Source organism: Stomoxys calcitrans, chromosome 4, assembly GCF_963082655.1.
Source record: "Stomoxys calcitrans chromosome 4, idStoCalc2.1, whole genome shotgun sequence".
Classification (NCBI taxonomy): Eukaryota; Metazoa; Arthropoda; class Insecta; order Diptera; family Muscidae; genus Stomoxys; species Stomoxys calcitrans.
The window spans coordinates 176,971,012-177,043,100 of NC_081555.1; the positions used below are offsets into that span (position 1 = coordinate 176,971,012).

At 36.7% G+C, this 72,089-nt stretch overlaps 6 protein-coding genes across 6 annotated transcripts; 4 read left to right on the forward strand and 2 right to left on the reverse strand.

Annotated features, from left to right (window-relative positions):
* Window positions 1-10,806: 10,806 nt before the first annotated feature.
* Window positions 10,807-18,918, forward strand: LOC106082024 (uncharacterized). Its single transcript, XM_013244329.2, has 2 exons — window positions 10,807-11,335; window positions 18,551-18,918. The coding sequence occupies exons 1-2, from the start codon at window positions 10,807-10,809 to the stop codon at window positions 18,913-18,915; spliced, it is 894 nt and encodes a 297-aa protein (XP_013099783.2). The 3' UTR covers window positions 18,916-18,918.
* Window positions 18,919-23,678: 4,760 nt separating this feature from the next.
* Window positions 23,679-27,295, forward strand: LOC106082018 (gamma-tubulin complex component 5). The gene is made up of 8 exons (XM_013244319.2): window positions 23,679-23,761; window positions 23,823-24,248; window positions 24,302-24,787; window positions 24,857-25,368; window positions 25,422-26,184; window positions 26,246-26,827; window positions 26,885-27,119; window positions 27,186-27,295. Exons 1-8 carry the CDS (start codon window positions 23,684-23,686, stop codon window positions 27,227-27,229), a joined length of 3,126 nt encoding a protein of 1,041 aa, XP_013099773.2. The 5' UTR covers window positions 23,679-23,683; the 3' UTR covers window positions 27,230-27,295.
* A 2,669-nt stretch (window positions 27,296-29,964) lies between these two features.
* Window positions 29,965-30,734, forward strand: LOC106082022 (transmembrane protein 17A). Its single transcript, XM_059366505.1, has 3 exons — window positions 29,965-30,253; window positions 30,310-30,423; window positions 30,487-30,734. The coding sequence occupies exons 1-3, from the start codon at window positions 30,068-30,070 to the stop codon at window positions 30,688-30,690; spliced, it is 504 nt and encodes a 167-aa protein (XP_059222488.1). The 5' UTR covers window positions 29,965-30,067; the 3' UTR covers window positions 30,691-30,734.
* LOC106082020 (glycolipid transfer protein) lies at window positions 30,688-39,069 on the reverse strand. The gene is made up of 5 exons (XM_013244322.2): window positions 38,984-39,069; window positions 38,762-38,918; window positions 33,592-33,647; window positions 31,056-31,313; window positions 30,688-30,970 (listed from the first exon to the last, which is right to left on the reverse strand). The coding sequence occupies exons 1-5, from the start codon at window positions 39,017-39,019 to the stop codon at window positions 30,803-30,805; spliced, it is 675 nt and encodes a 224-aa protein (XP_013099776.2). The 5' UTR covers window positions 39,020-39,069; the 3' UTR covers window positions 30,688-30,802.
* A 608-nt stretch (window positions 39,070-39,677) lies between these two features.
* Window positions 39,678-41,156, reverse strand: LOC106082019 (uncharacterized). The gene has a single exon (XM_013244320.2). The coding sequence runs from the start codon at window positions 41,112-41,114 to the stop codon at window positions 39,678-39,680; it is 1,437 nt and encodes a 478-aa protein (XP_013099774.2). The 5' UTR covers window positions 41,115-41,156.
* A 1,200-nt stretch (window positions 41,157-42,356) lies between these two features.
* Window positions 42,357-49,477, forward strand: LOC106082027 (coatomer subunit beta). Its single transcript, XM_013244334.2, has 9 exons — window positions 42,357-42,898; window positions 43,275-44,563; window positions 44,634-44,763; window positions 44,828-45,353; window positions 45,444-45,605; window positions 45,674-45,810; window positions 45,874-46,010; window positions 49,044-49,149; window positions 49,218-49,477. Exons 1-9 carry the CDS (start codon window positions 42,581-42,583, stop codon window positions 49,281-49,283), a joined length of 2,871 nt encoding a protein of 956 aa, XP_013099788.2. The 5' UTR covers window positions 42,357-42,580; the 3' UTR covers window positions 49,284-49,477.
* Window positions 49,478-72,089: the final 22,612 nt, after the last annotated feature.

Consider the following 72,089-nt stretch of genomic DNA (forward strand, 5'->3'; position numbering starts at 1 on the left):
CGATCTCCCGATATAGTGTAATGAGCTTATAAAAGGAGCTTTTTTCATCCGAATTCAATAAAATTTGGCACAGCGAGTTCTGGAACCACTCTAAACCTTTTTTGTTGAATATCGTCAAGATCGAACCATATTTGGATATAGCTGTCATATAGACCGATCTCCCGATATGGGATATTGAGCTCACAAAAGGAGCATTTTTCATCCGATTTTGATGAAATTTGAAACAGTGAGTTTGGTATAGAAGTAATAAAATTTCTTTCCTGGTGTGGCCTCCAAAGTTTTCGGACCTTAATACGATTGAAAATCTTTGGAATGTCGTTGAAACTTAAATACGAGGATTATTCCCATCTAATTCACCTTAACTCTGGTTACTCATTTGAGCTGCCTGACACCAGTTTCGGTGTCAGAACATAACCTATTCCATGCCAAGGATGATCAAAACCCGTTTTTAAACACAAGAGATCGTAAACTTGGTATTAAGCTTTAGATTTGGTTACATTTGATTCAAAACTTAAAACCTCCCTTCCTTTTCCTAAATTTGCAGTTTTTTGCTTAAAACCCAGAAGTGTCCCCCATTATTTTTCACATGTTAAATTTTAACAAGTTTTAGTTCAAGCCTTAGCATCAAATATTTGTCTTTCTAGTAGTATGTCCCTATTATTTCGCACATAACTGTATTTGAAAACGTGAGAAAAAAAAATACAATTTGTATGAGAAAAAAATAATATTGAACAAGTAAAAAGGCCGGGTCGAACTGGATATCCACCACCGCGGGTATATATGTAAACCACCTTTCATCAAAATCCGGTGAAAAATTCATACCTTATGCCCCATAGCAGCTATATCGAAATATGTTCCGATTTGGACCAAATACTAATAAGAACAAGTCATTGTTCAATTGTGTATAACAAAATATAGATCTTTTTAGTCACTACATCTAAAAATAAACCGATCTGAACCATATACGACACGAGAAGCCTAATATAAGTCACTGCCAAATTTCAGTGAAATCGGATTATGAATGCGTATTTTATGGGGCCATGACTTTAAATCGAGATATCAGTCTATAAGGCAGATATATCCAAATCTGGACGGATTTTGGCCAGGTTTCAGAAAAATGTCGAAAAGCCTAGCACCACTCACGGTCCAATCGGACAATAAATGCGCCTTTTATGGGCCCAAAACTTAAAATCGAGAGATCGGTCCATAAGGCAGCTATATCCAAATCTAGACCGATCTGAGCCAAATTGAAGAAGAATATCGATGGGCTTAACACAACTTACTTTCCCAAATTTCGGCGAAATCAGATAATAAATGAACCTTTTATGGGCCCAAAACATTAAATCGAGAGATGAGTCTATATGTCAGCTATATTCAAATCTGAACCGATCTGGGCCAACTTGAAGAAGGATGTCGACTGACCTATCATTACTCACTGTCCCAAATTTCAGCAAAATCGGGTAATAAATGTTGCTTTTATGGACATAAGATCCCAAATCCTCGGATCGGTGTATATGGGGGCTATATCAAGATAAAGTCCGATATAGCCCATCTTCGAACTTAACCTGCTTATGGACGAAAAAGAATCTGTGCAAAGTTTCAGCTCAATGTCTCTATTTTCTAAAGAAATTCTATAGCGTGATTTCAACAGACAGACGGACCGACATGGCTAGATCGTCATAGATTTTTACGCTGATCAAGAATATATATACTTTATAGGGTCGGAAATGAATATTTGGATGTGTTGCAAACGGAATGACAAAATGAATATACCCCCATCCTTCGGTGGTGGGTATAATAACGGACCGTGTATTGCTCTTGAATGATGAACATATTTTGAGTAAAGCTTGAATTGCTCTTACTTCTTATTTCTCCTTTCTTTCCCTTAATCTACTCATTCTTATAATACTATTTCTAAAAATTAGTTCCGAAAGGGCATCATTATATTAGTACCAATGACAATAGGTTTGTTTTATTTACCCAATAAGCGGACTTTCTCGCTGTTTTGTATAGAGAAAAATGCTTATTAGGCGGCTTGCCGTCTGGCCGTCTATTTGATTTGTTGTGTAAAATAGAAAATATATCTCTTGTCATCATTCAATCTGAATGACAATGACTAAATGAGTAAGAGAACTGATTAAAGGTTCTGGAATGCAAAAATTGCTGATAATTTTAATAAAATAACAACTATGAATTCTAAGTAACATTATTTATAAAATAAAATAACTTTGTCTTTTTTTGTTTTGTTGATATTTTTTGGCCAACGTTAAAATACAAAGCATTTACCGAGAAGAACGTTTTATTTGTCCACAAGCTAATGAATCCGCATGATTGGCAAATAAAACAGACCAAATATACGTTAATTTTTCATATACCATGAGATATGGGGTAACATTGTCATCATTGGTAAATAATTAATCAAATAAAGAATTCTTATAAACTAGGCTTTATCCCTCAACAAATTAATTCAAGTACAAGAAACAAAATTAATTTATATTTACATATGTATGCATAAAAATATTTATATTAAGAACATAACCCTAAACGGATGCAAATACAACGTGTTTATATAGATAACATAAGAATATTTAACGATTTTTATACCTTTTTATTATGATGATTATTATGATACAAATAGTAAAAATACTCTTCACCTCTGCCCCCTCCATTCCCACACTGTCTCTGTACTCATCTGAAAATATTATTAATAATTATGGTCTTTCTAACGCTCACCCATTTTCTACTCCCCTCTTTCTATCTCTCTATACACATATATCTTTGTTATTATAATCACTAATTTAGATGACAAACTTGTACGTAAAGAAGGAAATATTTAATAATTATTAAAAAAAAAATGAGACCATTTTGACCAAAAACCAAGTTTTTTATACCTAAAAACCAACCTATTACTGAACTAAATGTTGTTGAAAGTATTTAATACATGTTACATTTTAAAAGATACAAATAATATATAAAAAAAATTATTTACAAAATCAAAATATTCATACAACCATTACGTATGTTAAAGCTTAAACACTGTGAGAAGATAAACAAATCGTAAATATAACTATAACTTAAATATAAAAAAAAAACTAATAACAATTGCCAAATGGATTTTGAGTAACAAATGTTTCTGATAATTACTAAAGATATATTAAGTAGAAGTAAACATCTGTTCTTCAATAACAGAATTTACTTCTCATCGCAAAAACATGGTCCTTCGAGCCGGATAGGTTCTAGTAATGCGGCATAAGTTCTTGTTATAAGTTTTTGTGGATTATAGTTTCTTTATACCTGCAAAAATTGCTTCCGGCTTTATAAGTCATGTTAACTGACTGCATAACAAGGCTTCAGGCGCCAATTGCAAGTTGATAGTGTTATAGTCCAATTAAAAGAAGGAATATTTCCTCGCTCATCAACAAGAACAAAATTAAAGAGCTAAGAAGATGCATTGCAGTCTTGCATTTGTTCTTTAACAAACGAAATTACTTCACATCGCCATCTACAGGTTTTAACCTTCTTCTTGTATATAACAAGTAAGAGCGTGCTATATAACAAGTAAGAGCGTGCTATAAGATTCGGCCCGGCCGAATCTTATATACCCTCCACCATGGATCCCATTTGTCGAGCTCTTGCCACGGTATCTCTTTTTAGGCAAACAAAGGATAACAGAAAAGAATTGGAGACCATAGTAGTAGGTAAAATTTCAACCAAATCTAGTAAGAATTGCGCACTTTAGGGGTTGAAGAAGTAAAATAGGGAGATCGGTTTATAGGGGAGCTGTTTTAGGCTATAAAACGTTTCATGCCGTATTCGAAACGTATGTTAAAGGTGATATGGGAGAAGCCGTTGTACAAAGTTTCAGCCAAATCGGATAATACTTGCGCCCTTTAGAGGCTCAAGAAGTCAAGATCCCATATCGGTTTATATGGCAGCTATATCAGTTTATAAACAGATTTGAACTATTCTTGGCACAGTTGTTGAAAGTTATAACAAAACACCTCATGTAAAATTTCAGCCAAATCGGATAGGAATTGCGCCCTCTAGAAGCTCAAGAAGTCAAGTTCCCAGTGCGGTTTATATGACAGTTATATCAGGTTATAAACCGATTTGAACCATACTTGGCACAGTTGTTGGATATCATAACAAAACACGTCATGCAATATTTCTGCCAAATCGGATAGAAATTGTGTACTCTAGGCACTCAAGAAGTCAAGACCCCAGATAGGTTTATATGACAGCTATATCAGGTTATAGACCGATTTGAACCTAATTTAGCACAATTGTTGGAAATCAAACACCTCATGCAAAATTTCAGCCAAATCCGATAAGAATTGTGCCCTCTAGCGGCTCAAGAAGTCAACATCCCAGATCAGTTTATATGGCAGCTATATAAAAGCGTGGACCCATATAGCCCATTAACAATCCCAACCGACCTACACTTATAAGAAGTATTTGTGCAAACTTTCAAGCAGCTAGCTTTACTCCTTCTAGCGTGCTTTCGACAGACAGACGGACGGACATGGCTAGTTCGACTTAAAATTTCATGACGATCAAGAATATATATACTTTATGGAGTCTTAGACTAATATTTCGAGGAGTTACAAACAGAATGACGAAATTAGTATACCCCCATCCTATGGTGGAGGGTATAAAAATGTATGCTAGAGGTCTAGTAACATTACGTGGTTATAAGGAACTTGCGACTTCTTGTTGAGTATGTAAAAGGTCCAGGATTCACTGAATATCAGCAGATTTGTTACCCTTAATGATGTTTATGGGACCTATCCACTTTATGTTTTCGCGAGTAACCTAATCTTCTATTAGTGAGTCCTGTAAAAGGTCATTGTTTGATTACTAAGGCGTTTTTAATCGCGATCGCATTACATTTTAAATGGGGAGATATAGTATAATTCTATTTTATTGTTATAGGTACTTACCCAGTTATCTCGAGAAAAGTAGAAAGTATAAAAAGTAGTCTTATAACGAGGAGGCGTCAAATTGAACCAGATTGTGAGGCAGTGTCCAGGGTTTGGCTTCGGCGGTGGATAAAGCTCACGGGAGACTGTAATGGACTGTGCGTGGTGTTGAGGGGTTAATTAGCCGGTTCTTCTAGTGACCTTGGCTGCCTGTGTTTCGCCAGGCGCCTCTGGAGGCTGCCACTTTGAGAAGGCCTTTAATTTTCATGATGGGCCACAGGACCATCTGCTTCTTAGAGGATGATGCTTCTTGGTTGGCACGGAAGGCAGATGGACGAGCCCGAAAACTGATGAACTATTATGATAATGATGCATAGAAGACGATCCGATGGCAATGTCATGCTTCAACATACTCCCCTACTTCCAAGTCTGCAATGGACTCACTGTTAAGAATTCAGTTCAACAAGAAAACAATCGTATGTTGCAATTCATAACAGAATACGCCACTAACAAGTCCATAAAATGGGAAGGGTAACCTTCAGGTACTTACGGTTATTGAAACTTTTTACTGAACGCTCTTAGCAGTTATTCCCCTTTTAACCAGGATTTAATATATCGATAGTAATTGTACAGAAACATTTGCAACATGATATTGAGCGTCATTTTGTACAGAATTCGCTGTTTTTGTCTTCGAAAGAAATTAAAATTAATTTGATTTCTAAAGTGCCAACATATTTATTTTATTGAATGTACATATTTTGCGGTTTCTAAACAAAGTGACGAACGATATGCTGTCAGGAATATATGTATGTTGAGTTTTGATTATAACAGAATAGCTAGGAGTCATAATTGTAAGAAAGGATATGCTATTTGTAAATGTAAAAGAATACTTATTATGTTTGCCAATCAAAACAAAAAGAAATGAAAAAGACTAAGCTCGGCAGAGTCGAACTTTCGATACCTACCACCATGGATATTTGTCTAATATCATATAACTATAAACTATTAAAAGTAGGTCCTTATGGATGGCGTTTTTGTTGATGTACAAAGGTCCTAATCACACTGGCAAATCGGGAGCACTTATGAGTTTCAGACGTTTAATGGAGAAATTATTATATATCTTTGTCAACGGTATTAAATGGGCGAATCAGAATTTACTACTGGAGTGGGAACATTAGGTGGAATGAGCCAAGTTTTAGGCCTTTATAATACCCTATTTACCGTAAGATTAGTATAGAGGAAGAAAAGTTTTAAGTCCCTAGATCAAAGATTGCGACACGATTCCTTTTACATTTATCCCAGACAAATCATGTGTTCGAACCCACTCGAATAGCTCTTGCGATTGCAATGCAAATTTGCCCACGAACATTGCATTAAGGAAAAATAACCACATACGATTTCACTTTATGGTTTAAGTAATTCTGCAATCTACAAGATCGAAATAGAATTGCCCTTATGGTTGGGATCCTGTGTTCCTGCATCTTTTCATTCTCATACTCATTCCCAGCAAAATCTCTCATTACCAAATAACCAGAATAAACCAGAAAAACTAAAAACTACTTATTTTTAGGCATCGTTTCTAATAACTTTCTCATGGCGATGTTCTAGGAGGAAAGTCCTTCCGCACAAGCATACCAATAGTTCAAAAATAAGTACTTATGCCTAAGCATACAAGTTGTAAAAAAATATTTTTGCTCGCGGTTTCTTAATGGCATTTTTATCAATACCAAGGTTATAATAATGATTTTTTCTATTATTGCACATAAGTGCTTATTCTTGAGCTTCTTCAAATGTTTATCAATACCAAGGTTATAATAATGATTTTTTCTATTATTACACATAAGTGCTTATTCTTGAGCTTCATGGAATTTTGTATTTAATGAAATTTGTACTACCGGTAACACAGATGGTATTACTGTTGATAACTCGTAATATTTTAGCAGCTAGTAAATCTAAGGATAATGAGTTATCCATTATTTTACAAGTCAAAAATAATGGCATGTACTTACCAAGTTTTTACTGGGTACCTACACCGGTATTCACAAAACTTAATACAGCTTTATAATGGGTTTATTTGACGGATATATAAAGGAAATCTGTCAAATAAATCTAATTTAAAGCGGCATTAAGTTTTGTGAATATTGGTACTGAATTTTAAAATAGCATCTGTGTTGGAAAGTTCTCTTCTTTGACTCGCAATAATAACCAAAATCTTTCGATCAAATAAATTTGTAGTTTTTACTAATCTTTTATTTTTGGGTGTATGACTCTCATAAGAGAAGTTCTTTTTTTTTGTTCTTTTCGGGATGATGCTAGGCCAAAGAGGCTTAAAACTTGGGCAGTTGTATATAGATTCCTCACTCTATCCTTGCATCCGCATTGGCCAACTTGTAGATCGATATTTCTAGACCATTCGCCCGCTTCCTCATTTCTAGAGATGGGTTTCTACCGGGTAAATATCCAACGCTTGGGTATTTATTGTGTAAATACCCAATAAATATCTTTTTTGGGCATTTATTTGGGTATTTATAATTTTGCAGATATCTTGGGTAAGAAATTTTTTTCAAAAAATTTTTGATTATTATATATTACCTGATTTTCTGATCTTAAAAAATCGGATTTCTGTTATATATAGCACCTATATATAGGCCACCGTAGCGCAGAGATTAGCATGTCCGCCTATGACGCTAAACGCCTGGGTTCGAAACCTGTCAGCACCATCAGAAAATTTTTCAGTGGTGGTAATCCCCTCCTAATGCTGGCGACATTTGTGAGGTACTTTGCCATGTAAAAACTTCTCCCCAAAGAGCTGTTTCTCTGCGGCACGCCGTTCGGACTCGGCTATAAAAAGGAGATCCCTTATCATTGAGCTTAAAATTGAATCGGACAGCACTCATTGATTTGTGAGGAGTTTGCCCCAGGTTCCTTAATGGAATGTTAATGGGCAAATTTACATTTGCATATAGATCGATCTCCAGACTTAAAGTCGTGAGGCAATAAATAGGTCATTTTTCATCCGATTTCGATGAAATTTGGCTCAGTGAGTTCTCACTCATTTCTGTAAAGTGCGGATCTGAGCGGACTATATTTGGATACAGCTGCCCTTATACCCACCACCCGATGTCCCGATGAAGGGTATTGAGGCCTTAAAAGATCCACGCCAAGGAGGCCACAGTACCGCAGAGGTAAACATGTCCGCCTATGACGTTGAACGCCTGGGTCCGAATCGTGGCGAGGCCATCAGAAAAATTTTCAGCTGTGGTTTTCTCCTCCCAATGCTGGCAACATTCGTGAGGTACTATGCCATGTAAAACTTCTCTCCAAAGAGGTGTCGCACTGCGGCACGCCGTTCGGACTCGGCTGTAAAAAGGAGGCCCCTTATCATTGAGCTTAAACTTGAATCGGACAGCGCTCATTGATATGTGAGATGTTTGCCCTTGTTCCTTATTGGAATGTTTATGGGCAAAATTTGCATTTTACTCATTGATATGTGAGAAGTTCGCCCTTGTTCCTTAGCGGAATGTTCATGGGCAAAATTTGCATTTTTGCATATAGACCGGAGCATTTCTCATTTTTGATAGACCTCTATCTACAACTGTTTGTTGAATATCGTCTAGATCGAAAAATATTTGGATATAGCTGCCATATATACCGAGTTTTATATAGAATATTGTGTAGAGTATCTGGTCCACATTCCCTCTATGGCCCCATATGAACGATATTTAACAAAAAGGTTTAGAGGGGTGCCAAAACGCACTGTATCAAATTTCATCAAAATGCGATGATGAATATCGGGAGAACCGTATATATGGCAACTATGTCCAAATATGGTCCTACCTGGACGATATTCAACAAAAAGGTTTAGGGGGTTACCAGAGCCAAATTTCATCGAAATAGGATGAAAAAATGCTCCTTTTATAGGCTCATTACACAATATCGGGAGATCGGTATATATGGCAGCTATATCCAAATTTGGTCCGATCTGTATCACATTTGACAGGAATAGGTAGGGGTCTACCACAACTCAATATGCCAAATTTCATCGAAATCGGGTAATAAATGGATCTTTTATGTCCTCCCTATACCCTATATCAGGAGATGGGGTAGTCCATCTAAGGGTAGCTATATCCAAATATAGTCTCTGATCGGACCGCACTTTACAGAAATGAATAGAGGTCTACCAGTACTCACTGTGACAAATTTCATCGAAATCGGATGAAAAAACCCAATTGATCAAGACTTTAAGTCTGGAGATCGGTCTATATAACGGATACATATAACTAAAATCCGATTTTATGAGATCAGAAAATCATTCATCGGCAAGGGCTGCCGCCTCAGTGTACAACACACTGCTACAACAACAACAACGAAATCATCAACAATTTTTTGAAAAATTTTTTATACCCAAGATATCTGCAAAATTTGAAATACCCAGCTTTTGGGTATAAATGGGTAAATACCCGGGTATTTACTCAACTTACCGGGTAAATACCTTTTTGGGTATTTACCCATCGCTGGTCTCTACTCATTTCTGAGCATGTCTTTCTGTTCCCAGGTACCTAGCAGCGCTGTGTCATTCATAGCTCACGAATTTAAACGGTGCCTCATCTGTGCCTAGTTTAAGTTCAATTGTTTCATTCTTCAAGACTGTAGCGTGTGTCCAACATGCAGACGAGCAGATAAACAGACATTTCTAGATCATTTTAAATGTAGAGCGGATTTGTTGCAAACGAAATGGTAAAATTAATATACCTCCAATTCCATGGTGGTCGGTATAAATAAAAACATTACAGTAGTCAACAAATAAAGATATAAATAAAAAAATTACAATTATACTTTGTTACATAAATTTAATAACTTAAATTTACACTACAAATATATTAATTATATCTATTATAACAAAGAACACAAACATACACCCTAACGAAACCCTAACAGACATACACCAATACTACAGAAACTAAAATCAAGAGATACAAGCAAAAGGAAATGAACAAAAAAGAAACTTCAAGGAGCAAGCGGGCAAGCGAGCAGAGACTTTGTCTCCCATCACATTGATAATTGTTGATCTTTAAGATATTATTTATGATTAATAATTAATAACTAATAAAAAACCAAAGAAACGAAAGAAATACATCCAAATGTTTAAATAAAACAAACCCCCCAAAGAAATTTAAAAAGCAATTGTTTTAATATTCATTTCCCCAGAGGCAGCTACACATGTAGATCACCATAGAGGCTAATTATCCAAGACTTTCTGAGAGAGAACAACGATAATGGCCATTGGTGATCTATTTATAGTAATGCTCAGGCCACCAATCAAAGGACAGCAAAATCAGAGCAAATCCAGACATTGCGTCGACAATAAGAGAAATTTTCAAGAAAAAAAAAAACAATTATTTGGGCACACACCCACTTAAGAGACACCCCCATCCACTATAGATCTGGATGCCAAACATCCATGCGTTCTCAGCATACAGACCACTTGAGAATCACAACAGCAGCACCAACACGGCTGTTCTCGAACGCCCGCCCGCCGCTTCATAAAACGTGTGTATGGCAACAAGTCAAGTGTGAAATTTTCCCCAAATGAAGTGATTTACAACTACGGCTGCCACACAGAGTAGATGTCTGCTAAGGCGACTAACTGGCTGACAGAGTTGGTTGGACTGGTGCTATTAGATTCCTGGTGATTTTCATATTGAAATTAGTATAAGAGGACATTCAGGCACGTTGCAAGGGTCAGTTTATGAAAGAGATTACAAGGAAACACAACCAAATTTCTAAGGAAATCTAAGAAAAATCCCTTAAAGATTAGAATTAAAAGCTAATACTAAAATAAAAAGTGTAAAGTGGTAAAAAGTGAACAAGTGAATTAAAAAAAAAAATGTTATGCAACAATCCCGAGTTATTCTCGCCTACATCTAATACATCTTGCTCATCGGATGAAATGGCCGGCATCAAATCAAGCACATTACCATCACCATTCTCAACCTCATTGCCATCATCCTCTCTAAGCAGTTTATCAGCTAAAGAACGTCGGGTTTTACGCACTCCCAAATGTGCCCGTTGTCGGAATCATGGTGTCATAAGTTCCATTAAGGGTCACAAGAGGTTATGCCGCTGGCGTGAATGCACTTGCCAAAATTGCCAATTGGTGGTCGATCGCCAAAGAGTTATGGCCGCTCAGGTGGCTCTAAGACGTCAACAAACATCCTTAGTGGATGAGGCAGCATCATCATATGAAACTCATTCGGATGATAGTTCATGCACTCAAAACGGCTCTACCCAACAACAGTTGCAGTCTTCGGTGATTCAGCGCACCCAACAGGCTTTGATAACACAAAAGAAAATCTACAAGCAACGTTTGCGGAATGTCCAACAATCCACCTTGTATGCCAATGCGGCCATGGAAAGTAAGTAAAACTTTTTTCGTTATTTAATAAAAATGCTAAGTAAATAGTCGATAGGGATTTATCCTTACGTAGATTTAATTGAGGTGATTGAATCGCTCACTTCTTTAACATCCAATTTTGAGCTACCTCGTGAATATGAATAGAATATATTTCCACTATGCTTTCTACAGGAAGGCTTACAGTTGCCTTTTTATACCCTCCACCATAGGATGGGGGTATACCAATTTCGTCATTCTGTTTGTAACACCTCGAAATATGCGCCTGAGCCCCCATAAAGTATATAAATTCTCGATTGTCATGTCATTTTGAAGTCGATCTAGCCATGTCCGTCCGTCTGTCTGTCGAAAGCACGCTAACTTTCGAAGAAGTAAACCTAGGCGCTTGAAATTTTGCACAAATACTTTTTATTAGTGTAAGTCGGTTGGAATTGTAAATGGGCCAATTCGGCCCATGGTTTGATATAGCTGCCATATAAACCGATCTTGGGTCTTGTTTTCTAGAGGGCGCAATTCTCATCCGATTTGGCTGAAATTTTGCATGAGGTGTTTTGTTATGACTTCCAATAAATGTGCTAAGTATGGCGCAAATCGGTACAGTTCAGATTATGGCTCGAAATCAGTTCAGATTTAGATAAAGCTCCCATATATATGTATGTTCGTCCGATTTGCTGTAATATTGCAATAAAATGGTCTTTTGTAAACCGATTCTCTCAAAATTTGGCAGGAAGGATTTTCTCTTGACTCTGGACATTGAACTGGTGAATTTCATGGAAACGCCCGATCTTAACTTCTGGAGTCACAGCAAGGTCATTTAATGACCTATCTTTCCTCGACAACTGCTACAGTATCTGAGAAGTTAGCTCAAAATCGATTCAGATTTAGGTATAGCTCCCATATATATGTTCGTCCGATTTTGAGACATATTGCAAGCAAGTGCTCAGTTTTAAACGGATTCTTTCGAAATTTTGCAGGAAAGATTTTCTTATGACTCTCGATATTACTGATGAACTCCATAGAAATCGGCCCAGATTTAGATATAGCTGTCATATATGTATATCGCCAGATTTTCACCCCAAGAGCTACTGCAAGCGCATTGTTTGACCAATCTTGGCAAAATTTTGCACAATGCTTTCCTCGACGACTACCACAATATCCGAGAAGTTTGCTCGAAATCGGTTCAGAATTAGATATAGCTCCTATATATATGTTCGTGTCAGATTTTGGCCAATTTGTAATAATGTTGTCATTTGTCAACCGTAGTTATTACAGTTTGAACATATTTGCTCGTTTTTCATTTAACTGAAGTTTGAATAAAATATTGGGTTGCCCAAAAAGTAATTGCGGATTTTTCATATAGTCGGCGTTGACAAATTTGTTCACAGCTTGTGACTCTTGCATTCTTGCATTCTTTCTTGCATTCTTTCTTCTGTCAGTTATCAGCTGTTACTTTTAGCTTGCTTATGAAAAAAAGTGTAAAAATAGTATATTTGATTAAAGTTCATTCTAAGTTTTATTAAAAATGCATTTACTTTCTTTTAAAAAATCCGCAATTACTTTTTGGGCAACCCAATAACTGTATGCTCGGTATTGATTCGGCTACAAATCGCCGGCGAAATAAAAATCTGATATAAGTCTCCCCATAAATTTCTTATTATGATTCTTTTCTAAAATCTTGGAAACACGCCCGAATCCAAAGAACGAGATCGAAATTCGACTTTTAAGTAAAAAAATAAATAATTCAATACCTAACACAGTACACAGAAAAGAAATATAAATCGGTTTCAACCACGAAACTAATTTATCGAATTAGTTTTTAATTGAAACTGTTTCAACCACGGAAATGATAATACCAATAACAGTTTTTAAATTGCACAAAATATCAGTCAAAAAATTTTCACATTCAATTAAAAAAATGATTGATTTTGATTTTGGGCACTTCTATAAACAAAAACTTCCTCGCGAGTCGTTTCCAGAAAAATTTCGGGTGCCGGGTAGGGGTGCCCTATAGATTTGTTGTTATTGTCGTAGAAATGTGTTGTACAATGAGGCGGCAACCTTTAGCCGATGAAGGACTCCATCGGGGTAATGCGGTACGCAGAACAGGCTGTCATAGTATTGCTAAAGATTTTTTGATATATGGGATGTATGGCTGTTTGAAATCTTCTTCAGTTTATGTTGTAGGGGACAATATAGCCTTTGATTGATTTTACTTCAGCACCTTAGACAGCTGCTTCAGTAAAATCAATTAAAGGCTATGTTGCAGATATTACAAAAGAAGGCGTATAGGGTCTAAGACCAATTCGTAATTCAAACTATTAATTTTTATTTGTAGTCTTCAGATTTTCATTGTCTAATTAGATTTTATTAAATTTTATCATAAACTCTTTAGACCTAAGTTAATAAAAACTAATTTTTATTTCATTTGTCCCAACGTTTCGTAATTTTTTGTTGACATCTTCAGGGGATACGTCTATTTAATTAAAACATTACATTAATTTCAAACCTTCATGAAAATATAATTAACCTACAATAAATAAGGATATATCCAAATGAATTTTTTCGTCAAAAGCACATTCATTAACAACACGACATTAATTATATTGAAGACAACATAAATTTAAATAACACAGATCTTTATATTGAAACACGGTAACTTATACTAATATTGTTTGTGTCCTCTTTCAAAGTCATCATCTTATCTATTTTTTGTTGTATTCTTAAGCTTTTTTAAAGTATATCTCCTTCTCTCTTTGTTTTCTTTATCTAATATTTTGACATTTTCTAAATCTGCCTTATATCCACTTTTCAAAATATGTTGCGCTAAAGCTATTTTCTGTGTTCCTTTTTCAATGTCAGCTCTGTATTCTCCCGTTCTTGTTTGCAGCGTTCGTTTTGTTGTTCCTACATATACTAAGAGTTGGCATGTTTGCCTATGACGCTGAACGCCTGGGTTCGAATCCTGGCGAGACCAAATTTCCTGCGGTGGTTTTTCCCTCATAATGCGGGCAACATTTGTGAGGTACTATGCCATGTAAAACTTCTCCCGTCGCACTGCGGCTCGCCGTTCGAACTCGGCTATAAAAAGGAGGGCCTTCGTCATTGAGGGTTAACTTGAATCGGACTGCACTTATTGATATGTGAGAAGTTTGTCCCTGTTCCTTAGAGGAATGTTCATGGGCAAAATTTGTATTACAATTGTAAATAAAGGATTTATTCAGATCAATTCTTATAAGATTATTATGCTTAAACTTACGAAAAAATATAAAGTTTATTTTTATATGACATTTTTCCAACAAATTTTTGAAATAGAGAAAATAATTAACTTGTGAATTCTATTCTATCTAGTTCATTCTGTGTATGACCTTCAACATTTGATACAAATAAGAATTAGCCCACCTTCATCCATTTCACAAGTTTTCAAAACTAAATAAATACAAATATTTCATGTATTGTTTGAATGAATAATGAAAACCCATTAAAGTAAATTGAACGATCAATTCCAAATTGCCGAGTTATGGAAATGGTCTCTAAATAAAACATATGTCAATCTCTCATGAGGCATAGACAGACAGGCATATGAGCTCTAGACAGACACCAAAGCAGTAGGCAGATGTATACACACGGAGCAAACTAAGAGAAGCAGAAGAAAAACACCAAATGTTTTCCAAGTATTTTATAGAATTTTCCTTGAACTCCAGGAGTCATCAAGACACACTGTCTGCTAGATCTAGATGAACACATACCCTCAACGATGCCATCATGTCTGGCCATCGAGTTTGGATGTACATATGTATGGCATAGGCAACTTTTGTATAAAGTCCACACTTGAATCCTCTGAAAAGGATCCATGGATATCATGTGACATGGGTTTACCGTGGCTTATGTGTAATATGATCATTAAAATGCATAAAATTGTACGAACAAATTTGTTCGCGAGGAGCCTAGTGGAAAAAAAAACAAATTGGAAAATATTAATAAGAGCAGCACTCTTGTAATTGGAGTATGACAGTGGGGTAATAACTTTCTATGGATAGCCAAGTAGAACTACTAATATGAACATCGATAATTGCAGAGTATCCAAGTAGGGCCTTTAAAGCGATACTCCCTCAGCATGGGTTTGCATTTTGTTATTTCATTGTTGCATGCAAGCACTTTTGACTAAGGACGATACTTGTGGATTTTTACATGTGTTGGTTGTAAAAGGATCCTGTTAGTTGAACAAATACTTGAATACCGATCCAGACAGTGTGGTGCCATACTGTCTGGACGTTTAGAACTTTAAAAAACCTGTCAAGTGTTTGTTTAGGTCTTTTTTACTTGCCTCACTAAAAGATAGGGGGTTTTTGAGATTCGTCCTTTCATTTGCAACACCTTGAAAGATTAATATTAGATACGGTAAGATATATGTAAACTTATTAGGGTGAGGACCTTTTTACAATCTCATATTCCTGTATAATATTTGAATGTGCTTTCATTTAAGATTAGATAAAATCTTACATATATGGTGATTCAATAAAAAAAAATCTCGCACAAAATGATTTTAAAATTTGTATTCCAGCATTTTGGGCAATTTTAGAAGTTACTATGCAAATGTAAATTCACCCATTGACATTCCACCCATGAACATTCCATTAAGGAACAAGGACGAAGCCACTAAAAGCAGTTATATAATTGAACACAAGCTTAAGAGCCACATATATGTAACATTACATAGGATCATCAAACACACTAGGAAGTTAAATATTCACATTGTCATTGGAGAGTATGAATCTTAGTGGGAGGTTGCACTTGTTGCGACAGAAGGTGTATATATTTTGCATAACTTTGATCGAACACTCACAGCACTAGTTGTTTCGGAAAATGTTGATTGGATATTCATCTTTTTTCCAGTGGGTCTTCAAGCATTTTAGAGCTTTTGAGTAGTTATTCAGAGCTACAGATAATTCTTCAATATCCTTAGTGCGTAACAATTGACTACTCAACCAATGATCAGCCCCTGAGTGAGAAACTAACAGATTTTACGCAACCTTTTCCGAGTTTCGGGCATCAGAATAAACACAGTATGAGTTAAGGTGGAGTTACATACTATGCGTACGCATTGAAAATGCAACTATGTGAACAAATCTCACAAAAGCGGCGCGCAAAAATTAAAGGATGAAAGAATTAAATTTTATCTTAAACTCTTTAGACCTAAGTTCCGTAAATAAGAATTCCTTTTTATTTCATTTGTCCCAACGTTTCGTCAATTTTTGTTGAAATCTTCAAGGAATCGTCTATTTAATGAAAACGTTACAATTTTTTCAAATCTTCATGAAAATATAATTAACCTACACTAAATTAGGATATATTCACATGAATTTTTTCGTCAAAAGCACATTCATTAACAACACGACATTAATTATATTGGAGACAAGTTAAATTTTAATATCACAGATATTTATATGGCAACACGGTAACTTAAGCTAATATTCTTTGTGTTCTCTTTCAAGTTCATTGTCCTATCTATTTTTTGTTGTATTCTTGAGCTTTCTAAAGTGTATCTCTTTCTCTATTTGTTTTCTTTATCTAATATTTTGACATTTTCTAAGTCTGTCCTGTCCACTTTTCAAAATATGTTGCGTCAAAGCTGTTTTCTGTGTTTCTTTTTCAATGTCAGCTCTGTGTTCTCCCGTTCATGTTTGCAGCGTTCGTTTTTTGTTCCTACATAAGTCACAGCTTTGTTCGTCAGTTCCCTTACATTCTATTTCGTAAACAAAATTGCTTTGTTGTAGTTTGTCGATTGGAGTTTTGATGTTGGAGAATATTTTGTTATTTGTTTGATTCGTTCTATATGCATATCTCATGTAGTTTTTTTTTGTTCATTAAAGGTCTTAAGCTTTTGTTATCTGTTAATCCAGGGATGTATTCGTGACTTTGACGATTGAACTCGAACGTCATTCTATGTTGCCATACTTGAAGTAGTGTTAGTTAGTTGCAAGCCTTCCCCCAAGCTGAAGAGCAGTACATACATGAAAGGGGTGCCCAATTACTAATTAGAGTTTACGGAGTACTAAGAACCTTAATAACAACCTGAAGAATTAATTTAAGTTACACAAATCATTCCCCTATTTATTTATTACAAAACATAAGAGTCCCGAATTAGCTGCCCAAGCTATAATTGGATTAATTATTTCCTTGCCTTTTATATAACTCAGCAACTTTTTCGCCAATATTTTGATATTTTCCTGATCAATTCTTATGGGATTACTAATGAAAATTGTGTGTGTGTTTTGTTTTAATTTAATTTCAATAAAACGTAAATTTCTCAAAATTAAAAACAGTGTCCCTAATTTTGACCACCACTGTACATTCGATACAAAATGCGATACCTTCACTTAATTGTACATAAAAACGAGAGATGTGCATCGATTTCTATGATCAATGTCACACTTTGTTCATTGATTATGTGGCTTTTATGGCCCTTTTAGACGGCACATCATCATCGTACTCATCGTGTATACGGTACATCGATTTTTTTCTTTTCTTTGATTTTATTTAATTTTTTATACTTTACTTCTCAATTCCTAACTTTATTTGTCCCAAACGTGTTTTTCAATACCTGTCAACTAATGATTACACATTTCTTTGTAAACGGTAATCGATTGACGCCATTCATCAAAAAAATTCAAATGATTTAGATTTATCAGCCATGACTGATACACATTTCCTTTCACTAATACTATTACAATGACCATACATCAGATGTTCCATGTAAACTCTGCATTAGTCATTAATAGGCAAAAGCTCATTCATTTATGATACAGGAAAGTATTTTTGAAAAAAAAAATCAAAAAATCATCACCCTAATAATGTGTATACTTAGTTAATCGTTGAAAGAGGGTCAGCCATATCCGTCGTCTTATTGAAGCTTTGTGCTTTTTCAATTGGGCCGTTCTCCCTACATGAAAACTTCAAACCAGTGCAATTATGTTATAGCTACCAACAGCCAGGCAAAATCGGTTTGTGCCGATCGATATTTGGCGTATTGGAAGTCATCACCCATTATTTTAATCGGTCAATAAACTGCTTTGCCAATTTTGGGGATCGCTCTCATATAAACCAATCTTCTATTTCGACTTGAGAATTTTTCGAGCGCAGTTATTTTCAAATCTCAGTACCTATTCGATTTTATCTAACTTAACACTTCATAACTAATTGCTTTTATACTTTCTTTCAGAATACAATCAACATATGTCCGCTTGGAATTCACCCTTGGTGGAGCGTATACGCAAACGCAAAGCGTTTGCTGATCCTGAATTAAATCAAGTCAATGATGTTACCTTATTGAATGCAGCTGTTGTCAGTCACATAACACAACCAGCACCATCTATGTTATATGAATACGAAACTCCCTATATTTTATCGTATCCTTCCAACCCGGTGTCTTCATTTCCCCTCCTCAATACCAACTTTATAACACTACCATTTGAATCCACTCCGGCTCAAAATCTCTCCTCAACAAAAACTGAAACTCCCCACACGGTCGTTAGCAAAAAACCTAAATTAAGTTTTTCAATAGAGGCCATAATGGGCATGAATTAATACGATATGATATTAATGGCGCAAAACATCTCATTTGTAAATAAAGTAAATACATATATGTGATATTTCAAATTAAGATATAGATGTAGAGAATATGAAAATAAAAGAAATGCCAAAATTATTTACATAAAATATGAAGTTAACTTTTTTTAAGATGCACATAGAAAAGGGCGATATGGTCAATAACAAAACTGATCCAAAGATACAATACAATACACAGTACAACACCCAATCTGTAAAAGTTTCAAATTGGAGAGATTTTATTACGTCTGTAGAGCAAAACCTAAATGTAAGCACACTCGACGTCTAGTAACAATATTGGGTTGCCCAAAAAGTAATTGTCGGTAATATAGCAGAAATTTTGTTTGCATTTGTTTGTTTGGCGTCAATTTTAATATGGGTACCACATGTATTGAAAGAAATTCATTTAACAAACCGAATCAACGCTTGTGATATGCACCTTAAACGCAATGAATTCGATCCGTTTTTAAAACGAACCATAACTGGAGATGAAAAATGGATTGTTTACAACAACGTTAGTCGGAAACGATCATGGTCCAAGCATGGTGAAACAGACAGCACCACAGGTTATGCTGTCTGTTTGGTGGGATTGGAAGGGTGTGGTATATTTTGAGCTGCATCCAAGGAACCAAACGATTAATTCGGATGTTTACTGTCAACAATTGGACAAATTGAATACAGCCATCAAGGAGAAGCGACCAGAATTGGTCAATCGTAAAGCTGTCATATTCCACCAGGACAACGCTAGACCGCACACATCTTTGGTCACTCGCCAAAAACTGAGTGAGCTTGGCTGGGAACTTTTGATGCATCCACCATATAGCCTTGACCTTGCACCATCAGACTACCATTTATTTCGATCTTTGCAGAACTTCTTAAATGGTAAAACTTTCGGCAATGATGAGGCTATAAAATCGCACTTGGTTCAGTTTTTTGCAGATAAAGGCCAGAAGTTCTATGAGCGTGGAATACTAAATTTGCCAGGAAGATGGCAAAAGGTTATCGAACAAAATGGCAATTATATATTTGATTAAAGTTCATTCTAAGTATTATTAAAAATGCATTTACTTTCCTTTAAAAAATCCGCAATTACTTTTTAGGCAACCCAATATATGTGTGTATTCAGTTTTGCAGGCTTTTCAATAATTATACACAAGGATTTAATTTGGTCGGCACGAGAATGTCTTGGCCGAAAACCTGGCTGGTCCTTCTGCAAAATAGAGACGACATTGGTCTAATTTCTGTTCAAAAGTTGTTAATTCAGACCCGTCCCTATTTTTATACCCTCCACCATAGGATGGCGGTATACTAATTTCGTCATTCTGTTTGTAACATCTCGAAAAATAAGCGCCTAAGACCCCATAAAGTATATATATTCTTGATCGTTATGACATTTCAAGTCGATAATGCCATGTCCGTCCGTCCGTCTGTCTGTCGCAAGCACGCTAACTTTCGAAGGAGTAAACCTAGGCGCTTGAAATTTTGCACAAATACTTTTTAAATCGGTCCATGGTTTGATATAGCTGCCTTATAAACCTATCTTAGGTCTTGACTTCATCCGAAATATTTCACAATTACTTCTACAAAGTTCAGCATTCAATTCATTATTCTTTGTTTGCCTAAAAAGAAATACCGCGAAAAGAACTCGACAAATGCCATTCATGGTGGAGGGTTTGTAAGATTAGGCCCGGCCGAACTTAGCACGGTCTTACTTGTTTTATTATTGCCGTTGAACTTATATTGTTGCCCCACATATGCGCTTATCTCTGCATACTGGGTGTTTAACCAGCACGGCAGAGGCGCTATATTTAGTCCTGGCTGCGGTTTTTGTTACACTTGATTTTGCCCGTATCAGCACGCTACGTGGAGGTTTGCGGTGTTTTATTAGCTCTGTATTTTCGTTGGTTTCTGGAATCGTCTAGCAACGCCTCTGAAAGAAGTGGCCCTCTCCGTACATACATCTGCTGTTAATACGGCCGATGCATGGGCGTTATTTTGTAGCTTCCATGTTAATGCTGTTATTCGAGAGCGGTTTCGAGATATTTTAGGTGCAAGAGTTTGTACTTTGTCCTTTTTGTTCGAGTTCGGACGTAGAGTGGCCATTAAGAGCATGTGGTCACTATCGATGTCGGCTCTACGTCTAGTTTTACTCTATCTTTCTCCACTTGGTCCTCCCTTCTGCTTGAACCGGCAGGTTAGTATTCAAAATACAATACTTTAGAAGCGCATATTAAATCATTGACTCATATTATCAAAACCTCCCTCCCAATATCTTTGGCATGTATGGTTCCCAATCTATCGATTTGACTTTTTTTAATAAATGTGTTGTTTTATTTAACAATCTAGCAGATTCGCTAGCTTATGGATAAATAAAACGCTCTTCCTAAGACGTATTTAATAAGGTGGCAGCATCGGCGAATTGCTACAACAAAGCATCTTTTTTGGGAACTTGGTATGTCAAAATTTGTAAACAGGGCGAAGAAAATTCGATTCGCCATAACATTTAAAAATTTCGGCAAATTGGCTTCAACGAATCAGAGCAAGAAGAAAGAGTTTGTGTCAAGCAAAACAAATTTAAAAATGTTCAAAATTTCTATTAAACGTAGAGGCTTTATCAACCACACCACCAAGATGGCAAGTTCAAAAAGTGTTCAAAATAGCTACCAAGTGAACGTTTTTAAATTTCCACGGTAGACCAGGGTAGTTCTCGCTCAATTCCAATGTGTCTCGATTGTAACCAGGGACCACACATCGCATGTGTCAAATGCATGACTCTCTGGTGGACATGAGGTGTCCTCCTGAATTGAGTTCATACTATTTTGATGGGCAGGTTAATTAACGTACCACTAGCAAAGGGCTCAAATAGGAATATTGTGAATAGAGCTCAACCCTCACAAGGACGATTTTTGTACCCCTTTGTGAGGCACTTGGATAATTGTGGAATTTTTGGGTCATTTGAAGAGGAAGGGATTAAAGTTTGCTAGATGCGAGGATGACGATTTAATCTTGGTGTGTTCAGAGTGCATATAGTATGCCGCCAAGATTGGCCAAAGGGTTTGACGTTAAAACCCGATAGATAAAGTTGGTGCTATTCACCAATACGAGGTAACTTGGTGAGTTCAAGGAACCACTAGTACATGTGGAGCTTCCGCTCTTACTTCTGATAGAAGTCCTTACAAGCCATTGCAATGTCAGGACTTTGACGTCGCGATGGACACATGACGAACTTACACATGATTTGCGGGGATGAGGAGGAGTCATAGACGGTTAAGCACCTATTGTGGCACTGGCCTGAAATTGCGGGGGTAGCTGCAGGACTATAGCTAAATGAACACCTTTTTTCCTGTCTAAATTATTTCCAGGCACATAGTCCTTTCGGCATTCTTGACTACCATTGAGGCTAGAAATGGCAGATAGGAGGAAACTTTCCAAACCGCCTGGCTTTCATTATTGTCATCCATGTTGGCTCCTTATCTTCTACACTCTAATGTCTGGCATAGCAATACCGTAAATTTTGTCTGTGTTCCTCTGCGCTTTTTAAATATTTTTGGGGGCGACAAAGCGATTAAGGTTGTTAGACGCGTACTATTATATAACCTAAGTTAAAGAACCATAACAGCAGCAAACACAAAAATCATTTAAGAGATTTTTATTTTGAAGTTTATATTTTAATAAGGTGAATTCAAAAATGAATTTACATATCAAGTTCCATCAGCTGTGCTGATGCGGCCACCTTATTCAATACGACTTGGCTCTTCTCCTAAATGCTTTGTATTTAAACGTTGGCAACACTCCCACACATATCCGAAATAATCAAACATCAACAAAAAAAAAGTAATTTTAATGTAAATTAAATGTTTCTCGGACTTCAAAATGCCATTTTATTAAAATTCTTAGCAATTTTTTTCCTTTAATCATGCAGGAGAGCAAGAACAGTCTTTACTCTCTTTTGCTTTTTATTTGAATTAAACAGCTGTTCGATGCAGCAAATTTCTACTGGGAAAAAAACTCCAGTAGAAATTTGCAAACTCTGAATAACCAAACACTCAAAATTTTGCTCACTCTCATGCACTCTCCCGCTCTCTTCTGCTGGTAAATAAAGTGACTGAACGACTTCCAGTAACAATTTGTGCAAATTTGCACAAATTTTTGAGAATCTTTTAGTTTTGTCATTCCGATTGAATGATGGCACCACATGTTTTAATAAACGGCGAAAATAAGCTAATAAAGAATTTTACTCCATGCATACTAAACGACAAAATCCGCTTAATGGGTAAATAAAACACCTCTAATATATATATACTATTTTTTATTGTTGTCTAAATTCATTTTCTTGAATTTTAAATTTTTTGAGTGTTTGGACATATGACCGCTTTTGACATACGTATCACCATTACGCGCTCATAAAGGGTGGTGTTGTTAGGGTTGCCGTGACCCAAAAGAGTTTTTGCTAAATACGGTACTCTCTTTTTTCTTTTTTATATATATGTTAATTGAATTTAAATACTTTAAACTTCAACAGATTATGATCTTTATAAAAAAAACAGCCCGTTTTAAAAACATTCAATACCTGCGTTGTTTTATGTGCAACTAAAACGTTGGTCATCGCAGTTCAAGTTCAAGTACGTCTTTAAGTAAGTAGAAGTGGCAATACTGGTTTTTATTTTGTTTTCTATTTTTGTTGTAAACAAAAAACGAATTGAATTTAACTTTAATGTTTCCGCCAAAGCCGACTTAATCCAATAGAATGTCTGCCCTGGATCAGAGAAACGACATAATAATCGAATGTGTTCCCGATTTGGTCAGACAGTTGACGGGATTCGATGTAAGTTACCAACATATTTTTCCATCTCAAACGAATTCGTCATCGCCGTATTCACCCACAGGAAGATGACATCAATACCGAACACTGTATTCATTTTGCTTGGAATATCATAAGGAATCATAGAAATTTGAGCACGAACAGCCATGATGTGCGGCGCAAAATCGAAGGAATTCAAGAGAGATTCTGTGTTGATAATAGTCCAGAATATGCCGAATATTTGGGACGCTTATGCGATGAGGTTGTGAAGCATCCACTGTGTGTAGATCACTACGAAGTGGATGTGCACTGGTCATTGTTGGATTTTCTATTCGCTTTGGCTTATAATCCCACGGGAGCTTTAAAGAAGAACAAACATAAAATAGAAATCGCACCAGTTGTAAACGAAAATGTTGGTGTAAAAGATGCGGAAAAGGCATACTGGTTAAATGTCCTTAGGGAAGATTTTATTGCTATACCAAAGTATGAAGATAACGAGTCCGATTTGAGTGTGAGTATGATGATTGGAAATGCTGCTGTTATTTTATTTATATTTCTCTAAAGGATTGGACCGATAATGAGGATGATGATGAAAGCAGCGAAAATGCGACAGTAAATTGTACAAACAATGTTGAGGATCGCTCTATAGACGAGGGAAAATGTATAGTCTCTGTTCATCCTTCAGTATTAAGTGCACTCAAACCACCACAGAAGTCAGTGCCATACACTCTATTTGATACTAGCAAGCCAGAAAAAAGACTTTGTGAAACCATACAACATTCTTGGTGGAATACCGATAAGGACATACATCTCAATGCTGTGGTGGAAAGTGACCATATTATGGCTAATTTCTCACTAGACTATAGCCGATATCTTAGCGATACATCAAACAATCTAATACGATTCGAAGAGCCCAAGACTATAGCGGAGCAACACTTATTGCGTGAAATTCTTTGGATGTTCCAAAGACCTACCAACTGTGCCGTTTTTCAATTGGAAGGAGAACAGTTGAAAATCAGACCAAACGTGACCATACCCAGTTGTGGAGTGGTATAGTATTCCTTAGTTCTTCCATTATTCTCTCTAATATCAATTTAAAATTTTTTCAATTTAACAAAGAATGCCTTGCAAAGCTATTTGGAGGACCAATATATGCCCTATATAAAAATGATGAACGTCCTAAGGCAATTCCATAGAGCCATATATAGCTATGAGGATAGCTTACCTCCCCGCACATTGGAGTGTTATGCCGCCAATATTCATTTACATTTGAGCCCTGTATGGCATTCAATTCTGGAATTTGAAAGACGTTTAATTAATCCCAAAGATTTTGAGATAAATACCTTGATTACCATGCGCTCCTACTTGGATGAAGCATTACGCCAATTAGAGTCACTGTATGAAATTCATGAGAAAGTATTTTTGGATTGGCGTCAGCATCCGGCTCACATTACTAGTGCTTTTCTACTGGCAAGTTTGATGAACTCGTATCAAAAAGAAAGCAATGTGGCCAAAGGAAATTTGTTTATGTCGCTGCTCTTGGCCAGCATTAAGGTATTCTGCGAGATTATCGATACATGGTGGACAGATGGCAGGCTAGATGATTGGCAACAAGAATACATTGTGGAAAGGTAGGATTTTACATATGTACTGTTGAGATGTTTATTCTTTTGATATTTTATAGAGCCAACAATAATGATCAATCTGTATGTATGCGGGAATATCATAAAAATAAAAGCAGGGCTTTTTTTGTACCCACCCATGTAAGCCAGGTGATCGAAGAGAACAGCCTTTTTCAATTGATGCGCGAACATTCTCTAGAAGCTGGCCGAACCTTAAATCTTCTCTATGAAATTAATCGCATTGGTGATTTGCGTAAGGATTGTGCTGCAATGGGTGGCAAACTTTATAATGTGTTCATAGGAGATTTTCTGAAGCAAGTGGATATCTTACAAAACGAGGTCGCACAAGTCTCTGGTGGAGACTCCGATAATAGTGTGGTGGAAGTGGAGCCCAATGATAGTGGATTTTTCAACGACATAGCTGTTAAGGCGGGCAGTGAGAAAAACAATTCAAATTCCATTCTTAACTGCTTAACAACAAATGACAGCCATCTTTTGATGGCATTTGCCATGAATACCAGCGAAGAAGATCTATCCATTACTGATCAGGAAAAAGAAACTATCTCTCAGAAAACAACTGATGCTACTACCATTTATGAGTCATTACAGAAAAGGGATTGCAGCAAAAATTTGCCTTTGGAGGAATTATTGATAACATCATTGACACACATATTCAGAATGCGTATTGCCTTTGCAAATAGTTTTGTTCTCAAGCTGTATCGTGAGGAATTTATGATTTTGAAGCATTTGAGAAATATACGTAAAGTTATGTTACTGGAGGCCAGTGATGTCATGCATATATTCTACACCAAGTTATTCGCCCAGGTGAATTAGTGGAAATAATTTCCAACATTTATATAAATTTGTTTATTTTTACGTAAACTAGATTGAATCTGGCGAATCCTGGGCCAATCGTTCCTTACTAACCATGCATTTGGACGATATTATTTGCTCCAAATTTCCCGATATGTCTATGCTTTTCTGTGTGGAAGTAAATTCAGCTTACCGCTGCCAAACCACCAAAGTTGTGGAGGCCGTGGAAGAGCTAGTTCTTTCGTATAACTTTAGCCGTGAACTTGCCCACATCATCTCCACGGAGGATATTGAAGCCTACAACAAAGTGTTCTGTTTTCTGCTCAAAGTAAAATGGGGCATAACAACTCTGGAGAATTTGCGTTTTGCCCGTTCACATAAACGCCGCATACCATATGCCCAGTTTGAAATGATCGACTTGATAATGCGACGTTTGGAACAGTTGCGTTTTTGGATGATGTATGCCATACAAAGTGTACATTTCCATTTGATGACCCATGTATTGCAATCAATGGGCGAACAATTGGATGAGAAAATCGAAAATTGTGAGAATCTCAAAGAAATGGAAATGGTGCACAAATCATATTTGAGCACAGTGTGCGAGCATTGTTTTTTGGTGGATAGTGTAAACACCATTAAATTGGGAGTGGAACAGGTAAGTAAAAGCTGGACGGTAGATGTTTTAAAGTACTTAAAAAATTGGTATTTTTAGCTTTTAAGTTTAGTTTCTATACTACGTGCCGAATGGTTGAGTTGCGTTAAATACATTGAAACTAACAACCCTCTGGCCATATCGCTGGACGATAGTTCCGTTGACGATGAAGATATGGATAATGATTTCGTTACCAACTCCCAAATCGATGCCATGGAGTATACCTACATTTGTTGCCATCAATATTTGGCCAATATTTTGAATGATCAAGTATACTTGAAGAAAAATACTTTTTGTAAGTACCTTGTTTTTCTATATGAATGTCCAATGACAAAATTATATATAATATCTTTATTTTTAGTGTCTGGCTTAAGAGCGGCCTTCAATACCAGCTTGCCACATTAAGAGTAATTTTTAAGTGTTCATTTTTTTATACCGTCATTTTTGTTAAATAAAAAAACATTTCATTAATTTTGTTTAATTTAATAATAGCAATAGATGGCAACATATGATCTGTTTTTTTACTAGTCTGGCGGATTCGCCAGCTGATATACAAATAACATGACCTTTCCGCTAAATGCTTGTATTTAAACGTTGACCAACACTGACACTCGTCCACATTCCAGAACGTTTAAAAATTAAATAAATATGTTGCGTTCTTCCTCTTTAAGTAATTGCCATTTAGATTGTATGATGACACCATATGGTTCTTATTTTACACGCTTACCAACAATTGGATTGTTTTTTACAAGTCTAGCGGATTCAGTTTGTATTTTAACATTGGCAACACTAGGTTAGGTTTAAGTGGCAGTCTGCCATCAGACTCACTTAGACGTTTTCGTCCATTGTGACAGACACAGCAACAGAAGAAGGAAGATGCCTTCTAGTTTCCACCGTTGAACCATCCAGATCGCTTTAAAAAGCACGATAACTTGCAAATGTTCAAATCCGCTAAATCAGATAGGTTCTCAAAGAAATGAGAACCCAAAGTGGAACTCCTTCTGACTGCTAGTTCGGGACACACACACACACAGAAGGTGCTTTTCTAGTCTCTTCTTCTTCTTCGATGTCCTCACATACCCACAGATTCCAGTATCCCTGGAATTGCAAAATCACAACCGGCTATTATGGTAGCTTTGCTAAACGTCTTGGTGATCATAAGCGTAAAAAGGCCTCTGGGGAGTGGTCTAAGCACCCTCCATCACCCTGCAGATATCGAAAAATGATCTTGACTATTATTATACTCTCCACCATAGAATGGGGTTTATTAATTTCGTCATTCTGTTTGTAGCACCTCGAAATATGCGTTTGAGACCCCATAAAGTATACATATTCTTGATCGTCATGTCATTTTAAGTCGATCAAGCCAAGTCCGTCCGTTTGTCTGTCGAAAGCACGATAACTTTCGAAGGAGTAAAGCGAAACACTTGAAATTTGCACAAATACTTTTTATTAGTGTAGGTCGCTTGGGATTGTAAATGGGCAAAATCGGCCGATGTTTTGATATAGCTGCCATATAAACCAATCTTGGGTCTTGACTTCTTGAGCCTCTAGAGTACGCAAATCTCGTCCGATTTGATTGAAATATTGCACGTAGTGCAACAACTGTTTTTAAGTACGATTCAAATCGTTTCATAACCTGCCATATAAACCGATCTTGGGTCTTGACTTCTTGAGCCTCTAGAGGACGCAATTCTCGTCTTATTTGATTGAAATTTTGCACGTAGTGTTTTGGTATCACTTCCAACAACTGTGCTAAGCACGATTCAAATAGATTCATAATCTGGTATAGCTGTCATATAAACCGATCTTGGATCTTGACTTCTTGAGCTAATAGAGCGCGCAATTCTTATCCGATTTGGCTATAATTTTGCACATGGTGTTTTGGTATCACTTCCAACAACTGTGCTAAGTATGATTCAAATCGGTATATAAACTGGTATAGCTGCCATATCAACCGATCTGGGTTTTTGACTTCTTGTGGCCTCTAGAGGGCGTAATTCTTATCCGATTTAGCAGAAATTTTGTACAACGGCTTCTCTCATGACCTTCAACATACGTGTCTAATATGGTCTGAATCGATCAATAGCTTGATACAGCTCCCATATAAACCTATCTCCCGATTTTGCTTCTTGAGCCCCTACAAGGCACAATTCTTATCCGAATGAACTGAAATATTACACAATGACTTCTACAATGTTCAGCATTCATTTATGGTCCGAATCGGACTATAACTTGATATAGCTCCAATAGCATAACAGTTCTTATTCAATATTCCTTGTTTGCCTAAAAAGTGATACCGCGCATAGAACTCGACAAATGCGTTCCATGGTGAAGGGTACATAAGATTCGGCCCGGTCGAACTTAGCACGCTCTTACTTGTTTCTTCTAGGCCATCTTACACTATCTATGAAAATGTTAACAAAATTTTGTTCAGACTATGTATGACGATGGAGGCCACCGTGGCGCAGAGGTTAGCATGTCCGCCTAAAACGCCTGGGTTCGAATCCGGGCGAGACCATCCGAAAAACTTTTTCAGCGGTGGTTTTCCCCTCCTAATGCTGGCAACATTTGTGAGGTACTATGCCATGTCAAAACTTCCCTCCAAAGAGGTGTCGCACTTCGGCACGCCGTTCGGACTCGACTATAAAAGGGAGGCCCCTTATCATTGAGCTTAAACTTGAATCGAACTACACTCATTGATATGTGAGAAGTTTGCCCCTGTTCCTTAGTGGAATGTTCATGGGCAAAATACTCGTACTAATATATTGGGTTGCCCAAAAAGTAATTGCGGATTTTTCATATAGTCGGCGTTGACAAATTTTGTCACAGCTTGTGACTCTGTAATTGCATTCTTTCTTCTTTCAGTTATCAGCTGTTACTTTTAGCTTGCTTTAGAAAAAAAGTGTAAAAAAAAAATATATTTGATTAAAGTTCATTCTAAGTTTTATTAAAAATGTATTTACTTTCTTTTAAAAAATCCGCAATTACTTTTTGGGCAACCCAAATCACATGCGAAGAAAAAGAGGTTTATTTCTCTATGTTGATGTTTCTCTCTTCTTCTGCTAGGGGCATATTAAGGTCCAAATCATCGAATTGATTACCGCTGCCAGATCAATTTGAACTGAAACGTCAAAACATTAGTTAAGCATTGGCTCGTAGCAGTACATGTACCCCCCCGAGGTTGTTGACAGTCACTTGGTTGTCAATAGCAACCAATCAGCTATGAAGTGTTCATAAGCAATGAACTCCATAAAAGGTAATACAAGGATAAATAAGGCTAACAATGAAATTAATAAACAAAAATCCCGGATTGTTATTTCAGAAGTGCCCTATAGACCAAGTTTGGTTTTACAGATGCTGATGGTTGGTAATGTCTACTTATCAATTGCATGGAATGTAATTTATGGTATTTATATCATCTATGTGGTAAGTGACCATAGCAAAATATTTCTTAAAAAAATTCAACATTATATTTCTTCCAGCTCTCTGATCTTTATGACTTACATGGCATTTGTGTAATAATCGCCTACTTAGTAGGCTCCTTGGTGGAATTCTATAGATTACGTATGGGCTATAAGGGCAATTTACAAGGAAGGGTAATTACTTGCAATTCACTATTGCTCATTTTCAATTTCAATGCCATACTGCCTTCATTTTAGCCCGGAGATTTGTGTACCTTCTTGATATTGTCCCCCTTGGTCCAATTGCCTATACTGATATTTTTGTTACTTTCGGCTAAGGAATTCAACTCAATAATTTTATTTATAACCGTAGGCTCTTTGATCATAATGGCTTTGGAGTTTATATTTGGTTTGGCCATATTATGGCCTAAATCTGATCGATTTGTTATAGTGAAAAAATAACTTTTACATTTTTATTATAATTATTATTAAGACTAAAAACTACAAACACAAATGTTTAATTTATAACAATTAAATGGCTTTGATTTCGAGACTATGACATATAACTTTTGTTCTACACTTTGCAATTGTTATCTAAATTATGCTTCTTTAACAAGTCGTCTATGCGATTAAGATGCCAACGCATGGTAGGTAAATATGTGGTTAGGACTTTAATGTTTTCGTCGTGTTGGGGGCCTTGACCGATTAGCTGAGATCTTGTGGGTACCCAGCTGTAGATGATCTGAAAGGAGAAAAGAAAAACAAAATATTATTATTGCCCTACTGTGTGTTTGTTTGTTATTGGGTTTCTCCCCAATTCCACTCACTTTAATGGTACTTTGTACTATGAACCCATGATAAGGTTTTAGCGTTTTCTCATAGGCATCTTGTAGATGTTTCTTTACCACTTCGGTATTTTGAGCATCATTGTAGATATTTTCAAAGAACGTGCACACCAGTTGCAATCCTCGTTTCAGCCATAGCAAAGCATCAGCGGCCATATTGTCTACATCTATGTTGAGAATTATTATATCGTCCAGATATTTGAATTTGTTGCAGTCCCTGCCATAAACCTTGCGGATTTTCTAAAACAATAAAGGGTTTGGCGTAAATAACTTTTACAGTTTAAATAGCAAAGACAACTTAAAGACATTCAAAAGCGCGATAAGTTCGGTCGGGCTGAATCTTGTATACCCTCCACCAAGAGTCGCTTTCGACAAGTTTTTTGATAAATAAAGAGATCGAATTATATAGAAGTCATATCAAGTAATAGGCGATAGGGATCGTTTTTGATGTTGCAGCCATAAAATTCCTTTCCAAGAGTCGCATTCGACGAATTATATTGAAGTCATATCAAGAAATAGACGATAGGGATCGTTCCTGATGTGGTAGCCACAAATTTCTTTGTAGAGATTTTCGTCAAGCTTCTACACAGGACTGACTGATCGCCGCGGAAATGTGATGGCAAATGGTTTTTTTAAATTTGTTGGCATTGTTAGTTGAGTAATTGCCCTCTCCAGATGCTCAGGAATATACAAAACACTACGAGCAAACATTTGGGTTTAGGTGCTGTACAAGCAATCTACTGTTGTCGTTGACGGAGAACTTAAGGAGCAACTTCAATGGAAAAAAGTTCTGCACTTTGGTATCACTAGATATTACACAATCCCATAGCAGCCGATTGTACGTACTGGATTGACCCCATGAAATGCTCCATCGACAACCGCTGCCTCCTCAGTGTACAAGACACTGATACAACAACTAGATATTACACAGAAAAAATAAAAATCGTTTTCAATCACGAAATTAATTGATCTAATTATGGGCACCGTAGCGCAGAGGTTAGCATGTCCGTCTATGACGCTGAACGCCTGGGTTCGAATCCTGGCAGGTACATCAGAAAAATTTTCAGCGGTGGTTATTCCCTCCAAATGCTGGCGACATTTGTGAGGTACTTTGCCATGTAAAAACTTCTCCCCAAGAGCTGTCGCTCAGCGGCCCGCCGTTCGGACTCGGCTATAAAAAGGAGGTCCCCCATCATTGAACTTGGAATCGAATCGGACAGCACTCATTGATTTGTGAGAAGTTTGCCCTAGTTTCTTAATGGTATGTTCATGGGCAAATTTGCATAATTAATTTTTTAACTGAAACTGTTTTAATCACGGAAATGATTATATCAATCACAGTTTTTGAAAAAAGTGATTGAAAAAATTTTCTATTAAAAAATTACATATTCAATTAAAAAAATGATTGAAAACTGAAATTTCTAGTTAATTTATTAATTGAACCAATTAAAAAAATAATTGAAGTTTTTGAAATCGAAGAACTCCACGCATAACTCAAGGGCAAAGCAAAAAAATTGGTAACCTAGACCGTTATTGTTTAATTACTAAAGATAAAAGTTTCAATCACATTTTTTAATTAAAATTTTTTTGTTTCAATTAAAGAAATAATTGAATCAATTATTTTTTTAATTGAAAATGACAAAAATTTCAGTTACGATCGTAATTGAAAAATGTTCATATTAAATTAAAAAAAATTATTAAGTCAATTAATTTTTTTTAATAAACATTTCAAAAAAATTCAATCATGATCGTAATTAAAAAAAAATCCAGATTCAATTAAAATATGATTGATTTAATTAATTTTTTTATTGAAAACATTTTTATTTTAGATGAAATTTTTTAATTGAAAAAATGTTCGTGATATTTTTGTCTGTGTAGTAGAGCATCCTTGCAAGTTAATGTATTCATATCTGTTTAATAGACATCAATTTATTAAAGGAGAGGGAATCATCCATACGAAAATGAAAGAGTGGCTTGCCACAACAATCCATTTTTTTTTGGAACTAAATATTTATACCACGACATTTACTGTGTACTTATTTGCTGGCGACATTAACTTTCTGTTTTTCGAAGAGAAAAATTTTTATTATGCTCATGAAGGTACTATGAATTATGCGTTGTCACTGGCTTCTGGCTGGGCAAGATCTTGTAGACTCACATTTAATCTTTTAAAGACAAGAACTTTGAATTGTATTTCTATTGGCAAATGCGAATTTTGCAAATTTTCTCACATTAGATTGGGGAACAGGGACAAACTTCTTACATATCGATGAGTGCGGCCTGATTCAAGTTTAAGCTCAGTGATAAGGGTCCCCATTTTTATGGCCGAGTTCGAACGGCGTGGCTGCCATTAGGGGAAGGAGGGGATTAGGAGGAGATAACCACCGCTGAAAATTTTTATATGATATTCCCGCCAGTATTTGAACCCAGGCGCTCATTGATTGTGATTGTTGACAGGCCTTATGGCTTCACATTGCATGAAAAGAAATAAAAAAGTAAATAAAAAATAAATACTTACAGCTATGTTGCCGGCCATGTCATTAATAACAGGAGAAAAGAGTGATCCGAAGGTTCCTATGAATATAAAAACAGAATAAGTTAGTTAACAGGAATATTTTTGAAAACAAAATAATGAAATAATCTATGAATTAAAACTTGTTATAAAGTCGGGCATTTTTGTCGGTTTCATTCATCAACTTAGTTTGGAACGTTCTGGCAAAAAGTAAATGGTAAACAAGTAAGAGCGTGCTAAGTTCGGCCGGTCCGAATCTAATATACCCTCCACCATGAATGGCATTTGTCGAGTTCTATGCGCGGTATCTCTTATTAGGCAATTGCATTGTAGAAGTCATAATGTAATATTTCAGTTCATTCGGATAAGAATTGCGTTGTAGAGGCTCAAGAAGCAAAATCGGGAGATAAGTTTATATGGGAGCTGTATCAAGCTATTGATCGATTCCGACCATATTAGACACGTATGTTGAAAGTCATGAGAAAAGCCGTTGTACAAAATTTCTGCCAAATCGTGTGAGAATTGCGCCCTCTAGAGGCTAAAGAAGTCAAAATCCCAGATCGGTTTATATGGCAGCTATATCAGGTTCAATACCGATTATCGCCTTACTTAGCACAGTTATTAGAAGTCATAACAAAACTCCTCATGCAAAATTTCGTCCAAATCGGATGAGAATTGTGCGCTCTATTGGCTCACGAAGTCAAGATCCAAGATCGGTTTATATGACAGCAATACTAGATTACGAACCGATTTGAATCATACTTAACACAGTTGGAAGTGATACCAAAACACTACGTGCAAAATTTCAATCAAATCGGACGAGAATTGCGTCCTCCAGAGGCTCAAGAAGACAAGACACAAGATCGGTTTAAATGACATCTATACCAGATTACGAACCGATTTGAATCATAATTAACATACTTGTTGGAAGTGCTACCAAAACACTACGTGCAAAATTTCAATAATATCGGATAAGAATTGCGCCTTCTAGAGGCTCAAGAAGTCAAGACCCAAGATTGGTTTAAATAACATCTATACCAGATTACGAACCGATTTGAATCATAATTAACATACTTGTTGGAAGTGCTACCAAAACACTACGTGCAAAATTGCAATAATATCGGATAAGAATTGCTCCTTCTAGAGGCTCAAGAAGTCAAGACCCAAGATCGGTTTATATGGCAGCTATTTCAACACATGAACCGATTTAAACCATACTTAGCGTAGTTGTTGGAAGTAATACCAAAACACCACGTGCAAAATTTCAATAAAATCGGATGAGAATTGCGCCCTCTACAGGCTCAAGAAGTCAAGGCCCAAGATCGGTTTATATGGCAGCTATATCAAAACATGGACCGATTTAAATCATACTTAGCGCAGTTGTTGGAAGTGTTACCAAAACACTACGTGCAAAATTTCAATATAATCGGATAAGAATTGCGCCCTCTAGAGGCCCAAGAAGTCAAGACCCAAGATCGGTTTATATGGCAGCTATACCAAAACATGGACCGATTTGGCCCATTTACAATACCAACCGACCGACACCAATAAAAAGTATTCGTGCAAAATTTCAAGCGGCTAGCTTTACTCCTTCGAAAGTTAGCGTGCTTTCGACAGACAGACGGACGGACGGACAGGCGGACGGACATGGCTAGATCGACTTAAAATGACATGGCGATCAAGAATATATATACTTTATGGGGTCTTAGACGCATATTTTGAGGTGTTACAAACAGAATGACGAAATTAGTATACCCCCATCTTATGGTGGAGGGTATAACAAGTATACAAAATAGAAATGGATTTTTCTATAACAAATTTGGACGCTGGCAACGCAACTGAAGTGAGGTTGCCATCCGACTCATAATACACAACGCGACCATAGACATTTTTCTTAATACAAGGCGGGGATGTTTGAACGACTACTTTTTTGAACATTTCTAATCATTTACAAAGTTTTTTTTTATCTTTTTGTAAAAATTGAAAAAAGAATGAACATGGGAAAGTTCTATTGGGTTGCCCAAAAAGTAATTGCGGATTTTTCATATAGTCGGCGTTGACAAATTTTTTCACAGCTTGTGACTCTGTAAATGCATTCTTTCTTCTGTCAGTTATCAGCTGTTACTTTTAGCTTGCTTTAGAAAAAAAGTGTAAAAAAAGTATATTTGATTTATATTTTATTAAAAATGCATTTACTTTCTTTTAAAAAATCCGCAATTACTTTTTGGGCAAACCAATATTTCATATAATTTTTAGATTTATGAATCATACTAGGCGAAAATAGAGTAAGTCAGAAATCAACACTTAAGCAAGAAATACAATAGATAAGTGGCAGACATTTCCATTAGTCATCGAAGGTTAATTTTGATGTAACGCTTTATCAACTTCAACATAAAGTGTACGTCAATATTATCATTAATCGCATACTATGAAATGAGCGATAATATAAAAACGACCCTACTCAATTTTTGTTTTTTTTAGAGGGGAAGGAAAAAAACTTGAGTTAGGTTTCTTTATGAAATCGTTATAAATCTATTATTTGTAAATGTATTCACTTGAAATTTGGGGGGCAAGGTGCATCTGACATTTATCATCAAGAATAACGAAACAACGCAGTTAAAAAAAATGATTTAGGCACTTAACAAAAGAGGACAATATTAAACAAGTAAAAAGGTTTTAAACTCGGCCAGGCCGCACTTTGTATAACCACCACCTCGGGTATATATGTAAACCCCCTTTCGTCACAATCCGGTGAAAATTTGATAACTTATACACCCAAATTCGGCACGGACATTGAGTGGTCCAATAAATATAAGTCACTGTTGAATTTTGTATTTCAAATTTCAACAACATCGGATAATAAATAAAGCTTTTATGAGCTTCAAACCCTTAACCGGCATATCGGCCTATATGACAGCTATATTTAAATACAGTCCGGTCTTTACCATATTTGGGTCAGATGGCGGGTGGCCTAAAACTACTCACTGTTTCAAATTTCAGCCAAATCGTATAAAAAATAAAGCTTTTATGGGCTTCAGACCCTTTATCGGGAGATCGGTCTATATGGCGGCTATATCTAAATATAGTCAGATCCAAACCATATTTGGGACGGATATCGAAGACCTAAAACCTACCACTGTTTCAAATTTCAGCGAAAAAGGGTAATAAGTAGAGCTTTAATGGGCTTCAGAACCTTTATCTAGAGTGCGGTCTATATGGCAGCTATATCTAAATATAGTCCGTTCTGAACCATATTTAGGTTCTATTTTGGGAGGCGTAAAACGACTCACTGTTTCCAATTTCAGCGAATTCGGTTAAAAAATAAAGCTTCAGACCCTTTATCAGGAGATTGGTCTATATGTCAGCTATATTCAAGTATAGCCCGATTTGAACCATATTCAGGTCCTATGTTGGGAGGCGTAAAACTGCTCACTGTTTAAAATTTCAACGAAATCGGGTGATACATAAAGCTTTTATGGGCTTCAGACCCTTTATAGTCAGATCGGTCTATATGACAGCTATGTCTAAATATATTCCGATCTGAACCATATTTAAGTCCTATGTTAGGAGGCGTAAAACTGTTCTTGAACGAGCCAAATCGGACCATATTTGGATATAGCTGCTATATAGACCGATCTCCCGACAAAGGGTCTGAAGCCCATTAAAGCTTTATTTGTTAACCGATTTCACTGAAATTTGAAACATTGAGTAGTTTTACGCCTCCCAACATAGAAACTAAATATGGTTCAAATCGGACTATATTTAGATATAGCTGTCATACAGAACGATCTCCTGGTATATGGTCTGAAGCCCACAAAAGCTTGACAGTTGTTATACATGCTGAATATTGTGATTGTTAATCGGCCACTTGTGACTTTTAATTGCATAATAAAAATAAATAAATAACAACTAAAATGTCAAACAAACAAATATACTCGACAAGTAAAATTCTAGTGCGAGTCTTGGGGAAAAAAGTTACTGGTCTCCAAATGCCAAGCAAAATGGTTAGGTTTTCATTCGCATAGACAGTCACTCAATTTTTCGTTCAAACGCCTCTAAGCCATCTCGAAATCAATTGTTTTTTTGAGTAAAATACGAATGGTCTGGGTAATATATATTCTTTATATGGCATGTGTATTGCAAGGTGTTGCAAAAATAATTTTTTAATTTGCCATCATAGTGTAGGTTTTCTATATAAAAACATAATACATTATAAAGACAGATACTATGTTTTAACAATCTGTTCGATTCTAAACATTTTCAAATAAATTGGGTTGCCCAAAAAGTAATTGCGGATTTTTTAAAAGAAAGTAAACGCATTTTTAATAAAACTTAGAATGAACTTTAATCAAATATATTTTTTTTTACACTTTTTTTCTAAAGCAAGCTAAAAGTAACAGCTGATAACTGACAGAAGAAAGAATGCATTTACAGAGTCACAAGCTGTGAAAAAATTTGTCAACGCCGACTATATGAAAAATCCGCAATTACTTTTGGGGCAACCCAATATTTATAGTTATATTTCAATATGTACATAGATATGTATGTATGTACATAATTTATTCTTGTCATACTGTTTTGGGTTTGCGCTTGTTAAATTTTTATATTTTTTCAACAATTGCGTCTAAGCTTTCGTTGTTTTCTTCTAATCTCTTTTTTGAGAATTTTACTGCAGATTGATTTCAAAAGTGGCTTAAATCGAAAATAACCAAATAATTGAAAAAAATAAATGTTAACTTATTTCAAAAAATCACCTTAACAAAACCAGAAATCGGTCGTAAATTAAACAACAAGAGAGATAGAAAATTTAAAAAGAAAAATCGAAACAAATTGCAAAAATAGCTTCTATGATTTTTAACTGCAAATGCAAATCTGCCCATGAACATTCCATTAAGAAACTGGGGTAAATTGGAACTGGTTTTTAACTAGTCTCGGTATTTTTGATCCTTGTTTAGCCAAACGCTTCAAAGCTGAGTCATACGGTAACACATACTTATAGACATAATCGAGAGATCACCTTAACATTATTCAACCTAAATGTGAGTTGTTTTTTTTTTTTTTCATTATTAACTACCAATTGTCTGTTGTTTTTTATTTTCAAAGATTTTAGAAGACTTAGGTAATCTGATGACAGTGTTCTAATGAAATGGTCATTAAATTAATTCATAATACTTACTTATAACGTCAACTACCTCATTGGCAGCAGCTAGAAATGTTTCCGTCTCAACTTTCTCATCTATGGCGGGAGGAAAGCCTTTCAAGGTGTTGAATTGTATGCGAGCCATTTGACTTTTTTCCATAAAGTCCCCCAAAAAAAAAAACAACTTTTGACGCTGGTGATGAAGGGTGAACTTGTTATGCGTGTATTGCAAGCAAAAGCTAGACTATTATTACTCACTAACGCCTGAGTAGAATATTCATCAGAACATACCATACTATGGTCTAATATCTATTTTCTTTGCTATTGGCAAGTGCCAAAAATCAATATTTTCGACTCAGCGGAGTTGGTAGCACGACGATACCGCTAACGTGTTTATCTTATCATGTTTGTTGTCCCGACATTGATAATGAAGAGTTTGGCCTTTCTGATTGTATTAAACCAAATGTGTACAAAAGTTACAAAAGAGAACGCCGCCGCAGTTTGTTGATGAGGTGTCTGTCTGTCTGTTGATCGTCGTATGTAAATACAATAACAGCGAGAGGACAAATGGTCAGTGTTTCTGTTTCGGTTTCATTACTATTTGACTCTTTGTATTATTAATATTATTGTTGTTATCTGCTGAGTAAAAGTATAAACGGCAGCAAGTAATCATGGTGTTGTTGTTGGCCTTTTGTTGGCTTCTCTGAAGTATTGTACGCGAATGAATGAGTTTTTGTTTCTGTATGGGTGCGTGGTGCTGTTTATTTTGTTTCGAGCAAAACATTCAGGTTTGGCTGAATGGAGAAGAAAATAGGTTTTTATTTTTGTTTTGCTTGTTTCGAAATGGGGTCGTGTAATGTAATGTGTAATTTTCTCAGCCACTAGAAACGAAACATTTTCGCCGTATGATCTCATGCATTCAGTTTGGTGGTGGTGGTGGTAGACTCCAAATTTAAATGAATAATTTTTTGATATGTCCCCGGGAGCTCATGACAAAGATGTGGCAGTCTTTCTTAAGTCTATTTTGAAATTTTCTTATATCAAATTGGAAGACTGGTTGTTGTTGGTGTTTTTGGAACTCGAACCACTCTGCAACCACACTATTAATGTTGGTACGAATTTCAATGATTTTGAGAGAATACTTTGTGGCAACTAGTGACAGTTTGTCCTCAGCAAAGTCAACATCAAAATCATTATTGTCAATAGCTGCCACCTCAGAGGCAGTGTCAGCCAACCATGGGTGATGAGCCAGAATTATGGCCGAATTTGGAGAGAAATAAAAAGAATCATTTTCTTTTTGCTCTCTATAGCAGTCCAGAAATCCATTGGCTGCAGTCTTCTTTAGTTGAGTAAAACGAGGTTTTGCCACATTGCTTTTCTGCTGCACAATTCTGTGGGGCAAATGTTCAGTCATTGTGTTGATGATAAAGACATTGTTGATGTAATCAAAGTTGGTGCCCATTACACCCTCCAGATCGTGACCCAAATCAAATATATGGCCTATTTCGTGACATACCGCCCCCAAACTGGAAGCATAAACGCCACCCCTTGTCTTACGGTAGTTGCTTTCATCCGGCTCTTTGGTTAAATCAAGTTTTCGTTTATCTTCAAAGCATTGCAGTGTTTCGTCAAATTTGCAGGGCCATGCATAAAAGTAGGTGCAGCTGAACAAAGCCAAACCTCCAGCACCACAGGCAGCATGACCTTGAATGTGTTTGCGTATATTTTCGTAGGAGAAGTCTTGTGTCTGCACCACCTCATCGGCCAAATATCGACTACAATTTATGAATGCAACAAATTTTAGTTGGCTATCCTCTTGGCCCCATTTAGATAACAAAATCTCCTTTGCGAAATGTGACCACAGATCATGTTCGGACTTTTGCCATATTTCCTCCTTGCGTAGTGAGGATACAAACACTTGACACTGGTCTTTGAAGCAGAAGCATAGACGTCCATAAGAACGTTCGTTCAACTTTTCTGCATAAACAGATTGGATTAATAGCAAATTCAAGTCAATAATTTGCCGGTATAGCTCCACTCTATCATCATTACTATTTTCATCTTGAGCAATTATTAGCAGGGGTTGCAGGGCATAATTGCAACACTTTGGTTTATATTCAAATTGCAATTCCAGCAAAGCATTACAATATTTTATTTTTATATCTATTGTTCTTTTTTCCACGCCCAGGTCTAACAAGAACTTAAATTTTCCACTACTCGAATCGCTTGATGCTAATTGTGGTGTGTTTTCGATGTCTAATGAAACGTTTTCGGGCTCCCCGCACTTCTGACCTTCAACTATACCTTTTAAGAGGAGAAAGCGATGTGGAATAATTTCATTTTCTTTTAAATTTAATAGTTTTATAGCATGTAAACAACTGGACGACATCGTATTCGATTGATTTGTTTGTTTTTTCTGTTGGACATTCACATTCACGTGCTGCATCGATTACAGAGGTAGTAATCGGAAAATGTTATCATCTCCAATAAAACTATTGTGAATTGCAGAGATGGGTAGCCAACGAAGTTGAAAGCTGTTTGAGGGACATTTTGTTATTGTGCTTTTATAATAGGTGTAAATTAAATTTGGTGTAATTTATTATAGTACTGTATACGGGAAAAGGGTTCCTAAAGCAAGTCTGTTTGCTACAATAAAAAAGTTAATATAGTTGTTAAATTTATAAATAGAATTTGCAAAACAAGCATGATCATACAAGTCAGATACAATTTATTAAGACTAATGCACAAAATTCTATAAATAATTGTTTTTTTTTTTTTTTGTCACTCACAATAGAAGATTTCTACGGGTGGGCACACTTATTTGTGACAAATATATCATGGCAATTTTGACGACAAATGTTCTTCATCAGCCTGCACTGGTAATTTATTCAGAACTTCGTTGGATAGATGTAATTTTCGTACAAATTTCATTGCATTGCACCAAGGCGGATTTAAAAAGGTGGTCTCACACGAACAGCTGTTAACAGCCGGCCAGGTTTAACGGTATTAAGATGTCATTCTTTTTGTTGTTATCTTCTTTCTCTCATATTCTCTGCTCATGTACGCAAACGTATACACACACGCACACATGGCAAAACGTTGATCAGCTTGATGACAAGATGGCGGATTGCACCATATGTGGTTGTTGTGCAAATGAGACCATCTTGTTTCGCCATGGCACTGCACTATATGTAGTACTAAAATAAAAGATTGCTATTGTTAAATATATTAGTAAGCGATTATTTGCTTTTATTTTCAAAAACCTTCATTCATTTATAAAAAGCTTCACAAATAAAATTATTGCATGATATCATTTGCTGTTTTTCATTTAGTCCCATTCAGTGCAAATCAGATGTTCTGGATAGAATTTTAGTTGCATTGGTAAGTTATCGATAACATGGCATAACAGATGATTAGAAAAGTTTAGATGTGATTTGCACTATTGCTGTGTATTATTTTTGTACTATATAGCACAATGCAATTAAATTTTTATAAAAATGGAATCTATCCAGGACAACAAAGTTCTAAATATTGGATTTTTTAGTCACGAATATTCGACCTCGGCTTTGCGACCTTTTTACGCAAAAAATCGACTAATCGATTAGTTGAAATTCGATTTTTAGATCTCTAGTATCTGACACGTCAATTTTATCAATATAAAAAACACACTCCACATAAAGTTCCGAAAATATTAAGAATTTTTTATAATAAAATATCTTTGACGAATTAAATTACCCTCAAAAAAGTCCAAAAAAAGGGGGAAGGTATTAAGTTCACTTGTCGGATAATTAATACAGTGCATACGTGTCGGGAAAACTAAGCAAAAAACGAGTCTAACTTTAAAGAGGAAGCAAAATGTCACAATCTACAGTGCCCTGTTACACCATTATAAATTCCCCCGATTTGGAGGTGCCCAATGAAATGCAATTGAAGCAGGATTTGGAGAAGGGTGATACCAATGTCAAAATTGATACTTTGAAGAAAGTTATTCAGTTGTTGTTGAATGGCGAGCGTTTGTCTGGCCTGATAATGACCATCATACGTTTTGTGTTGCCCGTCCAAAATCACACTATCAAGAAGCTGCTTCTTATCTTTTGGGAAATTGTACCCAAAACTTCACCGGATGGTAAATTGCTACAGGAAATGATTTTGGTGTGCGATGCTTATAGAAAGGTGGGTAAATGGGTAACTTTGAAAGTTATTGGACTTTTTAAATATTGCAATTAGTGTGATGCCTGCAGAAGAATCATGTCATCATTTGCATACACACATACATATATATAAAACGACGTCTATATTTTTGGAAGACTATTCTTTTCAATGAAAATGCGTTTTCCAACAGATTTAGCAAAAAGTTATTGCATTTATATATTAATTCCGGCTCATTTTGTTTCTGGGTGCTTTGATTCCAATACCTTTTGGAACCTTTAAGTGGCCCAAAGTCCGCATTCTTGGAATAGTATAGCTGCGTAGTCAAAATAGTTTTGGCTTTGCATTTTTTTCTTATGTTTTTAAGTTTTTACCGTTTTTGTCACCTTTCTCTTTTCAGGATTTGCAACACCCAAATGAATTTTTGAGAGGCTCGACTTTGCGTTTTTTGTGTAAACTTAAGGAACCTGAACTGTTGGAGCCGCTTATGCCTTCAATTCGTGCTTGTCTGGAGCATCGCCATTCATATGTGAGACGTAATGCTGTCCTTGCCATTTTCACCATTTACAAGAACTTTGACTGGCTTGTACCGGATGGCCCGGAATTAATTGCCAATTTCTTGGATACCCAGCAGGACATGTCCTGTAAACGTAATGCTTTCCTTATGCTCTTACATGCTGATCAGGAGAGAGCACTCAATTATTTGGCTTCGTGCATCGATCAAGTGAATAACTTTGGAGATATTTTGCAACTGGTCATTGTGGAACTGATTTACAAGGTCTGCCATGCCAACCCCGCCGAACGTTCACGTTTTATACGTTGCATTTATAATTTACTGAATTCTTCATCAAATGCTGTTCGCTATGAAGCAGCCGGAACATTGATTACTTTGTCCTCAGCTCCCACAGCTATTAAGGCTGCTGCTGGATGCTATATTGAGTTGATTGTCAAGGAGAGCGATAACAACGTCAAATTGATTGTTTTGGATCGTTTGATTGCCATGAAGGATAATGACAATATGGAAAAGGTTATGCAGGATTTGGTCATGGATATCTTGCGTGTATTGGCTGCTCCCGATATTGAAGTAAGGCGCAAGACTTTGGCATTGGCTATGGATTTGGTTTCATCACGCAATATTAACGAAATGGTCTTGGTGTTGAAGAAGGAAGTTTCAAAAACGCACAACGTTGAGCATGAAGATACTGGAAAATATCGCCAGCTTTTAGTGCGTACTTTGCACTCTTGCTCAATTAAATTCCCTGATGTGGCCGCCAGTGTAATTCCCGTATTAGTGGAATTCCTATCTGATACCAATGAATTGGCCGCCGCTGATGTCTTGATTTTTATAAGGGAGGCTATACAGAAGTTCCCATCGCTGAGAGGCTTGATAATTGGCCATTTGATAGAAGCTTTTCCACAAATCAAGTCTTCGAAAATCCATCGTGCTGCCGTGTGGATATTGGGTGAATACGTTGATGATAAGGGGCAGATCTTGGAGGTTATCGATGTCATTACTCAAACTTTGGGTGAAATTCCTATGGTTGAAGCTGAACAACGGCGTTTGGCTGGAGATCAGACGGAGGAAGAGATGTCGTCAGCAAATGCAACACCAGCTGCACAAACAACTTCCAACTCGAAAGTCACTTCTGATGGTACTTATGCCACACAAAGTGCTTTCAGTGTAGCACCGTGAGTTTCCTTTTTGGGGAGACAAGTTATAGGTTTTGTTACTATAAAAGATAATTTCTGTTTTTTTAAGAGTTGCTAAGAAGGAGAAACGTCCTCCATTGCGTCAATATCTCATGGATGGAGATTTCTTTATTGGTGCTGCCTTATCAGCCACCTTGACTAAATTGGTTTTACGTTATGCCGATTTGGAAGCTGAAGTGGTATGTTTTGTCTTGTGTTTTCAATATACATATAATTACCCATGACTTTTTTTATATTTTTTAGCGTTCCCAAAATCGTTTGTCTACTCGAGTTATGCTTATCATGAGTTCGATTTTACATTTGGGCAAATCTGGATTCCCAACTAAACCCATTACCAATGATGACACCGATCGCATCTTTATTTGTCTGCGCACTTTAAGCGAACGCACCGAAGAGGCCGTGGAAGTATTTAAACGCTATTGCCGCGAGGCTTTGGGTAAAATGTTGGATGCTCAATCGGAAGAGGATCAGCGTGTGCTTAAGGAGAAACAAAAAGCTGCTGCTAAAGTGCAGCCTGATGATCCCGTACTATTCTCTCAACTTTCGAATGGTCGTGAAAACCAATTGGGTGAAAATGTCTTCGAATCAAGTTTAAATCAGGCCTTAGCTGGCACCAAATCCACCAATATGAGTGATATTACATCACCCAATAATAAACTAAATAAGGTGACACAATTGACAGGTTTCTCGGATCCCGTTTATGCTGAGGCCTATGTCAATGTCAATCAATATGATATTGTGTTGGATGTCTTGATTGTTAACCAAACAAGTGAGTAAAAGAGGGAGAAACACAGAGAGAGAGAGAGAGAGAGTTATAAAAATCCTAAAACTAATTATGTTTTTCTTTTTTTTTGTTTAGATGATACTTTGCAAAACTGCACCTTGGAATTGGCCACCTTGGGTGACTTAAAATTGGTAGAACGTCCGCATCCCGTTGTTTTGGCTCCTCATGATTTCTGCAATATTAAGGCTAATGTCAAGGTTTCTTCAACTGAAAATGGCATTATTTTTGGTAACATTGGTAAGATTTGGTCTCTAGCATTACAGTACTACATGTAATTCGATGACATATTTGCCTTTTACATCCAGTATACGATACATCGATTAACACAAATGTTGTGGTACTCAACACCATTCACATTGACATTATGGATTATATTATCCCAGCAACATGCACCGACACTGAATTCAGACAAATGTGGCAAGATTTTGAATGGGAAAACAAGGTTTGTGGTACTATTTCTTCCAATCGTAGAATTAATGAAAATTGTGTAATTTTTTTATTGTAGGTTACCGTCAATACCACATTTACCGATTTACATGAATATCTCAAACATTTGCTTAAGAGCACAAATATGAAGTGTTTAACACCTGAAAAGGCATTATCCGGACAGTGTGGTTTTATGGCTGCCAACATATACGCCAAGTAAGTACAATTTGTTTGACAAATAATATTTGATTTTGCATGTTTAAAGTTCGTGGAGGTCATTACTGACAGCACTTTAAAAGGGGTAATACTTACTTCTTTGCCTTTCTTAAAGATTAAAACTAGTTTATCATTGGAAAGGAAACAGTGTGCTGTGGCAGTGGGTGTGTCTAGAGTCGTATGGTGGAAAGTCGAGGAGGATGGGCTGGGCCTTTAACAAAATAAATCTTACCCCAGATGGAATTGAGGGGCTATAGGCGGTGGATGGTCTCTGAGGCTGAAGACAGAGTTGTATAATCTATGTCATCTTCAGGATGTGGAATAGACAAATACATAGTTGTTAAATAGTGCCGGAGATATCATCCTACGTTGAGAGAACGTTGTTGTTAGCACATATTTGGATGTGGAGGTAGCTATCCTCGTCAAGCTCCAATAGCAGAGGAAGCTCGTTCCGGTCCATAGGTCCGATCGCCGCAGGAACATGATGGCCATTGGTTATTTAAAGAGGCCAATAATTAGGCTTGTCATATGGAGTAGCATAAAAACTCAGTTTTTAAGCAAGAACAGATGACGTGCGGCCTTTCACTGAGACTCCACACTCGATACAGCTGATTGTCACTGACTACATTAGCAGCTATTCCTACGGATCATTGCTCTATATGCAACCTGTGGACGCGCGCGGTAACTCTTAGCCGAGTTTCCCATGATAGCAATAACGATGGTACTCGGTATTTTCAATCCTGAGTGATCTCATCAAAGATTCAGTAGCCCATAACGATCGTCATTATCTATCGACGGTAGGGATATTGAGCAATAAGTTGTGTTAGGTTAGGTTGAAAAGAGGGTGCGAATATAAATCCGCTCAATGTTACTATGGACATACAGCTGAGCCAGTTCTCGGCTGGTTGTGCGCTCTTAATACTAAAAGTAACCTCGAATAAGAATATCTAAGTTACGAATTCCGTGCTACTTACAAAATCCTTAATTGTTTTCAATGCCACTTCCCTAAGTTGGTTTATATCTGGTACTGTGTCCCCACCTAAGTACCGGTATCTGTTAGCCGCGAATGCCGGGCAATGACAGTAAATGCTCCAACACACACATATCAATGAGTGCAGTCCGATTTAAGTTTTAAGCTCAATGATAAGCGGAGTCCGAACGGCGTGCCGCATTGCGACACCTCTTTGGAGAAAAGTTTTACATGGCATAGTACCCCACAAATGTTGCCAGCATTAGGAGGGGAAAACCACCGCTGAAAATTTTTTCTGATGGTCTCGCCAGGATTCGAACGTAGGCGTTCAGCTTCATAGGCGGACATGCTAACCTCTGCGCTACGGTGGCCTCCAAACCTCCATACCTGGTCCCGTTATAATACTTAAAGCTATACTGACCTCTTTCTTACATCCTTTCAGTAATAGCCCGACTTCTCACAATCAGGATTTCCCGGTATGATTTTCGCCGTCTTAACGACCGTTTCGCTGTCCCACAGTGTTACGTTCTTCGACCGCTCCCCCTAAATCGGACTGCGTCGACCCGAAGGCCTTCGGGTTAAACGAGTTTATTGCAGTCCTCTGACTTTCACTGCCAAATCGTCTGTTCTTTCATTCCTCCATAATCCGCCATGAACCGGCACCCAAACGAAGTGGATTGTGCCATTCTCAGAGAAGGCGTTAATCTCCTTCTTACACTCCAAAACTGTTTGTGACCTTACCGTCCTGGTTGTTATTGCTCCCATGGTCAGTTTACTATCCGTAAAGATGTTCACACTCGACTTCCTCGCTTGGACACCGCACCACCTCACGCATTCCGTGATCTCCCGAATCTCTGCCTTCAGGATTGTATTATGGTCAGGCAGTCGAAAACAGATCTCAGTCCTTGGGTTCTGAATGTAGATCACCAGGCCCACACTGTCCACTAGCTTTGATCCATCTGTATAGCATGATATACCATATGCCAATACCAGAGTTCCGTCAATCTATGACTGTGCCTCTGGTAGCAGTCTCTCGCACTCGACCTCAAGTGTCATCTCAGGTATCCGATCGGACCCCTATCGTCGCCTCGATTATACCACGACGGTATGACCTGTTCCTATCCTCTATCTATTCTCCCATCGCTTAAGGTCCCATAGCCGCAGTGGCTGCCTCATACTTAATCTTTATAATATTGAGCAATAAGATGCTGAAGGGAATGACAATACAATGTGATTCCCATTGGTCATAACTTATATTTGAAGTTTCGAATGAACCATTCAAGTGCTTGGGTTTCCCTTAGTAGGAGCTAAGTGTTACTTGGTTGGAAATTTCGTTTTTTTTTCTCGAACAGAAGGTATGTGGAATCGACTTCTGGTAAACTTCAATAAACACATATCTTTATTTCCTCTCACCGACTCGTGACAAGTTTTCAATTAAATCAATCATTTTAATCCAGCTATTTAAAAATTAAGATCCGGGAGGGACCATTTGCAAACTTCCCACATATCAATGAGTGTTGTCCGATTCAAGATTTTTACAAATACAAATTTAGCCTATGAACATTCCACTAAAGAACAGGGACAAACTTTTCACATATCAATGAGTGCAGTCCGATTCAAGGTTAAGGTCAATGATGAGGGGCCTCCTTTTTATAGCCGAGTAGTAGTACCTCACAAATGTTGCCAGCATTAGGAGGGGAAAACCACCGCTGAAAAATTTTTCTGATGGTCTCGCCAGGATTCGATCCCAGCCGTTCTGCGTCATAGGCGGACATGCTAACCTCTGAGTTACGGTGGCTTCAAGATTTTTACCTCCTTTTTATAGCCGAGTAAGAACGGCGTGTCGTAGTGCGACACTTCTTTGGGAGCAGTCTTAAGGTCCATATGGATACCAGATTATTTTGGACAATGTAATAATTTAGGGAAGTGTGAACATGAGTTTTTTATGTTGCCGTTTAAACTTATCTTCTAAATAAATAGAAAAATAAACTTTTTAAACCAGTATTATTTTTTATTTCCTATTAAATCTTCCTAATATTAAAAAAAACCTATTTTCTTTGCAGATCAATTTTCGGAGAAAATGCTTTGGCCAATTTAAGTATTGAGAAACCAGTGGATGATCCTGATTCCAAAGTGACTGGTCACATTAGAATACGTGCAAAGAGTCAGGTGCGTATATTTTACTGGTTTTCCATTTGATTCTCTTTTTATTGAAAATGGTTTTTATTTTCTTTCAGGGCATGGCCTTGAGTTTGGGTGATAAAATCAGCTCATCTCAAAAACTGTGTGTGCAAGCTTCATAAAATAATAATCAAGTTCATTCCAAAAAAATATGATTTTTTTCTTCTCTTTTGTGCATTAATTTTAAGTATTTTACTCGTTCAAGATTTATATGTTATTGCAACCATGTAAAAGAAACTACGTATATTAGAAAACACATACATTTACATCAAAAATAATAATATTAATAAAGTAATTAAAGCTATACAAAAACCTATTCATGGTGGAAATCTTTTCCATGGAGGTTTTATGATTTTCATAAAGCAACTCAGAATCTAAAAATGTAAACGATATAGAATTAAACGATAGCCTTTTTTGGTTTTTTCATTTTTATTTCCACTTTCATTCCTGCCCAGTTTCTGTTAGTGGAAATTCCTTGCAGTCAAAAGTTGTATTCACTAAATTTTAACGCTGCCTTTAGTATCTTACAATAGCCATTGTCACACGCACAAGAGTCACAAAGTCCAATCTTGTGCAGTGGTCAGCAGCTGCAATAAGTACTCTTTTACAAGATTGTGGCTCCAATAACATAATAATTTGTTTAAATCTGAAATGAGAATGAAATAAGAGTTATATATAAATCATATTACATCAGTTTTAAATGGATTAGACTACAAGCAAACTCATTCAAATTAACATGCGACTGACGATAATTAATATAGTTTGCGGTCCAACGTTTCAGTCTTGGCTTGAGGAACGCGCCCTCTATCGAGCAAAGAGGGTGAGAAATAGAAGAGTTGGTTTTACCGCGATTTACGGGATCATATATGACAAAAGTTAAAGACACAAAATTTTTGATTTGCTTGCGATAATTCGTTTTTTTCTTTTATTCCACAATCGGTCGCAAATAATCAAAGCAAAATACGAAAAACTGTTCGAAGAAATGCCCGAATCAAAACAGAAAAACCCGAAATTTTTCCAACTCTCAATAGAGAAACAAATTTAGCAATTGAGTCCAAAGCAATGCACAGTGAGACAGAATCGAAAAAAGAGTATCTCTTTGTTGTTGTCGTTGTTGTTCAAGTTCTTATAGGCGAGCAAACTCGTTCTGGTCTATACCACCGATCGCCGCGGGAACATAATGGCCATTGATAAGTTAAAGGCGCCAATAACTCGCCTTATCGTATCGAGCATCATAGGCGCTCAGTATTTAAACAAGAGCCGGTGCCACTAGGCCTCTCGATGAGACTCTCCACCCGATACTGCTGATTTTCCGCGACTGCTGCAGCTACTCACGCTACTACATTCTACCATCCGCAACCTGTGGATGCGCCCGGTAGCCACCAGCTAAGCCTTTCGTGATAACGAAGAACACCACAAAGATTGGAACTAAGAGTTCTGGCCTGCGTGATGCTCATAGATATCCCGTGCCGGGTATCTCTTGTTAGTTTTTAATACTGAAAACGAAAATACAGATTAACAAATTTTAAAGTAAAAAAAAGGACATCTCAATAATTCTTTTTGAATTTTGCAGATAAAAGTTTTTTTAAACAAGTAAAAAGACGTTAAGTTCGGCCGGGCCGAACTTTGGATACCCACCACCTCCGGTATATGTGTAAACCACCTTTCGTCAAAATCCGGTGCATACCTTATGCCCCATAGTAGCTATATCGAAATATGTTCCGATTTGGCCCAAATACTAATAAGCACAAGTCTTTGACACAGATGTCGAAAAGCCTAACATATGTCACTGTGTCAAATTTCAATGAAATCGGATTATAAATGCGCCTTTTACGGGCCCATGTCTTTAAATCGAGATATCAGTCTTGTGGCAGCTATATCTAAATCTGGACCGATTTATGACAAGTTCCAGAAAAATGTCGTGGAGCCTAACACAACTCGGGGAAATCTGACAATATATGTGGCTTTTATGGCCTCAAAATCTTACATCGAGAGATCGGTCTATATGGCAACTATATCCAAATCTGGACCGATCTGGGCCAAATTGAAGAAGGATGTCAAAGGGCCTAACACAATTCACTATCGTAAATTTCAGCTAAATCGGAAAATAAATATTGCCTAAGACCCTAAATCAGCGGATCGGTCTATATGGGGGCTATATCAAGATATAGTCCGATATAGCCCATCTTCGAACTTAACCTGCTTATGGACAAAGAAAAGAATCTGTGCAAAGTTTCAGCTCAATATCTCTATTTTTATTAACTGTAGCGTGATGGACATGGCTGGATCGTCTAAGATTTTTATGCTGATCAAGAATATGTATACTTTAAAGGGTCGGAAATGGATATATTGATGTGTTGCACACGGAATGACAAAATGAATATACCCAAATATGCCCACCACTAGATATGTATTTATCAAATAAAGAATTGATATGGTTAATTAATCGTACCGGTGTGCGTATGATGTATGAAATTACTTATCATATGAAATTACTCATTCGTACTTAAATTTTCATTTTATTTTAAACGAGTGTAGATATGATGAAGTTCATAAATATGAGACTAAATCAGAGATGGACACCAACATACAACCCCACATAAATTCCTATGCCTGCGGGCATTGGAGAAACGAAAAGTACGACATGTACAGTGTAATCAACTTCGCGCGGCTTAGTTTGGTGTGGCATTGTTGTTATTTTAGAAAGTTTCTTCACTTCGTTGATTGTTCGGGTTTTACTGCCCCTCACGCAAACAGAATTTAGTATTTTCAACTGTGTTGGTGTACCCATCCCTGGACTAGAGCAATAAGTGTACACTGAAGCGATTGTTTTTGGCGGACAATACGCATATACAGCTGGCAATGCTTAGATTTATATAAAGTAAAGCTTTCACCGAGACAGTGCTATCAAGGCATTGGATTTTTTTAATTGTTCGATCCATGATAGCTGACACGAAGTGTCACTAGTTCAAACGACCACAAAATTTTGTGTGCAAATGTGTTCTATTCATTCAAATGACAAAAACATATGGAAGTAAACTAAATTTCACTTTTACTCAATGTGACCACATTTTGCCTTGACTATTTGTCTGAGTCGGTCAAAAAAAACGAGTTGCAAGCTGCTCGAATATATTCTCCCGGAATTTTGGCTCATTCCCGTAAATCCATGGTGGCATATTTTGTAACCTGTAACCTGGCGAATTGCACAGCCCTTCACTTTGATACCAGGTTCGATGAATGCGATTGAAGAGTGGTCTCGTCCACAGCTGCCCATACCATCACTTGAGATGGAAATTATTTAGGGTGGGCGTTCGCTCGGTTTCGTAAACATGATGTTTTTGGGAGTTTCCGAATTGCTTAATCAGAAAAATTTTCTCGTTAGAGAACACTTTGTTTGGAAATTAACCACGCCCGTGTAGGTGAAGCAACTCCGTTGCTCTTTCGAATCTAGCTTTGGTTTGCCTTGGGGTATGATCGTTTGCCTTTTGAAACTAGTAAGCCGTTACCTTGAGGTCGTTTTTCATAATATGTAGGATCCTTTCATGGAATATTTGCAGATCTTTAGCCAAATGATTCCCAGAAAGAGGCATCCTTGGGCATTTCTTCCACCAGCATACATTCGATACTGCATGTAAAAAAGTTTGTTCTCACAATTTGACAATCGCTCAAAAAAAGGCTGGTGTAGCCGATGATTTTTGTTGCCTGAAATTGATGTTGAAACGTTCAATAGCCATGTTTTAGAGGTGCCTCAATTGGAGTGGAAAAAGTGCTTCGACAATTGGTTTGAGCGCATGCAAAAGTATATAAATCATGCTGGATTCATCATTAGACCAGAAATGTATATAGCAGACTTCCTGTAAAAGGATGTCAAAACCAGTAAGGAAGGGCAAATGTTGGGCGTGGCGACTGTATAATACCCTACACCTACCCTTTAAGTACAATGTGGGTTGCTATATCCAATTCTGAACCAATTTTGGGATTTCGGAGGATATTTTCAGATGAATTATTAAACAAATTTGTATCAAATTGGGACAAATATGTTCAATTTGTAATAACTACGGTAGACAAATGACAATATTATCGCAAATTAGACAAAATCTTACTATATGGGAGCTATATCTAAATCTGATCCGATTTCGAGAGAACTTTTCAAATATTTCGGTAGTCATCAAGAAAAGCGTTGTGCAAAATTCTGTCAATATTGGTCAATAAATGCGCATATATGGCAGCTTTATCAAAATCTGAACCGATTTCTATGAAATTCACCAGAGACGTCGAAAGACACAAAAAAATTCCTCAAGCCAAATTTCGAGAGAATCTGTTAACAAATGACCATTTCATTGCATTATTACAGCAAATCGGACGAACATATATATGGGAGCTATATCCAAATCTGAACCGATTTTTTCCATTTTTAATAGGCTTCGTCTCTAGGCCGAAAAACACGATCGGATGAAAACTGCGACCTGTATTTTGCACACAAATTAAAATGGACAGACTGACAGACAGACACGCGGACAGACAGACGGCCAAATGGACAGACCGACAGACGGACAGACAGATAGACGGACAGACAGACATTACTGTCACGAGAAGCTTAGTTGCGAGCTGCCGGCCGCGTCCTCTGGTTACGGATGGTGGAATGCTCCGTACAGAGTAGCTGCAATAGCAGTCGCGGACAATCAGCGGTATCGGGCGGAGAGTCTCAGTGAGAGACCGGACAGCACCGACTTTTGCATAAATACTGAATGCCTATGATGCTCGATATGACAAGTCAGGTTATTGGCGAGTTTAAATAACCAATGGTTACCCTGTTCCCACGGCTATCGGTCCTTTGGACAAGAACGAGCTTACGCACCTACAGGAGCCTGACAAGGATCGCCACCTTCACATGAAAATGTGGCTACAACAACAACAACGACCTACAAAACCACCAAGATAACAGGTTTAAATAGTTTTCATAAGGTTCTCGTAGACGTAGATAGCTACCAAGTGAATGCTAACAAATGAATCAAATAGGAAGGTTGTGTTTACAGCTCAATCATCACAGGGAGGCTCTTGGCTCTTGGATATCTGTCCGATTTTCAGGTCATTTGAAAAGGACAGTTAATGTTTGTTGGCTACAAGGATGACATTGTTGTCATGGTGTGGCTGTCCAAGGTGCATTTAGTATGCTGTCAAAATACTTAGTAACTAGGCATGTTCAGAGGACCTCTGCTAAATGTGATGGAGCTGCCGCTCTCACCATTGAATGTCCTGAAAAGCCATAGCAATGTCAGGACTTTGGCCTTGCGCTGGTCACATGGCGGACTTAAGCTTGATTCGTGGGCATGAAGAGGAGTCACAGACGGTTGAGCACTTATTGTGAGACTGCCCTGAAATTGCGAGAGTAGGTGCAGGATTATGGCTACACAAAATCTATTTTCTTGTCTAAATTATCTTCATGCAAAGGTCCTTTCGCTTTTTATACCCACCACCGGAGGATGGGGTATATTCATTTTGTCATTCTAGTATAGTCATATATTGGGTTGCCCAAAAAGTAATTGCGGATTTTTCATATAGTCGGCGTTGACAAATTTTTTCACAGCTTGTGACTCTGTAATTGCATTCTTTCTTCTGTCAGTTGTCAGCTGTTACTTTTAGCTTGCTTTAGAAAAAAAGTGTAAAAATAGTATATTTGATTAAAGTTCATTCTAAGTTTTATTAAAAATGCATTTACTTTCTTTTAAAAAATCCGCAATTACTTTTTGGGCAACCCAATAGTATAGTTCTAGTATATATATTCTTGATCAGTGTAAAAATCTAAGACGACCTAGACATGTCCGTCCGTCTGTCCGTTGAAATCACGCTACAGTTTTCAAAAATAGAGATATTGAGCTGAAATTTTGCACACATTCCTTTTTGTCCATAAGTAGGTTAAGTTCGAAGATAGGCTTTATCGGACTATATCTTGATATAGCCCCCGATCCGCCGATTTGGGGTCTTAGGCCCACAAAAGCCTCATTTATTATCCGATTTTGCTGCAATTTGGGACAGTGAGTTGTGTTTGGCCCTTCGACATCCTTTGTCAATTTGGCTCAGTTTTGGATATAGCTGCCATATAGACCGATCCTCCGATTTAGGGTCTAAGGCCCATAAAAGCCACATTTATTATCCGATTTTAATGATATTTGGGACAGTGAATTGTGTTAGGCCCTTCGACATCTTTCTTCAATTTGGCCCAGATTGGTTCAGATTTAGATATAGCCCACATATAGACCGATCCTCCGATTTAGGGTCTTAGGCTCATAAAAGTCACATGTATTATCCGATTTTGCTGAAGTTTGGGACAGTGAGTTGTCTTAGGCCCTTCGACATCTTTTTTCAATTTGGTTCAGATCGGTTCAGATTTGAATATAGCTGCCATATAGACCAATTTCTTGATTTAAGGTTTTAGTCCCATAAAATGCGCATTTATTGTCCGATGTTGCCGAAATTTGGGACAGTGAGTTAAGGTAAGCCCCTTGACATACTTCTGCAATATCGTACAGATCTGTCTAGATTTGGATGTAGTTGCCATATAGACCGATCTCTCGGTTTTAGGTTTTCGGGCCATAAAAAGCGCATTTATTGTTCGATGTCGCTGAAATTTGGGACAGTGAGTTTAGTTAGGCTCTTCGACGTCCTCCTTCAATTTTGCCCAGATCGGTCCAGATTTGAATATAGCTGCCATATAGACCGATCTCTCGATGTAAGGTTTTGAGGCCATAAAAGCCGCATTTATTGTCCGATTTTGCTGACAGTGAGTTGTGTTAGGCTCTTCGACATTTTTTTTGCAACTTGGACCAAATCGGTCAAGATTTGGATATAGCTGTCATGTAGACCGATATCTCGATTAAAAGTCTTGGCCTCATATAAGACGCATTTATAATCCGATTTCACTGAAATTTGACACAGTGACTTATGTTAGGCTTTTCGACATCCGTGTCGTATATGGTTCAGATCGGTTTATTTTTAGATGTAGCTACTGTATCTATTAGTATTTGGTCCAAATCGGAACTTATTTTGATATAACTACGGGACATAATTTTGATGAAAGGTGGTTTACATATATAACCGAGGTGGTGGGTATCCAAAGTTCGGCCTGGCCGAACTTAACTCCTTTTTATTTGTTTTGACTAATATAGCTTGCAAATTAGAGGGAGCTTCTCCAGACCTCCTGGACGTTTTTGCATGCATTTTGGCTCCTAACCTTCTTCATTTTAATGTCTGGCATTCTACTGATGTACATATGATCAGTGTTCTTCTGCGCTTTTTGAATCTTTCGGTGCCGACACAATAGACCTAAGTTCCCTGAGTGAAGCTGAGTTTGCTAAACGCGTGCCGTTATATACCCTAAGTTTATAAACCATAACAGCAGCAAACACAATTTAAAAATTATTTATTTTGAAGTTTAAATTTTTGTACGGCGAATTCAAAAATGAGTTGACATATCAAATTCTCTCAGTTGGTTCGATGCGGCCACCTGATAAATACGCCTTGGATAAGTCTTTAAGGGACTACCCACAAAATGTAGATCGAGGGCAACAAAAATCAACTAAAAGATGGCGTACCTAGCGTTCATTCGTGGATTTCCTTTATAGGAGAAAATTTTGGTCTTTCTCATTTTTTGCCATAAAATCGTTTCTTTTATTCACTTTATGATATGTTCAACATTTTTGAGAGCCTAGTTTTCTAGCAAAAAATTCATTTCTTCACAATCGCCTATAATAAATTAGGTAAAGTTTTTAAAAATTGAAAATTACTTATGAAGTTTCTAAGAAATAATTGATGTGTGTGTGTGTTTTTTTTATTTTTATTGTATAGGGTTTCATAGTAAACACACATTGGTACACCTACACACACTCAACTGACTTTATAATGACCAACATTGTAGTAATTAGTAATCCTCAATGCAGGCGCTTAGGGGCGGCCGTAAATATACTATGTGATCATTCTTCGTTTCCAGTTGATTTTATTTTTTTTTGACGTAGCAAATGGACTGCGACCCCTTTTGGGGCAGGTTATTTTAATTTCTGTTGTTTTCTACAGCCCGGGTGACTAAATGTGTAAGTGTGTGTTGGTTTATGTGAGCTAAGAAGCCCCTGAAGTGGTCTTGCTGAGGGTGTAATTTAAAACAGCATAATTTTTAAGTAGTTGCAGTTTGTTTTCTGCTTTCAAATCGGCTTATAAAGCAAACTCTACAAACAATTACACATGTTAAGGGTGGTCTTGGCGGTTCCACATTGTATACACCAAGAGTGGACAAAAAAGTGGAGCGTTGTTACATTGAGAACAATGAACTAGGATTTTTGTATGAATATTGAAGAATTGTTTGTTAGTTAATGAAATTTTGGCAAAAGTATTAGGAAATTTAACAGTAAATCTCTGATTTTTTATCAAGGAATGTTTTTTGATTATTAATTAGATTTTTTTAAATTGAAAGTTATTAAAACAATTAAAGAGAAAAAGTTTCCAAAGCTGATTAATAGCATGTTGCCAGAAGGTATCAATGGATATATTGATTTTTGTATGGCGGCAATAGATATTAGTCGACTCTCACCCTTAAAGGAATAAATAATGGAAAAGATATAAAATATTAATAAAAAATCTTTCGACTTGAGAACTTAACTGATTTGTTTTTAAAAATTCTTAAATATTTAAAATATTTATTTTTATTTTATTTTATTATTATTTTATATATTTATTTTACTTTATTTTATTTTTTTTTATTTTATTTTGTTTTATTTTATTTTATTTCACAAATTTAATTTTATTTTATTTAATTTTATCTTATTTTATTTATTTTATTTCACAAATTTTATTTGTTAGAAAAACAAAGGATCTGTTTTGGATTTTTTTTTAATTGTTACAAATTAATCTTACAAACATACATTTATATCCTATCCCATCATAACAATATGTTAGGATATGTAAGAATTTCGAGAAAGAGAAGAACTTGTCTGAATTAGCGGATGTAAACATTCGCAAGTCGTTGGGTTTATTAAAGCCATCTGGATTTCAACAGTAGGAACATTAATAGTAGGAATCTTTCTTCTCCTGTTCCTGTGGTATTACAACGAATGAAAATGTCTAAGGGCAGACTGACACTTAAACCTAAGCTAAATCTAGGGTTGGTAATTGTAAAGGTCTGTAATCAGTCTCATTTCGACAATTTGTAGTCTACTGTGTTACAGTTAGCGACAGATCAAAGACTCTAGAGAGGAAACGAATCGATCGCTATTAACCTAGTCACCAGCGCTAATCCGCAGAGCAGAGGTTAGCATGTCCGCCAATGACGCTGAACGCCTAGGTTCGAATCCTGGCAAGCCCATCGGAAAAAAATGTTCAGCGGTGGTTTTCCCCTCCTAATGTTGGCAACATTTGTGAGGTACTATGCCATGTAAAATTTCTCTCCGAAGAGGTGTCGCACTGCGGCACGTCGTTTGGACTCGGCTATAAAAAGGAGGCCCCTTATCATTGAGTTTTAAACTTGAATCGGAATGCATTGATATGTGAGAAGTTAGCCCCTGTTCCTTAGTGGAATGTTCATGGGAAAAATTTGCATTTTTACCAGAGAGCATGAACCTTGTTTTTATTTTTATTTATTTTTTTTTAATTTTGTTTGTATTTTATTTCCACTTAGCTGTACATTATTTAATATTTTTTATTTTTTTTTTATTTATTTAAATACAATTAAAAAAAAATGTTAGCTTACAAGTATGGCCTTAATCTGAGGGTTTGTTAGTGTTTATTTTATTTAATTTTATTTAATTTTTTTTTATTTTATTTTATTTTTTTATTTTATTTTTCATTTTATTTTATTTTATTTAATATTATTTTGTTTTATTTTATATTATTTTATTTTATTTTTTTTATTTTATTTTATTTTATTTTATTTTATTTCATTTTATTTTATTTTATTAAATAAGGAACTTTGATGAAAATGGCAAGGGTGTTGCAGAGCGACACCACTTACAAGAGCAGCTTTATATGGATTAAGGCCTGAGAAATGTAGCCAAGGATACTGAGGTATTATAACCAGTACTGAACAAGTTTTCTGGTGTTCTTACTATGGTCCGAATCCTGGTGCGAGGCGTCAACAGTGATCATGCTAACCTAGATGCTTGAAATATTCATTCGATTGATTTAAAATTACAATGTTAGGGAGAGAGAGGGGGGGGGAATGTGAGAGCAAGAGGGGGGGGGGGGGGGATGGGCCTTATTGGCTTTATATTACATATTTGGTTAATAAATGAAATGAAAAGAGAGAGGGAAGAAGAAAACTTCCACGAATAAAAAAATTATCAATATCTTTAAAGGGTCTCACATATGGGGCTGCAAAAACAGGTCTTAACTTGACGATGTCCTTTAAGGTATTTATTCAGGTCATTGGCTAGTAAATAATTTTATTTATTTAATAACTTTGGACTGAAAATTAAAAGTAATATCATAAAAAACCTAAAAAATGTATTTAAAAGATTTTTTAACTTGTCTCGTAAAAATTGATGTATGTCACTTTGTCCACTTATGAATAAATTTAGGTAATATTTTGCAGACAGTTTAAGTGTACTCGAATAATGTTGATCTATAAATGAAGTCAAAATTTACAAAATTTTTAATTTTTTTTGGGTATATAAGTTTCCTTAATCTTTAGTTCTTTTGGAGAGTAATCTTGAGTTGCAGTTGTTAATTTGTCTCCGTAGTCGAAGTGTTTCAATTGTTGACTTTAGTATCTCACAATAGCCGCTGTCACACGCACAAGAGTCATCTAATCTAATCTTGTGCAGTGGCCAGCAGCTGCAATAAGAACTATTCGCACCTGCACCAATAGTTAGAAGGGTTCACAGCAAATAAGCCTCAACATATTCACCATGGATAAAACATTTCTGTGATTTGAATTCCAATACATCACTTTCTTGTTTTAAGATTGCTTCGATTTTTATGGGAGTTGTTATACTTTTCACATGTGGTCACCGACTGCCCTTTTATCTAGGGTTATGAATGCGGGACGTCTCATTTCTCATTTCATAGTATTTTTGTTTTTCAAGTGGCATGGTGCCACCACCCTTGTCTTTAGGCATATGACAGTCCTAACCGTGGTATGTTTTATTTTTGGTTTTAATTATTAATGAAGTCAACACATGTTAAAAATTCCAAACCCATATAGTCGTTTTAAAGTCCTTGGCTTATAAGGATACACATTAAATAAAGTATTGGATTGATTTCTTTTTCTTTGACGAGGTGTTTTTAATCGCTATAGACACTTTTTGGTTTGTTCTTTTAATATTTTTTGAGCAATTATTTGTTATTGATATGTCGTGTTGTTATTGTTTTTTGTTTTATTGATATCCTTGATGAAAAACGTAGCTGTAAATTATCCTTGTTATGCGTGAGATAATTTGTTTATAAAGTTGACTGTATGACTGGCAGGGATGGCGGCACTCTCCGTTGGCGACCGTTGGTTAGCACCTTATTCGTAGGACGGTATAGCCACGCAGTATTGACGGTAATTGACTGAGGCTTTGGACATCCAGTTACCTGACTTTTATAGCCGTAATAGCTTAGCTTATTAGTTTTGTCGGTTCGCTTCTTGGTTCTTGGCATTGCAAGAAGCCAAGTCAGACACCATCCCCTTCGATGGGGGGTGGTGGCATTGGTGGTGTGCAACACTGCTCTTTGGTATTGAACACTTGACAAATACTCGTACACGTTTACATCCATCCACCTGTATATGGGTTACATTTCCACATTGACCACATTGTCTGTGTATTAGTAGCATATGAACATTTTGTCGTAAATATTTTTGTCGATTTCTTTTTAAGTTATTTTGTTTTGTTTTATTTTTTTGTAAAGAAGCTTTATCAGTGACTATATCCTTGACAGTGGCGTTTAAAATCAGTTTTATTCAGGGGCTTAGCATATTCAAAAATATAGTGAAATCCTTACCTTAAAACTGCAAATTTTGCCCATGAACATTCCACTAAGTCCACCGTACCGAAATTGTTCACAAGAGATGCAGTAATTGAGGCATCTAGGGGCTCCAGAAGTTAAATTGGTGTATAAATCTGTTTTGGGCTGGGTTTAAATAACTTCCACTCACAGTCGATGCTGGTCATGATCAATGTATCAATTTCTGGAGCCACTAGAAGCATAAATTACTGCATCCCGTTGTCAAAAATGTAAATGCAAATTTTGACCATGAATATTCCACTAAGGAACAGGGGCAAACTTCTCACATATCAATGAGTGCAGTCCGATTCAAGTTTAAGCTCAATGATAAGGGGCCTTCTTTTCTTAGCCGAGTCCGAACGGCGTGCCGCAGTGCGACACATCTTTGGAGAGAAGTTTTACATGGCATAGTTCCTCTCAAATGTTGCCAGCATTAGGAGGGGGAAACCACCACTGAAAATTTTTTTTCTGATGGTCTCGTCAGAATTGGAACCCATGCGTTCAGCGTCATAGATGGACATGCTAAACTCTGCACTACGATGGCATCACTATCTTATACCTTATATTTTAAAGCGAATGTTGTTTTTGTTTGTTATACCATCCGTCACGGAATGGGTGGTGTACTGACTTCGTTGTTCCGTTTGTAACAGCTCGAAATTTTGATGTACCCCCCATAAAGATTAGAATAAGGGAAATTCACGTTTAGTGTCAGCACTTATTTAGGCATAGTTAAGCATGTTCACATATTCACGCCAAGTAGGTAGTTACGAATCTTCGGGAAAATCAGAAAAAAATTCTGAGTGAGTGTCATATGGTGTTGTAGTATGGTGGACGGCGCACAGTGTTGCCAAATCAAACAAGTATATGGAAGCTGTATCAAGCTATAGATCGATTCAGATCATATTGAACACGTATGGGAGCCATTGTACAAAATTTCTACCAAATCGGATTAGCCTTTCGTCTTCTAGAAGCTCAAGAAGTCAATATCCCAGTTCGGTTTATATGGCGGCTATATTAAGTTAAGTACCGATTTGCACCATACTTAACACAGTTGTTGGAAGTCATAAGAAAACACCTCATTCAAAATTACAGCCAAATCGGATGATTGGCTTAAGAACTCAAGATCCAAGATCGGTTTATATAGCAGCTATACCAATTAAGAACCGATTTGAACCATACTTAGCACGGTTGTTGGAAGTGATGCCAAAACCCTTCATGCAAAATTATAGCCAAATCGGATAAGAACTGCGCCCTCTAGCGGCTCAAGAACTCAAGATCCAAGATCGGTTTATATGGCAGCTATATCAGGTTATGAACTGATTTCAATCATACATAGCACATATATTGGAAGTGATAACAAAACACTACGTGCAAAATTTCAGGCAAATCGGACGAGATTTGCGCCCTCTAGAGGCTCAAGAAGTCAAGACCCAAGAATGGTTCATAGACCGATTTGGCCCATTTATAATCCCAACCGACCTACACTAAGAAGAAGTATTTGTGTAAAATTTCATGCGGCTAGCTTTACTCCTTCGCAAGTTAGCGTGCTTTCGACAGACGGACAGACAGACGGACAGACAGACGGACAGACAGACGGACAGACAGACGGACAGACAGACGGACAGACAGACGGACAGACAGACGGACAGACAGACGGACAGACAGACGGACAGACAGACGGACAGACGGACAGACAGACAGACAGATGGACGGACGGACAGATGGTCGGACATGGCTAGATCGACTTAAAATATCATGACGATCAAGAATATATATATATATTTTATAGGGCTTTCGACGCCGAAATTAGTATACTACCATCCTACAGTGGAGGGTATAAAAATCTTGAAAATAATTATGGAACTTTTGAACGGATAGAGAAACTTAACCTAGTCAGTGTTTTGCAATAAGTATGCAAAATTTTGGAGCCCCAGTAAATTCACAGGCTAATTCATGGGGCTTGAAAGTTGGTCACCTCGAGCATGTCAGATTTTGAATTGCTAAGTAAACAGTCATTAATATACTGACCAGCTTGATTCTTTTTAAAGGAGCTCGTAAAACCCTACAAAAAACATGGTGAAATGTCCAACATATCTTTAACGGTTTATGAGTTATGGAACTTACAACAAATTTTTTTTTTTAAATTTTTGTGAACCGATTTTTCATCGTTAAAAAGGTTACAAAATTCTACGAGTTTTAAAAAAAATTTTGTGTAAATTATTCGTTTCTATTAAAAGTTATTTGCTTTAGAATCTTAAATTTCCGAAAAAATCCAAATTTGGCATTTTTTGGTAGAAAAGGTGTTATTTTCTTTTTCATGTTTTAAAGAGGACTAAATGTATATGAGAATATCCCGATTTGACCAACTAATATAGATGTTGAGGCCGATCCAAAATTGGCTATTTTTAGAAAAAAAAATGCATTTTAATTATACTCTCCACCATAGGATGGGGTTATACTAATTTCGTCATTTTGCTTGTAACTCCTCGAAATATTCGTCTAAGACCCCATAAAGTATATACAATATTTTCTTGCTCGTCATGACATTTTAAATCGATCTAGCCATGTTCGTCCGTCTGTGCATCCGTCCGTTCTTCCGTCTATCTGTTGAAAGCACGCTAACTTTCGAAGGAGTAAAACTAGCCGCTTGAAATTTTGCACAAATAGTTTTTTTTAGTGTAGGTTATTTGGGATTGTAAATCGGCTATATTGGTCCATGATTTGATATAGCTGCCATATAAACCGATCTTGGATCTTGACTTCTTGAGCCACTAGAGGGCGCAATTCTTATCCGATTTGGCTGAAATTTCGCATGACGAGTTTTGTTATGACTTTCAATAACTGTTCCAAATATGGTTCAAATCGATCCATAACCATAAGAAAATCCTTCGTACCAAATTTCGAAAGAATAGGTTAACAAAAGACCATTTTATTGCAATACTACTGCAAATCGGAGCTATATCTGACTCTGAACCGATTTCGAGCATATATATATATATATATATATATATATATATATATATATATATATATATATATATATATATATATATATATATATATATATAAATATATATATTGGGTTGCCAAAAAGAAAGTAAATGCATTTTTAATAGAACTTAGAATGAAGTTCAAATTTGGTATAGGCATGTTTTACGGCCTAGAAAAGAAGCCTATTGAATTTAGAAAAAATCGGTTCAGATTTGGATATAACATGTTCGTATGATTTTCACTAATAATGGAATAAAAAAGTCATTTGTTAACCGATTCTCTCGAAATTTGGCAGGAAGGTTTTTTTATTACTCTCGACATTACTGGTGAAATCATGGAAATCGGTTCAGCTCTCATATATTGGGTTGCTCAAAAAGTAATTCCGGATTTTTCATATAATCGGCGTTGACAAATTTTTTCACAGCTTGTGACTCTGTAATTGCATTCTTTCTTCTGTCAGTTATCAGCTGTTACTTTTAGCTTGCTTTAGAAAAAAGGTGTAAATATATATATATATATATATATATATATATATATATATATATATATATATATATATATATATATATATATATATATATATATATATATATATATATATATATATATATATATATATATATATATATATATATATATATATATATATATATATATATATATATATATATATATATATATATATATATATATATATATATATATATATATATATATATATATATATATATATATATATATATATATATAAAAATTTTCAGGGCTTGGATTCATGTATTTTAGCTACTGTATTATTAAAGGTTGATGACTCTATTCGCAACTCTAACGAAACGAAGAGATGAACTCATATTAGAGCATACATATGAATTCAGCATGGCTTCCAGAATCGATTTATTCGTCTGTCTTACTGCCCATATATTCTTTTAATATATATATATATATATATATATATATATATATATATATATATATATATATATATATATATATATATATATATATATATATATATATATATATATATATATATATATATATATATATATATATATATATATATATATATATATATATATATATATATATATATATATATAAATATATATATTGGGTTGCCAAAAAGAAAGTAAATGCATTTTTAATAGAACTTAGAATGAAGTTTTATCAAATATACTTTTTTTACACCTTTTTTCTAAAGCAAGCTAAAAGTAACAGCTGATAACTGACAGAAGAAAGAATGCAATTACAGAGTCACAAGCTGTGAAAAAATTTGTCAACGCCGATTATATGAAAAATCCGGAATTACTTTTTGAGCAACCCAATATATGAGAGCTGAACCGATTTCCATGATTTCACCAGTAATGTCGAGAGTAATAAAAAAACCTTCCTGCCAAATTTCGAGAGAATCGGTTAACAAATGACTTTTTTATTCCATTATTAGTGAAAATCATACGAACATGTTATATCCAAATCTGAACCGATTTTTTCTAAATTCAATAGGCTTCTTTTCTAGGCCGTAAAACATGCCTATACCAAATTTGAAGACGATCGAATGAAAACAGCGACCTGTACTTTTTTACACAAATTAACATGGATAGACGGACAGACAGACAGGACATACAGACAGGACAGACAGACATAGCTTAATCTAATCAGAAAGTGATTCTGAGTCGATCGGTATACTTATCAATGGGTCTATCTCTCTTCCTTCTGGGTGTTACAAACAAATGCACTAAGTTATAATACCTTGTACCACAGTATACACCACTACTGTGGTACAGGGTAATACAAGCTGTTTGTAAATCTTGTGAAGATTGGACTGTAAATACAATCTGTACCTCATTAAAAGAATATATGGGCAGTAAGACAGACGAATAAATCGATTCTGGAAGCCATGCTGAATTCATATGTATGCTCTAATATGAGTTCATCTCTTCGTTTCGTTAGAGTTGCGAATAGAGTCATCAACCTTTAATAATACAGTAGCTAAAATACATGAATCCAAGCCCTGAAAATTTATATAGCTACGTTACTGACCCCTGATTAACACATGTGAAAATGTACCCACATTGCCATAGATATTTTTGTAATGGTTAGTATCCATCAACAATACCAACCATCAAATATGACAATGCAATGGTGTTTGTTTTGCAACGCTACGCTGGCACTCGCCAAAACAAAAGGAAACAACACTGATACAAATGAAAAACGCACAAGCAGACCAATAAAATCGCTGTAGTTTCTAAAAAAGAGGCCAACGGTGCCACCAACGCCACCACCTCCTCCAATTCAAAATTAAAAAAAAAAATTGGTATGTCGTCTCTGTGGTGTTTTATTTCTTGTCTTCTTAAGGTTTTTTTAATGTTTGGCCACATGTATGTAGCTCTGATAAGCTGGGTAAGGCCATTTTATAATAATTCTAAAATATTATTGAGTGAGAATTATGTAAAAACGGTTTATCAACAATGTTTGTTTGTTTTTTTCTCTGTGGAAAAGGTCTAGAAGCCTGTAAAAATCAGGAAACCCCAATGGTACAAGTATCTGTCGCTGTTAACATATAAACAAATGTCTGTGAGTTGAGCATACGCATATATTTAAGCTGAGAGTATATTTTCCAAGCCCAGGGGAAATAATTGTGTAAATGGGCGTGCACACACATACACATACACACAAACACTCTTACAGATATAAGTGTGAGTTGATGTTAGGATTTCAATATTCCTGAAATGTGTAGGGTAGTTCCTAGACTCGCAAGCTCATCCGTTTTAATATTACCTACGATATGTCTGTGGCCCGGTTCAGCCATCTCGTTGCGAGATGAAATACGTTTTCCAGGGATCTAATGGTTGCCTGGTAGTCTGAGAACATATTTAAGCCAATCGTCGTAGTGACATAATTTCTTAGCCATTCCACCACATTCTTAATTGGAAGGATCTCCGCTTGATACACACTGCAGTGGACGGGTAACCTTTTCGATATGACCAGTTTTAGATCTTTAGAGTACACCCCAAAGCCCACCTGATCGTTTAGAATGGAACCATTCGTATAGAAGTCTATGTAAATTCTGTTACCAGGGATATCGTAGTTCCAATCGTTTTTATCAGGAATAGTGGTACAGCAATATTTATCAGAGAATAATGTGTAAGAGCTGTCAAATGTGACGCAAGGTATTTTGGAATACTTCATGGTCGGAATCATTTCTCCATCGACCATCACAGTCAGCTCAGTATTCATTTCACGCGTATTTGTACTGAACAATGTGGCTAAAGATTTGGTGACAGATATCTTCAGATTTCTTGCAGCGTGGCAAGCTCGTTGGCCTCAACGTTGATGTTCAACCTATCGGCCTGATGCCATGATCGTACAATCGTCCGCATATGTTACGATCTCTATGCCGTCTACCGTGGGGGCCCAATGCCTTGGATGATTTGGCGCCACGGATGACATTCGTAGCTTCGCCCACGGTAAATTCTGATGGCTGTCCATCGGCTCGGAGACCACGAATTCGGCAAATGGCTCTCCTCCTTGCCCTGTCACTCTCGGGATGCACAATAAATTGACGGATGAACAACCTGGCGCATCTCTTCGGATCAGTCACGGTTACTTCGCCAAAAGTGACTGAGGTCCTGTCCTCCCGTCTACCGGTGCCTAAGTTGCATTGCTTCAAGTGTTCCAGCTACAAATTCTACTTATGTTCGTTGACTACCCTGTTTATTTCCAGATTCAGCTCGCTGATTCTGGGGTAAGTGGGGTCCATACAACGAATCCCATCACTCTCGTCTGCGTGTACTGCCTGCCTGTGCTGCTAAATTGGGCCGCACTTGGGGTATTCGACCGAACGGTATAAAGCGAGCGGCTGCTGCATTAATGATGTCTCGGAATTTCCTCTCGGCAACTAGCACATCCAAGGGGGGTGGAAGTTCACTGAAGCGGCGATTGGTATACTCTCTGAAGCCAGCCCAATCGGCCTTTTTATAATTGATAAACGTCCGGCACTCAGAGGTTATAAAGTTGGGTGGTCGGTCGATGGTGAGGTTGAAGAGATGACGGCTTGCCAGGATACGTCATTCAGGAGATCAGGGGACGCAATGGAAATGTCTGGCGAGCTGCTGCATCTCCTCGTAATCCTAGTGGGGACATCCTCATTCATCGTGCAAAACGTGGAGCCTTCAATCTGTTCTGCTAAAGCTATGCCACGCAGGCCGTTACATAGCGGAGAATGCCATGAAGTGTGATGCGCATTAAGGTCCCCTTGAACCAGACGATTATGGCCAGATAGTAACCCACTTATGTCGGGGTTGAAAGCATGGCCATTAATTGGGACACAGTTACCAACCGGCGGTACGTAGGTCTAGCGTTTTTTAAAGTTAGGGCAAATAGGAGGGTCAGTCCTTCCCTTTCGATATTAAACAAGTAAGAGCGTGCTAAGTTCGGCCGGAACGAATCTTATATACCCTCCACCATTGATCGCATTTGTCGAGTTCTTATTCTTATTGAATAAGAACTGTCATGTTATTGGAGCTATATCAAGTTATAGTCCGATTCGGACCATAAATGAATGCTGAACATTGTAGAAGTCATTGTGTAATATTTCAGTTCATTCGGATAATTGCGCCTTGTAGGGGCTCCAGAAGCAAAATCGGGAGATAGGTTTATATGGGAGCTGTATCAAGCTATTGATCGATTCAGGCTATATTAGACACGTATGTTGAAGGTCATGAGAGAAGCCGTTGTACAAAATTGGTTTGCGTATAATTATGGCACCCACCTCACAGATCTGGTGTTTTTGAAAATTAAGATATGGAAGTCCGTCTTTTGGGCTTATTTTGCTACATTGTGAGAAATCTATGGTATATTCGGTTTTCTGTATTTCTGTCATTTTGTTCCTTCTAGGACCTTCCCCCTTTTAAACATTTTTATCTTTTTGCTTGGTGAGCTTAAAGTCTTTAGATGACATACAGTACACAATATTTGGACTCCAAACTCATTTTTAGACATTTCTGCACTACGTAAAATCAACTTAGTCCAGATATCCTTTGGGTCAGCTCTACCAATGTGTAGAACTTGCGATAAAATACCCTGACAAATCCAAAAAACCTTTCTGAAACCATATGAGCCTTATGTTTCTATTCTCAATATATTGCTAATATTCAGCACAAGGGCTTGCATTTTTGTTGGCTTAGAAAACCCATCAAAATTTGATTTTAGTTCAAACGTAGCTGTGTATGTCTATTGGCGTCTATGTAGGTATGTATGTATGTATGCTGGTATGTTCTTATGCAGTCCTACAAGTTTTTAGCTACACATGTATTTATGAATAGAACCACGATGCATAATAAGCCTCCTCCGCCTTCTCGTCCGGTGGTAGATACGATTTCGATGCCATACAAGTGATTTGTTTTTTATTGCTTCCATTACATGCATCCGTACTTGAATACATGTAAAAGCAACATACATACACAAACAAACTGACAAACACATATTGCACATACAATGGCTATGAACATGTTTGTTGACGAAGACTTTTGTTATTTAATTTAAAATAATGACGCCTTTAAATAGGCTTCACTGGCTGTAGAAAAGTGCATTGTGAACCGTGTGGCCGCCACTGTCGGACACTAAGCCCAAGCCCAATTCACCCCCCAGTCGCTCGCCCTGCAACGCCTTTAGATTTCCTTCTCGTTACACAGAAAAGCCAATGCAATGCAGCAGATACAGCATTTGTAGCAAACACCACCCACCACCTCCTAGCTACACACACACACGCACACGGTGACATCGGTGCCTATAACCACGAACGGAACGATTATGTTACACATGTGTTAAATCTCCTAGCAGCGAGTAGTGTTTACGATATGTATGAGTATTTGCGCATAAAGGCTAGAAATAATGTCGACACCAATACAAAGCATTTCTTATGGCTTTGTAGTTTAGCACTTGTGGGTGATGCTTAAACCCTTGCCCTTCGCGTCGAACAGTTCCGCTTGTCTGTCCAGTACTCAGTTCGTCATGTGAGCAGCAAAAGCAAAATAAATGCAACTTATATTTTGGGTCATATTTCAATTGGCTTCGCATGATATATATATCAAATTATATGGACAGCGATTCCTCTTACACCTTAACACCATATCTTTATAACTATCCCAATAACATTAACACACGCACTTTAAGGTGTTAAACTAATAAAAATTTGAAAACTTTGATTGATTAGGGATTGTCACTCAATGCTAAGCAGTTATGTGCTTATTTCAAACATTTTTGTCATACAGTCCGAGTCTCTGCCCTTTGGGTGAAAAAAAAAAATACATTAATGCAGTCATCAGCCATAATGGCCAAGCATAACGAATTTTTATTTTATTTTTTTTTTTGTTTCCAAAACTTTAAGGTATATGTGTATTGTATTTTTGATAAAAAGAACTGTACCACTTTTCATGATAGAACCGATTGGAACTACGATATCCCTGGTAACAGAAGTTACATAGACTTCTTTGCTGATAGTTCCAAACTAAACGATCAGGTGGGCTTGGGGGTGTACTCTAAAGATCTACAACTGGTCATATCGAAAAGGTTACCCAGCCACTGCAGTGTGTATCAAGAGGAGATCCTTGCAATTAAGGAAGTAACGGAATGGCTAAGATAAAATGTCATTACGACGATTAATATAAATATCTTCTCAGACAGCCATTAAATCCCTGGGGAACATATTTCTGAACACAAAAACCGCCCTCGACTGTCGCAGAACTCTCAACGAGATGGCTGAACAGTTAAAAATTCACCTGTTCTGGGTGCCGGGCCACAGAGATATCCCAGAGAATTGTAAAGCGGAGGAGCTTGCGAGACTAGGAACTACCCTATACATTCCAGATATACTGGAATCTGTGGGTATGCCTCTATGCGACATGTAAGCTAAGTTTTCAGGACCAAGCCCGAAGAACATCGAATGATAGATGATCACAAAGAGGGGGCTGTGAGCATTCCAAAACTATGTGGCCTAATCTAGACTTGAAGAGGTCTACAGCTTTGGGGTCACTGGCTAGAACAGACGTCACAGTCATTGTGTCCGTCATGACAGGTCACTGCCTATTCGCAAAACATGCTGACAGACTGAAGGTTGCCAGCAACGACTTTTGCAGAAGTTGTGAGGACATCGAAGAAAAAGAGGCTATAGAACACCTTCTGTGTGTGTCCTGCACTAGCAATCAAATGGAGTTCCATTTTAGATTCTCATTTGAGAACCTGTCTGATTTAGCGGATGTGAACATTCACAAGTTATTGGACTTTTTAAAGCGACCTGGAAGGTTCAACGGTAGGAACTAGAAGGCATCTTCCTTCTTCTGTGCCTGTGGTATCACAATGGACGAAAACGTCTAAGTGAGTCTGATGGCAGACTGCCACATTAACCTAACCTAACAATGTGTATTGTATAGAATTTGCATAATATTTTGTTTAAAGAAATAAACGTAAATGGCCTTAATAAACTACTTGAACTGTAGTACTCCGAGACTATTCTGAACCATAAAAAAAGTTAACAAGTGCACAGAAAATATATATGCATAAATTTGACCGATAAAATATGGTATTGGCTTATAAAAAACTTTTCAAACATGATGTTCATTTCATTAATTCTATTTTCTTTTGTTTCGCGGCTAGTGATTGGCAGACAAGGCATAGGCATAGGTTAGGTTAGCTTGAAAAGAGGGTGCAGATATTAATCCGCTCCATGCCACTATGGACATACACCTAAGCCAGTATCGGCTTGTTGTGCGCTCTAAAAACTATAAAGTAACCTCTTAAATATAAAATTTTAAGTTAGGAATTCTGTGCTACTTACAAAATCCTTAATTGTTTTCAATACCACTCCCCTAAGTTGGTTCATGTCTGGTATTGTGTTTCCACCTAAGTGCCGGTATCTGTTAGACGCGAAAGCCGGGCAATGACAAAGGAAATGCTCCAACGTCTCTTCGTCT

Coding starts and splice junctions, on each gene's coding strand:
- LOC106082019 (XM_013244320.2), bottom strand. CDS start 41,114: ATGTCGTCCAGTTGTTTACATGCTATAAAACTATTAAATTTAAAAGAA.
- LOC106082027 (XM_013244334.2), top strand. CDS start 42,581: ATGTCACAATCTACAGTGCCCTGTTACACCATTATAAATTCCCCCGAT. Junction 44,564..44,633: donor AGTGCTTTCAGTGTAGCACC/GTGAGTTTCCTT, acceptor TGTTTTTTTAAG/AGTTGCTAAGAAGGAGAAAC. Junction 46,011..49,043: donor GCTGCCAACATATACGCCAA/GTAAGTACAATT, acceptor TTTTCTTTGCAG/ATCAATTTTCGGAGAAAATG.
- LOC106082024 (XM_013244329.2), top strand. CDS start 10,807: ATGTTATGCAACAATCCCGAGTTATTCTCGCCTACATCTAATACATCT. Junction 11,336..18,550: donor TGCCAATGCGGCCATGGAAA/GTAAGTAAAACT, acceptor ACTTTCTTTCAG/AATACAATCAACATATGTCC.
- LOC106082020 (XM_013244322.2), bottom strand. CDS start 39,019: ATGGTATGTTCTGATGAATATTCTACTCAGGCGTTA. Junction 31,314..33,591: donor ACATGGCCGGCAACATAGCT/GTAAGTATTTAT, acceptor TTATTGTTTTAG/AAAATCCGCAAGGTTTATGG. Junction 30,971..31,055: donor TAGTACAAAGTACCATTAAA/GTGAGTGGAATT, acceptor TTCTCCTTTCAG/ATCATCTACAGCTGGGTACC.
- LOC106082018 (XM_013244319.2), top strand. CDS start 23,684: ATGTCTGCCCTGGATCAGAGAAACGACATAATAATCGAATGTGTTCCC. Junction 25,369..25,421: donor CAAGAATACATTGTGGAAAG/GTAGGATTTTAC, acceptor GATATTTTATAG/AGCCAACAATAATGATCAAT. Junction 27,120..27,185: donor CTTGAAGAAAAATACTTTTT/GTAAGTACCTTG, acceptor CTTTATTTTTAG/TGTCTGGCTTAAGAGCGGCC.
- LOC106082022 (XM_059366505.1), top strand. CDS start 30,068: ATGAACTCCATAAAAGGTAATACAAGGATAAATAAGGCTAACAATGAA. Junction 30,254..30,309: donor GTATTTATATCATCTATGTG/GTAAGTGACCAT, acceptor TATTTCTTCCAG/CTCTCTGATCTTTATGACTT. Junction 30,424..30,486: donor AGGGCAATTTACAAGGAAGG/GTAATTACTTGC, acceptor CCTTCATTTTAG/CCCGGAGATTTGTGTACCTT.